Source organism: Melanerpes formicivorus, unplaced genomic scaffold (assembly GCF_026170545.1).
Source record: "Melanerpes formicivorus ecotype bairdi unplaced genomic scaffold, bMelFor1.0.p_v2 SCAF_15, whole genome shotgun sequence".
NCBI classification, from domain to species: domain Eukaryota; kingdom Metazoa; phylum Chordata; class Aves; order Piciformes; family Picidae; genus Melanerpes; species Melanerpes formicivorus.
The window spans coordinates 16,820,087-16,890,890 of record NW_027142367.1 but is presented as its reverse complement, the minus strand read 5'-3'; the positions used below and the strand labels follow the sequence as shown (position 1 = coordinate 16,890,890).

Below are 70,804 nucleotides of genomic sequence, written 5' to 3'. Positions count from 1 at the left end.
TCCAATCTAAACCATTCTATGAATTCTGTGACTCTGACAATATTTTGCTATGAGTAGTACAACTCATAGGAAGGATGGACACGAGGAGAGCTGATATTTGGCTTTTCCCTTCTTTATGCATGAGTGCATTATGTATAAATGCCCTTTTCTGCAGGGCTGCTCTCAGCCTGGTTTGGGTTGGAGGGGCAGGAGGGGGCAACATAACTGAGATCTTTATTTCATCTGATATTTATAGACTCATAGAATTGTTTGGGTTGGAAATGACCTCTAAGATCAAGTCTAACCCAACACCACCATGGCCATTAAACAACATCCAAAAGTGCCATATCCACACATTTCTTGAACCCCTCCAGGGATGGGGATGCCACCACCTCCCTGAGTCCCGTCATGGTGTCTGTCTCCCTTGACTGATGTGACTCTGACACTGCTTCTGTACTTTCCAGTATTGTATAGGTGAAACATTCCTTCTGAGCAGTGAAAAGCTGCAAGTTCCATTCTGTGGGGCCAAGTGCCCTGACTGTAGTTTGTGCTGTATCCCAATTGTAAAGCTCTGTATGGAAACTGTAAATAGTCTTGAGATTGCCTTTGGGCTGCTGGGTTGTGAAGGCTGCTCTTCTGTTGTAATGAATGTTCCATTCCCTTGTTCTGTTAGTTTCTATGTTCTCTTCAGTTTTAACATTTTCTTCTTATTGCTACTCCTCAGGCTTCATGCAAGAGCACTGATTAAAGCTGTCAATATGCTGTCTGCTGTAATGAATATCTTTTCCTAACTTGCAAGGGAATGTTGGTGCCATGCCTCTTTATCTGCTTGAAATAATGATGTGGTAGCACTGCTGGGAAGTTTTGGATCAGGCCTCCTTTATGGTGTGTAAATTATTCCTGTCCTCTGTGTTATTAGATTTTAATTCACTAAAGCTGAGTTAATAAACTGTGAAGGGCACAGGCTGGAAACCTTGCAACATCTTCAGCAAGAAGACTCAGGCAAGGAAAATGTTCGTTCAGGTGTGAGTGGGGATTGGCACAGAGGCACAGATGGCATTGGATTGGAAGTACCCTCAAAGGGCATGTTGTCCAAATCCCTTGCAGGGAGCAGGGACCCCTCCAGCTAGAGCAGGCTGCACAGGGACACAGCAAGGCTGAGCTTGAATGTCTTCAAGGATGGGGTTTCAACCATATCCTTCGTTAGCCTGTTCCAGTATTTTACCACCCTCATTGTAGAGAACTCCCTCAGTACAGGGGAAATGAACTAAATGCTACCTTTGGAGGCTCCTTCCAACCCAAACCACTCTATGATTCTATGATCCTCCACTAGATCAGGTGCTCAGAGCCCTGTCCAGCCTCACTTTGAATATCTCCAGGGATGGGGCCTCAACCACCTCTCTGGGAAACCTGTTGCAATGTTCCAGCTGCTTCCTGGTGCAGAACTTGGTCCTTACATCCATTCTCAATCTGCTCTGCTCTCATTTCAAACCATTTCCCCTCATCCTGTCCCTGCAGGCCTTTGGGAACAGTCTCTCTGCAGCCTTCTTGTAGCCCCCTTCAGGTACTGGAAGGCTGCTGTTAGGTTTGTGCAGAGCCTTCTCTTCTCCAGGCTGGGCAACCCCACCTCCCTCAGCCTGTCCTCATAGCAGAGGTGTTCCAGCCCCCTGAGCATCTTCATGGCCCACTCTAGTCCATGTCCTTCCTGTGTCGAGGGCTCCAGAGCTGGATGCAGTACTCCAGGTGAGGTCTTACCAAAGCATTTCTCCAGGTGCTCAGCTGTTTGTGTTCTTAAAGTTCCTGTTTAGTAGCTGATGGCACTCTCTGTTCCAGGCTTGTTGTTTATTTCTTTCTCAGGAGTGACCCAGAGGAGAACCAGCAAGCTGGGTCTGATTTTGCATGTGAGTTGTGGAAGCTCTAACACCCAAGCATAGGTGTTCCTGTTGCTGCAGAAGGTAAAATACATCCTTTTGGCCTCTGGAAATACAGAAAACACTGAATGCTTTCCTGATACCAGATGGTTTCTAATTCCTAAGACCTGCAGGACTGCCTTTAGTCACTGACAAACTCATATCCCATTTGCATTTAAATGGCTCTCAAATGTAGCTAAGGGCTTCAGGATAGCTGTCAGCAGAGACCCCATTGTAGATTCCAGCTCTCTACATTGCTTCACTGAAGTAGCTCCCAGCAAGCTTCCTGGTGAGAAAATGGATATTTTGGACTGAGGTCTGTGGTCCTGGTGAGACGAATTGTTACCTTTCACTTCATTCTTCAGAACAAGGCTCCACCTTGCCTGATGAGCAAACCTCTGCCTTCAAAATCACACCCCCTTACACCTCCTGTAACTTTCCCAGGGCTATTAGAGTGTTGCCTGATGAAGTGAATTGTCAGAGAAATCCAGTGTCATAGAATGGCTCACGTTGGACCTTAGAACTCATCCCCTCTAACCTCCCCCACCACGGGTAGGGACACCTCTCACCTAGACTTGGCTGCTCAAGGCCTCATCCAGCCTGGCCTTGAACACCTCCAGGAAGGGGGCATCCCCAGCCTCCCTGGGCAACCTGTTCCAGTGTCTCCCCACCTTCACTGTGAAAATGTTTTTCCTCATCTCTGGTCTCAATCTGCCCTCCTCAAGCTTCAGTCCATTCCCTGCCATCCTATGACTCCAACCCCTTGTCAAAGTCCCTTCCTGGCTTTCTTGTAGGCCCCCTTCCACGTGCTGATGGCAGACCATGCAGAGGTTACAGGGAGCTGTTCTGCATTGTTCTCCCTGCTTGTTCTGGGATTTGAGGTGTGAAGTTAGCCAGATATCAATGCAGACAGTGGGGCCAGCACTACATTTAAGAGTGACTAGGCACCAGATGTGTTCTGAATTTGGAAAACAGCAGCTAGACTCCTCCACCCACAGCCTGCAAAGAAAGCTATGCACTGCAGAGGCAAATGCCATGTGTGTGCCTGGTGGCAGTAATCCTCCAGCTGTGGAATTGTTTTCTCTGCCTTAAGAACTGCCCCTACCTATAGCTTATCTCTATCCTTTTGTTGCTCTTGCCCTTGCAGTCAGTGGGAAGGAACAGGCCTCTCTGGAGAGTAATTCAACCCATCCAAAGCAAAGTGGGAAGGAGTATGTGGAGGGTGATTCACCTGAATGATCTCCTTCCATCCATTTGGAAGGGGAATGAAGAAACCATGACTAACAGAGGCAAGTCCAATATCGAGATCCCAAATGAATCTTCCAAATACTACCCTAAAAGCCTTGACATGGCTAAATAGAACCAACCAAATTCAGTTTCAATTTGGTTTCAAGACCCACAGGCAAATTTGTGCTGAAGTTTTCTAGCTGAGGGAAGGATTCAAGTGGTTCTCCCTGTTAAGTTTTGTTTCCTAGGTAAGGTGCTTCCTACAGTGCAGGTTGGTTGCTCTTCCAGCAGCTTTTTTTTAAAGCCATCCATAACAAACCAGCAAATTGTCAAGGTCAAAATTCCCTTGGTGTTTTTCAGCCAAACTGGAACTGGATCCTGATTGGAATGAATAATATCAGATCTCGCAGGAACACATCCAGCTGGGTTTGGAAAGTTTCCAGAGAAGGAGACTCCACAACCTCTCTGAGCAGCCTGCTCCATGCCTCCAGCCCCCTCATACCAAAGAAGTTTCTCCTCATGGTGATGTGGAACCTCCTGGGTTCCAGTTTGTAGCTGTTGTTCCTTGTCCTATCACTGGGTACCACCACAGAGAGCCTGGCACCTTCATCCTGACACCCACCCCTCAGGTATTTAGAGACATTGATCAGATCCTCTCTCAGCTTTCTCCTCTCCAGACTTAACAGCCCCAGGGCTCTCAGTTCTGGTTCCATGACCTTCCTTGCCACCTCCTCTTCTGGCAAGAGGCAGTGGTGAAAGGTGAGGGGACCAGAGGAGCTTTTGGATTACTAGACTAATAAAAGCATTTACAACAATTTACTAACTGGCAGCTTTTCTGCTCTGGCTGTTCACTAGAAATTAGATTGGTTTAATGTATTTGCCTGGCATAGAATCCTTCCACACTTCTCTGCTAATGCACTGGCTGTCATTCCTCAGTGCTTTAATCTCAAGTGGTCTGGCCTGTAAAAAACAAAATAAATATCTATTTCTATTAGAAGTTTTTTTTATTTTGAATCAAGCCAGCAGAGCAGTGCTGTTAGCTGGGTCCATTACTTGTATGTTTATTATGCCAGCCTACCCCAAACTGCTTTTTTTTTCCTCATATTTTTTTCCTGTTCTTCAGTCAATCCTTCGTAAACTTTAGCAAGAGCAAGAAGGCTGCAGAGGGACTGTTCCCAAAGGCCTGCAGGGACAGGACCAGGGGCAATGGTTTGAAATGAGAGCAGAGCAGATTGAGATTGGATGTGAGGAACAAGTTCTGCACCAGGAGGCAGCTGCAACACTGCAGCAGGTTTCCCAGGGATGTGGTTGAGGCTCCATTCCCAGAGATATTCAAGGTGAGGCTGGATAAGGCTCTGAGCAACCTGATCTACTGGACTTCAGCAAGGCCTTCGACACCATCCCCCACAGCAAACTGCTGGCTAAGCTGTCAGCTCATGGCTTGGACCACTACACTCTGTGCTGGGTTAGGAACTGGCTGGAGGGCCGAGCCCAGAGAGTGGTGGTGAATGGTGCCACATCCAGCTGGCAGCCAGTCACCAGTGGCGTCCCCCAGGGATCAGTGCTGGGCCCCATCCTCTTTAACATCTTCATTGATGATCTGGATGAGGGGGTCGAGTCAGTCATCAGTAAGTTTGCAGATGACACCAAGTTAGGAGCAGATGTTAGTCAGTTAGAGGACAGAAAGGCTCTGCAGAGGGACCTCGACCGACTGGACAGATGGGCAGAGTCCAATGGGATGGCATTCAACAAGTCCAAGTGCCGAGTGCTGCACTTTGGCTACGGCAATCCCATGCAGAGCTACAGGCTGGGGTCGGAGTGGCTGGAGAGCTCCCAAACAGAGAGGGACCTGGGGGTGCTGATCAACAGCTGCCTGAATATGAGCCAGCAGTGTGCCCAGGTGGCCAAGAGGGCCAATGGCATCCTGGCCTGCATTAGGAATAGTGTGGCCAGCAGGAGCAGGGAAGTCATTGTGCCCCTGGACTCTGCATTGGTTAGGCCACACCTTGAGTCCTGTGTCCAGTTCTGGGCCCCTCAGTTTAAGAAGGACATTGAAACACTTGAACGTGTCCAGAGAAGGGCAACAAGGCTGGGGAGAGGCCTTGAACACAAGCCCTATGAGGAGAGGCTGAGGGAGCTGGGATTGTTTAGCCTGGAGAAGAGGAGGCTCAGGGGTGACCTCATTGCCCTCTACAACTACCTGAGGGGTGGTTGTAGCCGGGAAGGGGTTGGTCTCTTCTCCCAGGCAACCAGCACCAGAACAAGGGGACACAGTCTCAAGCTGCGCCAGGGGAGGTTTAGACTCGAGGTGAGGAGGAAGTTCTTCACCGAGCGAGTCATTCATCATTGGAACGGGCTGCCCAGGGAGGTGGTGGAGTCATCGTCCCTGGAGGCGTTCAAGAGGAGATTGGACGTGGCACTTGGTGCCATGGTCTAGTCATGGGGTCTGTGTTGATAGGTTGGACTCTATGATCCTCAAGGTCCTTTCCAACCTAAGTTATACTGTGATACTGTGATACTGTGACAGTGTCCCTGCTGATTGCAGGGGGTTGGACTGGATGACATTTGGAGGTTCTTTTCAACACAGACCATTCTAGGATTCTAATTCCTGATAACCAGTGGAACAACAGCACGTGTTTTCCTACAAGAAAGGAATCTGTTTCCATATGAAAACATGTGGCTGATGTGTAAATTAACCCACAAGCTCAAGTATCATTTAATGCTGGACTTGCTTTGTATCTGAAGCCATTGCTGCTGTCTTATAGAATTAGAAGACTGAATTGTTTTAGTTTATAACATTGTTCACTAAATCTAAAGCCTCCTTTTCAAAGCTGAAGGATAATTTCACTTGCTCCAAGGAGTCACTTCCCAGTAGAATTTAATCTCTGTGTGTGTGTGTGCACACATACTTAAAGTAGCCTAACTACAGAATTTCTCTGTTGCCTTTGTCATGGAATTGTTTTGCTTGGAGAAGACCCTTTAGGATCATAGAATCATGGAATCATTAAGGTTGGGAACGACCTTTAAGATCATTGAGTCCAACACTAACCCAACTACCATGGCCACTAACTATATATCCTGGAGCACCACATTTGCAGCTTTTTGATCCCCTCCTGGCATGGTGACTCCACCACCTCCCTGGGCAGCCTGTTCCAATCTCTCACCACTCTTGAAGCACAGTAATTTTTCTTGATCTCCAACCTAAGCCTTCCCTGGCACAAATTCATCCCATTATCTTGTCACTTGTTACTTAGGAGAAGAGACCAAGCTCAGCTTTACTCCAGCCTCCTTTCAGAGAGCTGTAGAGAGCAATGAGATCTCCCCTCAGCCTCCTCTTCTCCAGACTAAACGAGAAGTGTCCATGCCCAGGTTGGATGAGTCCTTGAGCAACCAAGCCTAGCTGAGAGGTGTCCCTGCTGATGGTGGGGAGGCTGGAGTAGATGATCTCTGAGATCACTTCCAACCTGAGCCATTCTGTGATTCTGTGACCTGTAATCTGGGCTGCCAGGGCTCTTCCTGCTGTGCCATGTCCAAGTACAGGAGTGTTTACAGGACTAATCTCACTGAGCATCATACTGCCAGGAAAAAAATGAAGCAGTGCTCTTTGGATTTTTCTTGGCACCTCAGTGGAAAAATCTTGAATTTGTCCCAGGAGTCCCTCCTGAAATCTAAATGTCTGTATTCATGGTGACATTTGCACAGCAGCTCTCAGCTTGTGAGAAGTGTGACATCATAGAGTCACAGAATTGTCAGGGTTGGAAGGGAGCTCAAGGATCACCCAGTTCCAACCTCCCTGTCATGGGCAGGGACATCTCACACTGGATCAGGTTGCTCACAGCTTCATCCAGCCTGGTCTTAAAAACTTCCAGGGATGAGGCTTCCACCACCTCCCTAGGCAAACTGTTCCAGTGTCTCACCACCCTCACAGGCAAGAATTGCTTCCTAACATCCAATCTGAATCTACCCACTTCTAGTTTTGCTCCATTCCCCTCAGTCCTATCACTGCCTGACACCCTAAGAAGTCCCTCCCCAGCTTTCTTGTAGCCCCATTCAGATATTGGGAGGCCACAAGAAGGTCTCCATGGAGCCTTCCCTTCTCCAGACTGACCAGCCCAAACTCTATCTGTCTTCATCATTTCCCTTAAGCTGAATCTATCACTGTGTGAAATTCCTTTGCCATCCTCTTGTGGGACACTGAAGTCAGCTGGCAGCGCCTGGCAGAGATTGGTTAAAACCCTTCTGTTGCCTGATCTTTGGAGCTGAGTTCCATGTTGGGCATTGCCTGAGCTCATTCATATTTCACAAGATGTTTCTGTCTGTCAGGGAGCAGTTTTATAACATCCTCTCTTATATTTTTCCATCAGCAGCATTAACTACAACTCATGGTGTTCATTTGCTATTAACAGTAACAGATGGTGCACTAAGCTCTTGGGTTTGATTATTCCTCCAGCATAAGGCACGAGCCCAGCTGACACTGAAATGTGTTTTCACTCTGAGAAGTGGTGCTGGTAAAATACACCCTGTGGATGCTTGCTGCATTTGTTGTTTCTCAAGGATTCCTAGAAGGAATAATCTCTCTCTCTCTTTTTTATTTCCTGTTTTGGGCTGGGCCATTCCCAGGCACCAATATAGGCTGGGCAGGGACTGGCTTGAGAGCAGCCCTGAAGAAAAGGATTTGGGGGTGCTGGTGGTGGGTGCTCGACATGAGCCACCAGTGTGCACTTGCAGCCCAGAAAGCCAACCAGATCCTGGGCTGCATCAGGAGAAGTGTGGCCAGCAGGTCGAGGGAGGTGATCCTCCCCCTCTACTCAGCTCTGGGGAGACCCCACCTGGAGTACTGTGTCCAGTTCTGGAGCCCCTAGTACAGGAAAGATCTGGAAGTGCTGGAATGTGTCCAGAGAAGGGCCACGATGATGGTCAGAGGGCTGGAGCACCTCTGCTATGAGGACAGACTGAAGGAGTTGGGGTTGTTCAGTTTGGAGAAGAGAAGGCTCCGAGGTGACCTAATTGTGGCCTTCCAGTATCTGAAGGGGGCCTACAGGAAGGCTGGGGAAGGACTTCTCAGGATCTCAGGTAGTGATAGGACTAGGGGGAATGGAATGAACCTGGAGGCAGGGAGATTCAGGCTGGAGGGGAGGAGGAGGTTCTTCACCATGAGAGTGGTGAAACCCTGGAATGGGTTGTCCAGGGAGGTGGTCGGGGCCCCAGCCCTGGAGGTGTTTAAGCCCAGGCTGGATGAGGCTCTGGCCAGGCTGATCTAGTGTGGGGTGTCCCTGCCCATGGCAGGGGGGTTGGAACTAGATGATCCTTGTGGTCCCTTCCAACCCTGACTGATACTATGATACTATGATACCTTATTATGGCCTTCCAGTATCTGAAGAGAGCTACAAGAAAGCTGGGGAGGGACTTTTTAGGGTCTCAGTTATGAATTGGTTTCCCAACTGCCTCTTGGTGAACATAAAAAGGAACCCAAAAAGGAAAATGTTTTTTTTTTTTGCAAGGAGGATTTTAGGTCCCAGTTTTGTTCATGTCATACAGTCAGGCACAGATTTTAGCTCATCTGTGCTGGTTTCACCATAAAAAAGGAAATAATGATATGCAAGGAAAGAAAAAAGGGACTATGACTAACCCTTCTCTTCCAGCAGGCAGCTAAACTCTTGATAGATTCCTGTCAGCTCGATAAAGCCCACACCAGCTTGCAGCTGGAACTGCTGTCATACTGTCTGTCACCCCTCAGAAAGCACTGTGGGCTGCTGGTGTAGGAAGCATCTAATGCTTAGCTCATGTGTCACTGGTTCATTCCCACAGCTTCACAGACTGCTCTGGGTTGGAAGGGACCCTCAAAGGTCATTCTGGCTGACGCCCCTGCAGTCAGAGCGAGGCTGATCCTCAACATCTCCAGAGATGGAGCCTCAACCACAGCCCTGGGCAGCCTGTTCCAGTCTCTCCCCACCCTCACAGTGCAGAACTTCCTCCTGATGTCCAACCTAAATCTGCCCTGCTCCAATTTCAAACCATTGCCCCTTGTCCTATCCCCTCAGGTGCTTCTGAACAGTCCCTCCCCAGCATGCCTGTAGGTCCCCTGCAGATACTGAAATGCAGCTCTTATGTCTCCCTGCAGGCTTCTTATCTCCAGGCTGAACAGCCCCAACTCTTTTAGCCTGTCCCCATATGGGAGGTTCTCCATCCCTCTGATCATCTCCATGGCCTCCTCTGGACCTGCTTCAGCAGCTCCATGTTTCTCTTATGCTGGAGGCACAAGAACTGGAGGCAGTACTCCAGGTGGAATCTGCTGAGAGCAGAGCAGAGGGGTAGAATCCCCTTCTGTGCTGCTGCTCTCCCTGCTTTGGATGCAGCCCAGCACACAGCTGCCTGCTGGGCTGTCAGCAACCATTACTGACTCCTGGGGAGTTTGTCACCAGCTGACACCCCCAAGGCCTTCTCTTCCAGACTGTTCTTGAGCCAGTCTTTTCCCAGTCCATATTTGTGCTTGGGATTGCCTGGACCCAGGTGCAGCACCTTGCTCTTGGCCTTGTTGAACTTCAGAAGGTTGGCTTGGGATCACCTCTGCAGCCTGCCCAAGTCCCTGCATTCTATCACCTCAAAAAAACCGAATAGATGTTCTTGTTACTGAATAAAGGCATGAGAGAGAGATGAGCCTCCTCTGAGTGCAGCTGAGGAAGCCCTGGCAGTTGTATAGCCTTTGGTGTTTTCCAAAGGAGAAGAGGGACACCTAATGGCAGAGAACTTGCTTGAGTTTAATCATGAACAGAACATTCCCTCAGGGAAATTGGAGGTGACACAAACAGGAGCCAAAGGACCACACTTCTCAACCCTCACTGACCTCACCACCACTCCTTCTGAACAAGCCAGTCTCTCTAGACACATCCCTCAGCTTAGTTTACTTTGCTAGCCTGAACGATGCTCCAAACGCTCATCTTGGCTTTAATTTACACCCAGCTGCAGAGCAACACAGAGCAAACACATCTCTGTGAGAGCTGACACCCAGAGCAGCCCTGCAGAAAAGGATCTGCTTCAACAGCCCCCATTTTCAGATCATGGACTCACAGAATGGTCTGGGGTGGAAGGGACCTCTAAAGGGCATCCAGTCCAATCTCCCTGCACTCAGCAGGGACATCCTCCACTAGATCAGGTTGCTCAGAGCCTTGTCCAGCCTCAGCTTGAATCTCTCCAGGGGAGCAGCCTAAACCACCTCCCTGGGCAACCTGTTGCAGTGTTTCACCATCCTCATGGTGCAGAACTTGTTCCTAAAGCAAGATATGAGTCTCAAAGATGCTTTCCAAAGGGAAAGGTTTGAATGATTCATAGATTCATAGAATGCTTTGGGTTGGAATGGACCTTGAAGATCATCTGGTTCCAATGCCCTGCCATGGGCAGGGACACCTCCCACCAGCCCAGGTTGCTCATGGCCCCATCCAACCTGGTGAATGCCTCCAGGGAGGGGACGTCCACAACCTCCCTGGACAACCTGTTCCAGCGTCTCCCCACCCTCACTGTCAAGTATTTCTCCCCAGTGTGGCTGTTGAACAAACTGCAGCTTCCACCTGCACTTTGCAGATGTGAATTGCTGCCTGCAGGCGCCATGGTGGTGCAGAATCCATCCCCTCCAGCCTCCTAGTGCCTGTGCTGTCACAGTCATGGCCATGACATTCTCAACATTGTTAGCACTAATGCTCCATTGGCAGCTGCAGAGGAAGGAGGGCACAGGCAGCCCCAGGTCTGACAATCTTTGCCTTGCTGCCCTTCACACTGTGATCTGTGATGTGCCTGCTCCTGTGTGCTGCCCTTTCTCTGAGCAAGTGCTTTGGGGGAGCTTGCATTACCTTCTGCCTGGTTGGGTAGGTGCCACTTAAAGCCTTGTTCTTAGGCTCTAGGCAAATGCCTCTGAAATCTGAATGAGATTGTCTCTGCCACTGAGATTGTGCTTGGCTGTTGGAAAACCTCAACAAACCAAACTCAACTTCACCAAATCAAAGCAAACCTCACCAAACCAAACCTCACCAAACCAAACCAAGCCTCATCAAACCAGACATCACCAAACCCAACCAGAGGGTAAAACCAGATCTTAATTCTGCCAGAACCTTTCCTGCATGAAGAAAGCAACTGCAAATTTCAGAGGTCTGTTATCTTTATGCCTGGCCTGTGGTGGCTTTGTACACTGTCATCATCTTTAACTCAAAGCAAAGGTAAACCTCTGGGCTGGGCTTGGCTTGGGTTTGTTTCTTACTTGGCTAAGAGCTGAAAAGAGAGCAGCTAGTCTTAATTCATTTTAGACTCTGGAGAGCATGGTGGGCTCGTCCCTGCTGGCTGCAGGGGGCTGGATGACCTCTGAGAGTCCTTTCCAGCCCAGTACATTCTATGACTCTATGAAACCTAAGCAGTTTGATGCAGCAGAGCCTGTTTGTGGCTTTGAGAAGCTCTGATGTTTTCCCCAGGGCTTGCAAGTGATTTTTGTCATGGTGTTAGCCAACAGGGCAAGAGAGGGCATCCTGCCCCTTTGCTCTGCTCTACTAGACTCCAGCTCCAATTCTACCTCTAGTTCTGGTGTCCACAGCAGAAGAAGGACACAGAGCTGCTGGAGAGAGTCCAGAGCAGGCCACAAAGATGATCCAAGGGCTGGAGCAGCTCTGCTGTGAGGACAGGCTGAGGGAGCTGGGGGTGTTCTAGGGAGCTCTAGGGAGACCTTAGAGCTGCCTTCCAATACCTGAAGGGATCCTCCAGGAAGGCTGCAGAAAGACCTTTCCTGAGGGTGTCAGGAGACAGGCCAAGGAGGAATGGTTTGGACCTGAGGCAGAGCAGGGTTAGACTGAGCTGAGGAAGAAGTTCTTCAGTTTGAGAGTGGTGAGACTCTGGAACAGGCTGCTCAGGGAGGCTGTGGATGCTTCCTGCCTGGGGGTGTTCAAGATGAGGCTGGATGAGGCCTTGAGCAGCTGAATCTAGTTGAGAGGTGTCCCTGGCCATTGTGGGGAGGTTGGAGTAGATGACCTCTGAGGTTCCTTCCAACCTGAGCCATTCTGTGATTCTCTGATCATGCTTTTGGCATAGCAAGTGACACCAGTGCAGACAGCTCCCCAGCAGCTGGAGCAGACACCAGCAGAGGGTGCCAGGCACTTGCACAAGCAGCATCTCTGAGATCATCTTGGCAAGAAAATGCTGCAGCATTTACAACCTGGACATGTTCAGAAGGCTGTGCTGGGCTTTATACTGAGCAGCAGAACCCTCTCATGAGGGAAAAGCCCCATGAGCCAAAGGAGGCCACACACAGACCTTCTGAGCAAGGGCAGTGTGGGACATGGCCATGGACCCAGGTGCAGAGGCAGCTGGGTGCACCAAGGATTGCCTACAAGAGCTATTTTAAAGCATGTCATGTTCTGCAGCCGAGAGGTTTGCAGGTGACTAACAAGGTCTGAGGACACAGGGATGTGTCATGAGTGAAAAGCAGGCAGCAAAAACACAGTGTGACATTTTAGTTGTGATATGTGCAGAGCTTGGTCTTCTTTGCATGTCCTGTCCTCTGCACCAGGAGAAATTTGGGTGTGCTGACATGGGAGGATTCCTTGTTGCACAGCAATGCACTTAATTAGAATCTTGATTAGCAGTCTTCCAGTACCTGAAAGGGGCCTACAGGAAAGCTGTGAGGGGATTTTTGCCAAGGGGTTGCAGTGATAGGATGTGGGAGGGAATGGATCGAAGCTTGAGGAGGGCAGATTTGGACTGGAGTTGAGGATGAAATTCTTGACAGTGAGGGTGGGGAGACACTGGAACAGGTTGCCCAGGGAGGCTGTGGATTTCCCTTCCCTGGAGGTGTTCAAGACCAGGTTGGATGAAGCCTTGAGCGATCTGGGCTGGTGGGAGGTGTCTCTGCCCATGGTGGAGGGTTGGAACTGGATGATCTTCAGGGTCCCTTCTAGCCCAAGCTCTTCTATAGATCTGGAACTTTGTTTATTTCATTTATCTAAGGTGCACTTTGGGCTGAAAGATTCTGCAACACTCAAGCAGAGTGAAAAATCCAGTGATGGGTTTTGCTGGTTTTGTGGGGCATGGCAGTAGGGATGTGGTGGCTTGACCTTGGTGAGGAGCTGCTAGATGCCCTCTGCCTCTCTCATATCACCTGCTCAAACAAGATGGGCAGAAAACAGGGTGGAAAAGCTCACAGGTTGACACAGAGACAGCAAAACTGCCTACCAGTTCCAGTCACAGGTGAAACAAACTCACATTCGGGAAGATTAATTCACTTTATTGCCAATTAAAATAGAGAAGGACAAAGAGAAGTGAAGGCAGAAAACCAAGCACCTTCTTCCCACTCCTCCTTTTCCCCAGCTTTAACTTCACTCTGTTCCTAACTCTTGACCCTCCTTCCCTATAGCAGTGCATGGCAGGGGGATGAGGGTCATGATCAGCCTGTAACAGACCTTCTTTGCTGCTCCTTCCTCCTCCTGCTGTTCCTGTGGGGCATCCCAACTGTCTGCAGCTTCCTTCAGAATTTGGGTTGCTCCTCAGTGTGGAGATCTGCTTCACCATGAACCTCTCTAGGCACTGCCAGGGAGTGTGTGCTCAGGCTCCTGGAGCACTCTCCCACCCTGGTGTTTGAAAGGCTGTTTCTCACTCGTGTTTCTTACTCCTCTCCACTGCTGTGCAGCAGCATTTCCCCTTTCTTTAAATACAAGTTCTCAGAGGCACCGCAGCCATGGCTGAGAGGTCCAACTGCACCCTGGGGTGGATCAACTGAAACCAGCTGTGTCTGGCATATAGCAGTCCTGGCCTCCTCCCACCAGTGCCTGGGCACCTGCACCAAGTACAAGTGATTAGGGGAATTCTCCGGCATTTAAACATCAAGAGGAAGGCAGAGGCAGACAAAGGGCTGGAGGGGAAGGTGGCCTCTGTTGAGTTAGCCAAAGAGCTGAGGTTTCCTGTTGGAAAAGAGAGCTGCAGGCTGTGCAGAATGGTCTGGGTTGGGAGGAACCTACAAAGGTCGTCCAATACAACCCCCTTTCCAGTTATCAGGGCACCTGGGTCCTGCAAGACACCAGAGATGTCAAGAAGCAGCTTAGAGTTCTGGAAGCATTTTCTGGCAGGGAGAGAGATGGCAAACAAAAGCCAATATATCATAGGCAGAGCAATGATTAATAATTTAGTTTTCTTTGGGGGTTTATTTACCCTCAGAACATCACAGAATTGCCTGAAGAGGAGGATGAAGCAAGATGAAAGTAGAGGTGAGTGAAATTCAAGTTTTCTCTGCACTTTGTGGCATCCTATCCTTACAAAACTGGACTTGTTAGCTTCCCAGTGTCACTGTGAGGTGCTCTTGTGTTTCACCTGAATGTGCTCTAATTAATTCATGTGTCCACTCACACCCTGAGCCAAACCACTGTCTGACTCCAGGGAACATTATTGACATCTCCTCCACTCTCTAGCCATTAAGCTTCTTCCCAGACAAGAGTGATAAATCAATTAATTGTCTGGTGATTTAGTTTTAGAAAGGTTTAAGAGCTGCAGGTAACCAAATGTGTCTGTGAGAAGTAGGAGACTTCATTCTTGGCTGCTGGTGGGGAGCAGTTTTGGTCAGAAGCAAAAGGCAGCCAGGAAGGCTGCAGAGGCTGCTGCTGGCTGCATAGGCTGCTGCAGTCTTGCATGGGAAATATCACTCTTTTTACCTGTGAAATGTGCCCTGTTTGAAGGTGATAGGACTTGGAGCCACAGCCCTCTGCTGAATCTAAGCCCAAATGATGACAGGAAGGAGCTTGCATCACTGAAAGGTTTGTGCCACCTTTCCCCTCTGCACCCAGTTTCAGAGCAGGTGTCAGGTGTTCCCATGCAGCTGCCTCTGCAGACAGAGGAAGTCCTCCAGGAAAGGATTGTCTGTGCAGGGGAAGAAGTGTGAACTTTTATGTCTCTTCAAAGCCTGGTAAGTGCCCATTAGTGAGGAAGCCAAGGAGTCAGTTGTTCTCAGGAGGGATAGATCAGCATGCATTGCACTGTGTGTGTTCAGCAGACCCTGACTTTGTAGTGTCACCTGTCCCTCAATTCCTTACCAACACTTAGCACATCTGAAGTCTTTTTCAACATCATCGGCAATATGGAGAGTGGCATTGAGGCACCCTGTGGTGCATTGAAATTCCCCCCCCAGCATTAACTGTGCCAGACCAACTCAGAAGCAAATGAAGCTGTATTTACAAGCAAGAGCTCCACTCTACAATGGAATGCAATGAGTATGTACAAAAAGTACCAGATTTACATTATACAGATATTTACAATGAATAAACAGCACAGGGTCCCCCTTGGCCCAGGACCACGGGAAGCTACCAGCTTCTCCCTCCCTGCCTTTCCCTCACCCTCCTGTACAAAAGGGACAAGAGAAAAGAGCAGAGGAGTTAGATTCAGCCCAGGCCAGACAGAGCATGCAGTTTATCTCTCCTGAGGAAGCAAAACCAGACAGAGATCAGAAGAGAGAAGGGAAGAATTGTTATGGTACAGCTCCTCTTATTCTGGATATTTACCCAATGAATTGGTGTAGAATCATCTTTTGTTTCCTTTTTTTCACACCCAGTAGTGATTTATTTATATTTTTCTACTTTTCTGCTCAAAATCTGTAGCTAAATTTTAAAGGCATAGCCTAAAACCACCACATACCCTCAGCAAGTTCACCAGCCACACCAAGCTGTGCGGTGCTGCTGACACGCTGGAGGGAAGGGATCTGTCCAGAGGGACATTGACAGGCTGGAGGGCTGGGCCCATGACAGACTCATGGGCTGCAGCAAGACCAAGTGCAAGGTCTTACACCTGGGTTGGGGCAATCCCAGGCACTGATATAGGCTGGGCAGGGACTGGCTTGAGAGCAGCCCTGAAGAAAAGGACTTGGGGGTGCTGGTGGATGAGAAGCTCAGCATGAGCCACCAGTGTGCACTTGCAGCCCAGAAAGCCAACCAGATCCTGGGCTGCATGAAGAGAAGTGTGGTTGACAGAGGTGATTGTCCCCTTCTACTCCACTGGTGAGACCCCACCTGGAGTACTGTGTCCAGTTCTGGAGCCCCTATTACAGGAATGATCTGGAGCTGCTGGAATGTGTCCAGAGATGGGCCATGAGGATGATCAGAGGGCTGGAGCACCTCTCCTACAAGGACAGGCTGAGTTGGGGTTGTTGAGATTGGGGAAGAAAAGGCTCTGAGGAGACCTTATTGTGGCCTTCCAGTATCTGAAGGATGCTCCAAGAAAGCTGGGGAGGAACTTTTTAGGGTGTCAGGTAGTGATAGGACTGGGGGGAATGGAGCAAAACTAGAAATGGGTAGATTCAACTTGGGTGTTAGGAAGAAGTTCTTCCCCATGAGGGTGGTGAGACACCAGAACAGGTTGCCCAGGGAGGTGGTAGAAGCCTCCTGCCTGGAGGCTTTCAGGGCCAGGCTGGACGTGGCTCTGAGCAGCCTGATCTAGTGTGAGGTGTCGCTGTCCATGGCAGGGAGGTTGGAGCTGGATGATCCTTGAGCTCCCTTCCAACCCTGACAATTCTGTGAACATCCTGTGAGCAGTAATGTCACCAAGAAACATGAAGCATACCAGATCTTCAAAGGCAATGAGACACCTGCCTGTCCTGGATTGTCCTGTGCAGTAGGTGCAGGATTCCTTCTAGAAAAACTGTGTTTTGGGCAAATAAAGTGACCATAAGTGTCATTAACAGACCAGATCCTCAAAGGCAGAGACACACCTGCTTGTCCTGCACCTTCCTGTGAAGCAGGTGTAGGATTCCCTCTAGAAAAGCTGCATTTTGGCAGCTGGAATGGTGCCTCTTTTTCATCAGTTCCAGGCTGCTTCTGTTGCACAGGAAACCAACTGATGTTTGGGTTTTTTTTTCCTTCTACTTTATTGCATTTGGTATGAACTAAATTTGTTTAGACTGCCAGGAATATGCCAGAATGCATCAGGCAGGCTTTGGCAGGAGGTTGGCTGCCTGGCTTTGTATGGCATTTCAGCAGGCTCATTCACAGCAAACAAAGTTGTCTCTTCTCAGAGCTTTGGAGATAAGGCCACCTGAGGGCAGCTCCACAAAGATCCTCGGTGTCATTGTGGCACTTATGAGCTCCTGAAGATGTTCTGAGAGATGGGGAAGTGATTTTTAAGTAGATCCCTCACAATTTCTGACCTGCTAAGAGTGTTTGAAATGTCATCTGGAGGAGTTGTAGGCAGATTTCTAGTGCCTGGCAGGTTGTTAGTGGGTGGGATTGCACATGGAAAACCACAGCAGCCTCCACTGTTAGTGACACTGGTTTATTCTTAATGGAAAATAAAGATATTGGTTTAAAGGTAGGGGCTGAAAATCGTTTATCTCATTTACTATATCTGATAGGGAACTGCTGGAGTGGGTCCAGAGGAGGCCACCAGGAGGATCAGAGGGGCTGGAGAACCTCCCCTGTGAGGAAAGGTTGAGAGAGCTGAGGCTGTTCAATCTGGAGAAGAGAAGACTCCAGGGAGATCTTAGAGCAGCCTTCCAGTACCTGAAGGGGCTGCAGGAGAAGCAGAAAGAGACTTCTGACGTGGGCTGGGAGTTACAGGATGAGAGGGAATGGACTGAAGCTTGAGGAGGGCAGATTGAGAATGGAGATGAGGAGGAAATTCTTGACAGTGAGGGTGGTGAGGCACTGGAACAGGTTGCCCAGGGAGGATGTGGATGCCTCCTCCCTAGAGGTGTTTAAGGGCAGGTTGGATGAGGCCTTGAGCAACCTGAGCTAGTGGAAGGTGTCCCTGCCCATGGCAGGGGGCTGGAACTGGATGATGTTCAAGGTCCATTCTATGAATCTATGAATCTGGTAACATTTTACTATAAATACTACAACTTAGTGGAAGGATAGACACAAGGGGAGCTGGCATTTGGCTTTTCCCTTCTTCATACACAATTGCATTACATATAAATGCCCTTTTCTGCAGGGTTGCTCTCAAATCTCATCACCTCCCAGCCTAGATTGCCCCGACCCAGGTGCAGGACCTTGCACTTTGCCTTACTGAGCCTCATGATGCTCTCTTCAGCCGTCTCTCCAGCCTGTCCAGGTCCCTCTGCCTTATCAACCACACCAGTCAGCTTGGTGTCATCTCCAAACCTGCTGAGCGTGCCTCAACCTCTCCATCTCTAGCACCAAGGAAGAGATGGAAGAGCACTGCTCCCAATAGAGCTCCTTGAGGGACACCACTTGTCACCCACCTCCATCTGGGCACTGGCCACCAATCCTCCAACCACTTCTTTACCCACTGGCCATCTAGAAGCTAGGTTGAAAGGTTGCAGAGCTCCTTTCCATGTGCTGTAAAAGGAACTGGGGATCCAAAGGCAAGCTCCACAGCGTGCATTTTTTAGGCCAACTGCACACACACACACACACAGAGAAATTAAAAATGTAGCACAAAATGTAAATATCTTTATGTAATGTGCTCATAAATGATTCAGTGTTTAGGCACCAATCTAATTTAGTTCCAAAGGCAGCACTTTAAGTGCAGGCTACAAGATTTACTTATTTTTTTTTAAGTTTGAATTAAATTAATGGGCAGGAGAGACTGAGGCTGGGGGTGGGTTTTGTTTTCTTGGGTTTACTCTCAGTTGTTTTTCATTGTTGGGGCGGGGGGAGAGCCAAACAACCAAACCCAAAATCCAGCTCTTGAGGGAGGAAAATAAAAGAGGGATAGGAAAAGATCCTGAGTAAAGGTTTTCAGGCAGGGGGAGGTAGCAACCTTTAACAAATTAAATCAAGCTTCTCAAAGTGCTTTCCAGCTGAAGTGATGATAATGAAAGCAATGTGCCCTTGTGGCCAAGAGGGGAAATGGTATCCTGGGGTGCAGCGAAAAAGGTTCTTCTCCCCCTCTGCTCTGCCCTGCTAAGACCACACCTGCAATATTGTGCCCAAGGAGGGGACATCCATCCCCATGCCATGGGCAGGGACACCTCTCAACTAGAGTCAGCTGCTCAAGGCCTCATCCAACCTGGGTTTGAACACCTCCAGGGAAGGGACGTCCACAACCTTCCTGGGCAGCCTGTTCCAGTGTCTCACCACCCTCACTGCCAAGAAATTCTTCCTAATCTCCAGTCTCAGTCTGCCCTCCTCCAGCTTCATTCTGTGCCTTCTCATCTGGTTTTGAGCACCTCAACGCAAGAGAGATGTGGAGGTGCCAGAGCCAGTACAGAGGAGGGCAGGGAAGCTGGTGAAGGGCCTGGAGAATGAATCTTATGAAGAGTGACTGGGGAAGGAGCTGGGCATGGTTAGTTTGAAGAAGAGAAGGCTAAGGGGCGACCTCATTGCTGTCTATAACTACCTGAAACAAGATTGTGGAGAGGTTGGTGCTGGTCTCTTCTCCCAGGTAATCAGTGGTAGAACAAGAGGGAATGATCACAGTATCACAGTATAACTAAGGTTGGAAAGGACCTCAAGGATCATCGAGTCCAACCTATCAACACAGACCCCATGACTAGACCATGGCACCAAGTGCCATGTCCAATCCCCTCTTGAACACCTCCAGGGACGGTGACTCCACCACCTCCCTGGGCAGCCCGTTCCAATGACGAATGACTCGCTCGGTGAAGAACTTCCTCCTCACCTCGAGTCTAAACCTCCCCTGGCGCAGCTTGAGACTGTGTCCCCTTGTTCTGGTGCTGGTTGCCTGGGAGAAGAGACCGAACCCTTCCTGGCTACAACCACCTTTCAGGTAATTGTAGAGGGCAATGAGGTCTCCCCTGAGCCTTCTCTTCTCCAGGCTAAACAATCCCAGCTCCCTCAGCCTCTCCTCATAGGGCTTGTGTTCAAGGCCTCTCCCCAGCCTTGTTGCCCTTCTCTGGACACGTTCAAGTGTTTCGATGTCCTTCTTAAACTGAGGAGCCCAGAACTGGACACAGGACTCAAGGTGTGGCCTAACCAAAGCAGAGTCCAGGGGCACAATGACTTCCCTGCTCCTGCTGGCCACACTATTCCTAATGCAGGCCAGGATGCCATTGGCCCTCCTGGCCACCTGGGCACACTGCTGGCTCATATTCAGGCAGCTGTCGATCAGCACCCCCAGGTCCCTCTCTGTTTGGGAGCTCTCCAGCCACTCCGACCCCAGCCTGTAGCTCTGTATGGGATTGCTGTAAAGGGCAATGGCCTCAAGCTGCAACTGGGTAGGTTTAGGCTGGACACTAGGAAAATCTTTTCACAGCAAGAATGGTCAGGCATTGGAATGTGCTGCCCAGGGAGGTGGTGCAGTCAGCAACTCTGTCTTTAAAGGTCATTTGGATGTCTTGCTTGGGGATATGTTTTAGGGCTGAACCTTGTAGAGTAGAGTTCTGGATTGGACTTGGTGATCCTGAGGGTCTCTTCCAACCTGAATGTTTCTGTGATCCTATGATCCTATCACTCCAAGCCCTTGCAGAAAGTCCTTGGGTTGACAGTTGGTCTTCTCCAGTAAAAACAAATTCAATCTCTCTGCTCTGAATATTGTGTTTGTTTCCATTCCTCTGTCTCTCCCTCTGAAGTGACCAAAGGCAATGTTCCTCCTGATAATCAGTCATTCAGAACCCAATGACAAGAGCTTTGTGGGTCTCTTTTGTAGATCTGTTTTCCTGGATTCAGGCTTGAAGCCTTTGAAGACCACCTCTGGCGGTAGGAAACTTTTTCACAAAGGGAAATGAGATTTTTTTTTTTCTGTCCTTTTATTTTGCATGCTCCCAGCATTTTAATCACAGCCTGATCATCACTGCTTTTCTTGTTGTTTCCCTCATCCCCCTAATGAAATCTGTAGGAGCCAAAAATAATTGGAGGCATGATAAAGCTCAAAGCAAGCTGGAGCTGAGGCTGTGTTCTTTGGGGTTGTTTTTCCTTTTTTTTCCCCTTTGTGTGGACTCCTCAATCTGATAGGCAGCACCTTCAAACATTGCCATCTGATTAGTCTAAATGCTCTTGACATTTGAAGACATCATAAATAACCATTCAGCATAATAGGCTTTAACAGCTCCTAGATAAAGCTCTGTGTGTGTCAGCACTGATGGTGGTGGTTTCGTTGCTTTGCTCAGGCTTGTTCTAAACTTCCAATTTCAACATTGAGCACACCTGGAGTACTGTGTCCAGCTCTGGGCCCTTCAGTTTAGGGAGGAGGTTGACTTGCTGGAACGAGTCCAGAGAAGGGCAACAAAGTTGGTGAGGGGTTTGGAACACAAGCCCTATGAGGAGAGGCTGAGGGAGCTGGGGTTGCTCAGCCTGGAGAAGAGGAGACTCAGGGGTGACCTTATCACTCTCTACAACTACCTGAAGGGAGGTTGTAGACAGGCAGAGGTTGGTCTCTTCTCCCAGGCAGCCAGCACCAGAACAAGAGGACACAGTCTCAGGCTGCGCCAGGGGAGGTTCAGGTTGGATGTTAGGAAGAAATTCTATACAGAGAGAGTGATTGCCCATTGGAATGGGCTGCCCAAGGAGGTGGTGGAGTCACCATCATTGGAGGTGTTCAGGAGGAGACTTGACAGGGTGCTTGGTGCCATGGGTTAGCTGTTTGGGTGGGTTGGATTGGTTGATGGGTTGGACACGATGGTCTTGAAGGTCTCTTCCAATCTGGTTTGGTTTATTCTATTCTCTGGGCAGAGACCTAAGAGCAGCTTTCCAGTAGCTGAAGGGGCTACAAGAAGGCTGCAGAGGGACCCTGAAGGGGGTCAGGATCTAGTTCCAACCTCCTGCCCTGATGCATCCCACCACCCCAGCTTGCTCAAGGCTTCACCCAACCTGGCATTGAATACCTGCAGGGAAGGGACATCCACAGCTTCCCTGGGCAACCTGTTCCAGTGTCTCCCCACCCTCACTGTCAAGAATTTCTTCCTCATCTTTAGTCTCAGTCTGCCCTCCTCAAACTTCAGTCCCTTCCCTCTCATCCTACCACTACAAGCCCTTGTCAAAAGTCCCTTCCCAGCTTTCTTGTAGGCTCCCTTTCAGGGAGCTCCCTTGAAACAAGGGCTGGCTGTGCTGTCCATTCTCTTTGTGCTGCTCCTCTGAGCTCCACGCTGGTGATTTATAATTCATAAGTTAAGGAATTATGAACTCTCTGTCAAGGGTTATTTATAGAACCAACTCTCCCTTTTTTTTTTTATAAGTATTTTAAATTAATAATGTAAAAATCTATTGATTTTATTTATGTGTTTCATTTAATATACAAGAAGCCTTGGTGGGGAGTTTATGGGATAGTAAAAATAACTCAAGGTGGGGGGGTAGGTGACGGCTTTCATTTCAAGTCTGCACTAGCGGAGGGTTTGGGTTAATACAACTTTAGGTCCTCAAGGCAGGGCTACACACACAGAAGGGAGTGTGGGAGCAATTTAACTCACTCCTGGTTTTGTTGCTGAGTTATTCCCCAGAAGAATGAGGCCTTACACTGCGATACAACAGCAGAACACGATGAAGGTGGTTGTCAGTTCTTACAGACTTACAAGTTCCATGGCCAAGTTTTGCTCGGGTAAGGCTGTAACTGCAGTGCTCTGTCCAGCTCTGGAGTCCTCAACACAGGAAGGACATGGACCTGATGGAGTGGGTCCAGAAGAGGGCACAAAGATGAGCCAAGGGCTTGAGCAGCTCTGCTGTGAGGAGAGGCTGAGGGTGTTCAGCTGGAGAGGAAGGAAACTATGGACATAATGGAGTGGATCCAGCAGAGAGAGACTGAGTAATGCATTGGGTTGGAAGGGACTTTTAGAGGTCATCTAGTCCAACCTCCCTGTCCTAAGAGGGGACACCCCCAGCTTTATCAGGTTGCTCAGGCACCAAGATGGCCAAGGTGCTGCAGCACATGAAGTGTACAACAAGGACAAGACAACTGCCTCTGTTCAATCCTGTTGCTGTTTTCAAACGTATCTGGGTAAAAGAGAGAGTTGAAGATGGATCCAGACTCCTCCTGGAAAGGCTCAGTGATAAGATGAGAGACAGCAGCCACGATTCTGATGGCACAGCAGGACAAGGTTTTACTGTGAAACAGAACAATAAAGGTGAGGAACAGCCTGATAGAAACTGTCCCTGCTGGGAGAGGAAATCTGAACCAGATAACCTCCAGAGGTCACTGCAACCTAAATGATTCAGTGATTCTATGCTGAAATATGTTTTCCCTTTTCTCCTATGTCCAGTTCTGGTGTCCTCAGCAGAAGGATGACACAGAGCTGCTGGACAGAATCCAGAGCAGGCCAAAAAGATGATGCAAGGGCTGGAGCAGCCCTACTGTGAGGACAGGCTGAAGTAGCTGGAGTTGTTCAGCCTGGAGAGGGGAAGGTTCCAGGGGGGCCTTAGAGCTGCCTTCCAATACCTGAAGAGATCCTCCAGGAAGGCTGCAGAAGGACTTTTCCTGAGGGTGTCTAGATACAAGACAAGGGGGACTGGTTTGAAGCTGAGGGAGTGCAGGGTCAGACTAGAGCTGAGGAACAAGTTCTTCGGTAGGAGGGTGGTGAGACTCTGGAACAGGTTGCCCAGGGAAGCTGTGGATGCCTCCTGCCTGGGGGTGTGCAAGGCCAGTCTGGATGAGGCCTTGAGCAGCTGAGTGTAGTTGAGAGGTGTCCCTGGGCATGGCAGGCAGAATCAAATCCACACTTTGCCAATTTGGTGACTGAGTCATGCAGGACAGTGTGAAATGCTTTACACAAGCTCAGGTAGATGACACCAGTTGCTCTTCCCTTATCCACTGGTGCTGTAACTCCATCTCAGAAAGCCACCAAGTTCCTCAGGCAGGCTTTGCCCATATTGAAGCCTTTTGGTCACCACCAATCCCCTCTGCTTCATTTTTCCCATGCCTCAGCAAGGCCTTCAGGAGCATCTGCTCCATGATCTGAAGATGACACTGACTGGCCTAGAGTTTCCTCCATTTAGTAGTGACCTCTCTTGGACCATGTAATGCCCAGTGATGTTTTGGGGTTGTCTGGGGCTTTTCTTGTGTGGTTGGGGTTTGTTTCAGTTTATTTCTTGGGGTTTTGTGAGAGGCTATTTGTTTTTCCTTTTGGAGCAAAAAGGAATTCAGGTGACATTCTGAAGTGAACAGTCTGGGTAGAAAAGAGAAGTTTTGAGATAGGGTAGAAGGGAAATTATGCTAATTTAGGTGAAACTGAAAGCCTTGACGTTTTGTAACTGCAAGATTTCCTTCTGGAAGAGCTGACACTCTCAGTGGAGATGTGAGAATAACAAGAAGCCCCTCAGACAGGCAGTTAACTTGCCATTGATTCAGGGTGATATCACAAGATGTAAATTCGAATGTGGAAGTGTTTTCTTGTTGTGGCAAGCTGGTTTTAAAGCATCAGCTCCTATTCATTCCAGACATAACACCAAGAAGTTCTTTCAGAGATCTCTAAGAGCTCAGAAATGTAAGATTTGATTTTGACAGATGCTTCTGAAAGTCAAATCAATCAGAAGTCAATCTCTCTTTATTTTTGTTTTCAACTCCAATAGGAAGCCTGTTAGGGTTTGGGGGGATTCACAGATTTGTAGAATGGTTGAGATTAGAAGGGACCTTTAAAGATCATCCAAGGGCTGGGACACCTCCCACTAGCCCAGATTGCTCAAGGAGACCTCAAAGATGATCAGAGGGCTAGAGCACCCCTGATATGGGGACAGGCTGGGAGAGTTGGGGCTGGAGAATAGAAGGCCCTGGGAAGACCTTATAGCAGTCTTCCAATACATGAAGGAGGCTTTCAAGTAATCTGGGAAGGGACTTTTTACAAGGATGAGAGGGAATGGATTGAAGCTGGAGGAGGGCAGATTAAGACTGGAGATGAGAAAGAAATTCATGGCAGTGAGGGTGGTGAGACACTGGAACAGGTTGCCCAGGGAGGCTGTGGATGTCCCTTCCCTGGAGGTGTTCAAGGCCAGGTTGGGTGAAGCCTTGAGCAACCTGGGCTGGTGGAAGGTGTCCCTGGCAGGGAGATTGGAAGTAGATGACCTTCAAGGTCTCTTCCAACCCAACCCATTCTGTCAGTCTTCTAGCTAAATGCTTAGTCTCTATATAAAACATGCCTACTTCCCTTCAGATCTAAACTTTTGACTTCATCTTCAACCTTGGTAATGTGATTTGACTTCAGTGGAGTCAGAATCTAATCTCCATAGGTTAAAAAAAACAATAGAATAGAATAATCCAGGTTGGAAGAGACCTTCAAGATCATCCTGTCCAGCCTATCATCCAACACCACCTAATCAACTAACCCATGCAACCAAGCACCCTGTCAAGTGTCCTCCTGAACACCTCCAGTGATGGTGATAAAAATAATGGAAGAACTTTCTCAGAGTTGCCACAAGATGATAATTTGAATTTTATTTTCTTTTAGAAGAGTATTTAAGCAGAAACATTTGAGTTATGCAAATGCTGCTTCATTGCCAAACATGAAAGAGAAAAGCCTGAGCTCAACTCCTTGCACTTTCAGAGTGGAGGGGGGGAGGGGGGGACTGGGGATCACCCCAGCCACTGCTTTCAGGCATGTTAGCTGTGTTCTGTTTGGTGTAGACTAACAAGAGCAGAAGCTATGCACAGGAAAATAGGGCACAGGTGGCCATAGGATAATTCTCATCTGCTTCTTGAAGCATGAATATATTTTCTGGCTTCACATCACAACTTTCCTTTGATATCATAGTATCATTCAGGGTTGGAAGGGACCACAAGGAACATCTAGTTCCAACCCCCCTGCCATGGGCAGGGACACCCCACACTAGATCAGCCTGGCCAGAGCCTCATCCAGCTTGGGCTTAAACACCCCCAGGGACAGGGCCTCAACCACCTCCCTGGACAACCCATTCCAGGGCTTCACCACTCTCATGGGGAAGAACCTCCTCCTCACATCCAGCCTGAATCTCCCCACCTCCAGCTTCATTCCATTCCCCCTAGTCCTATCACTACCTGAGATCCTGAGAAGTCCTTCCCCAGCCTTCCTGTAGCCCCCTTCAGATACTGGAAGGCCACAATGAGGTCACCTCGGAGCCTTCTCTTCTGCAGACTGAACAGCCCCAACTCCTTCAGTCTGTCCTCATAGGAGAGGAGCTCCAGCCCTCTGATCATCCTTGTGGCCCTTCTCTGGACACGTTCCAGCACCTCCATATCCCTCTTGTAATAGGGACACTTGTTGATAATTATATGAAAAGCACAAGGAGGGGGGGAAGGAAATGTATGCAAACATCCAGAAACAAACACAGGATGCTCCTTTTTGGTACCAGCTTCATGATTCCTGAACTAAAAAATATAGGCAGCAACATGTGGAAAGATCTTGGGGAATATTAAGCTTAAAAATAATATAAAACCAAACCAACCACATAACCAAAATAAACCACACAAAACCCAAAAAAAACCCAAAGATTATTCAGTTTGCAATAAATTTTGGGTTTAAAACTATAGAGAGTTGTTGAACAGCTCCCCAGTGTAGGAGGACATCTCCCCAGTTTGAGACAGGAAACTACTTCTCCTGCCCCTCTGCTCTGCCCTGCTCAGACCACACCTGCAATGCTATGCTCAGTTTGGGGCACCTCAGTGCAATATAGAGAGAGCTGCTGGAGAGAGCTCAACAGAGAGCTATGAGGATGATGAAGGGACTGAAACATCTCTGCTGTGAAGAAAGGCTGAGAACCCTGGGGCTGTTTAGTCTGAAAAAGAGAAGGCTGACAGGGGACCTGATCAATATCTAAATATCAGAGGGGTGGGTGTCAGGATGAAGGTGCCAGGCTCTTTGTGGTGGTGCCCAGTGATAGGACAAGGAGCAACAGGTACAAGCTGGAACCCAGGAGGTTCCACCTTAATAGGAGGAGAAACTTGTTTGGTCTGAGGGTGCTGGAGGCCTGGAGCAGGCTGCCCAGAGAGGTTGTGGAGTCTCCTCCTCTGGAGGCTTTCCAACCCCACCTGGATGTGTTCCTGTGTCACCTGCCCTAGGTGAGCCTGCTCTGGCAAGGAGGTTGGACTGGATGATGTCTGGAGGTTCCTTCCAACCCCTAACACTTTGTGATTCTATGATCTGGAAATTTTTAAACACAGATATGCTTCTATCCCTGCTTTGGTGAAGCCCCAAAATCAAGAAATAAGAAAATCTTTCTGCAATTGTTTCTCTGCTTTCATATGGGTTTATAAAGGTCTTACACTTACATGTGCAGGCTCTCATGCATCACAGAATGGCTCAGGTTGGAAGGGACCTCAGAGCTCATCTGCTCCAACCTCCTTACCACACCCAGGGGCACCTCTCAACCAGACTCAGCTGCTCAAGGTCTCATCCAACCTGGCCTTGAACACCCACAGGCAGGAGGCATCCACAGCCTTCCTGGGCAGCCTGTTCCAGAGTCTCACCACCCTCAAACTGAAGAACAAACTGAAGAATCCAAGGGCATGAGATTTAACGCATCCAAGTGCCGGGTTCTACACATTGGCCACAACAACCCCATGCAGTGCTACAGGCCGGGGTCAGAGTGGCTGGAGAGCAGCCAGGCAGAGAGGGACCTGGGGGTACTGGTTGATGGTAGGCTGAACGTGAGCCTGCAGTGTGCCCAGGGAGCCAAGAGGGCCAATGGCATCCTGGCCTGCATCAAGAACAGTGTGGCCAGCAGGAGCAGGGAGGTCATTCTGCCCCTGTACACTGCACTGGTTAGGCCACACCTCGAGTCCTGTGTCCAGTTCTGGGCCCCTCAGTTTAGGAAGGAGGTTGACTTGCTGGAGTGTGTTCAGAGAAGGGCAACAAAGTTGGTGAGGGGCTTGGAACACAGCCCTGTGAGGAGAGGCTGAGGCTGGGGCTGCTTAGCCTGGAGAAGAGGAGACTCAGGGGTGACCTTATTGCTCTCTACAACTACCTGAAGGGGGGTTGTAGACAGGCAGAGGTTGGTCTCTTCTCCCAGGCAGCCAGCACCAGAACAAGAGGACACAGTCTCAGGCTGCGCCAGGGGAGGTTCAGGCTGGAGGTCAGGAGGAAGTTTTACACAGAGAGAGTGATTGCCCACTGGAATGGGCTGCCTGGGGAGGTGGTGGAATCGCCATCACTGGAGGTGTTCAGGAGGAGACTTGACAGGGTGCTTGGTTGCATGGGTTAGTTGATTAGGTGGTGTTGGATGATAGGTTGGACACAATGATCTTGAAGGTCTCTTCCAACCTGGTCTATTCTATTCTATTCTATTCTATTCTATTCTATTCTATTCTATTCTATTCTATTCTATTCTATTCTATTCTATTCTATTCTATTCTATTCTAACTTCTTCCTCATCTCCAGTCTGACCCTGCTCTGCCTCAGCTTCAAACCATTCCCCCTGGTCCTGTCTCCACCCTCCAAGTCCCTCAGTGTGTGAATGTGGGAGTCTGTGTGTGTCTGTTCCTGTATACCAAGGACCCGTGGTGTTGCAGTGTCAGACAGGGGAGCTGGGAGTGAGACAATCACAGCTGAAGTGGATCAAAATGTGTGTGCTGAGGATGTGCCTTCTGCTGACTGCAAAAAGCATTAGTTGTCATGAAAATGCAACCAGCCACAAGTGAATTTCTGTTTCTCTCTTCTCTATAGTTTCATTTCCATTGAGAGAAGCAAATGTCAGCCTCCTGACAGCGGAAATCATCTTGGATATCAGGAATAGTGGTTGTCAAATCAACACATCCCTCCATCTGGCTTAAGCTGAATGCCCTCCTTGGAGACCAGGAATGAAGATGATGGGGGGGTGGGGGGTGTATGTGTGTGTGGAAAATGTTCTTGAATATCATTACCCTTTCTGGGTCTTCCAGAGGAAGCAGAGCTCTCTCCATTCTCAGCTGTAGCAAGGCAATAAGAGTGTAAACATCTTCCTGTGTGTTTCCTCCAAGTGCTCCTGCAGGCACAGTTTGAGTCTCTCACTTCTGCTGGGTGCAGCTACATTAACATTTGAGCTGGATTTGCCAACTGTGCTTTTCAGAGAGGTTTGGCTCTCAGTGTAGAGCAGCTTCAGGAGGGCCTGAGCTGGATTGCTTTCAGATGAAGCTCTTCTGGAAGATGCTGTCTAGGAGCACATTGAATGCTATTCTACAGCCGTTGGGAATTCAGGCCACCAGACCAAACCAAGACAAGTGTAAGATATGAAAAGCAGGCAGTGTGCACACTGGATCTGCACTACCAACTGGCAGATAAGTAGGCTGCATTCAAAGCAGTATGGCCAGCAGATGGAGAGAGGGGATTCTGTCCCTCTGCTCTGGGGAGACTTCACCTGCAGTGCTGGGTCCAGCTGTGGGACCCTCAACACTAGAGAGATGTGGACCTGATGGAGGGGGTCCAGAGGAGGCCACAAAGATAATCAGAGAGCTGGAGAACCTCTCCCCCAAAGACAGGCTGAAAGAATTGTTGTTGCTTGATGTGGAGAAGAGATGGTGCCAGAGAGACCTTAGAGCTGCATTTCAACATCTGCAGGTGACCTACAAACAGGCTGGGGAGGGACTGTTCAGAAGGGCCTGTGGGCATAGGATGAGGGGCAATGGTTTGAAACTGGAGCAGGAGAGATTTAGGTTGCACATCAGGAGGAAGTTCTGTACAATGAGGGTGGGGAGGCACTGGAACAGGCTGCTCAGGGAGGTGGTTCAGGCTCTATCTTTGCAGATATTCAAGCTCAGCCTTGCTGTGTCCTTGTGCAGCCTGGAGGTGTCCCTACTGAGTGCAGGGGACTTGGCCAAGATGACCTCTGAGGTCCCTTCCAACCCAATGCAATCTGTGAATCTATGAATTACTGAGCTGCTTGAACTCAGAGTCATTGGTAAGAACCAATCAACCTGAGCTCACTGACTCCCAAAGTACAGCTGCTTGTTTATGGTAGTATGCTGCAGAAATAACATGGAACTAACTGAATGGAAGGCAGAAAAGTAATTTGTGTGTAGAAACCTGCTTAGAGTCCTCTCTTCCCCTTTATGAAACACCTTTAAATATATAAAATATACTTCTGGTCATGGACAATTCAGTCTTTGTTGTATTCCATCTCTTTTCCCCCTTCTTTCATGATATATTGGCTGCCTAGTTTGGATAACTCACTCTCTGTTGTATTCCATCTCTTTCCCCCTCCTTCTTTCATGGTATATTGGCTGCCTAGTTTTAAGACATGTAATATTGTCTGTATAGCCTCTATAACAGCAACACCACCCCTCCAGGGGATGAAATGGTTCAAAAATGTTGGAAAAGAGATTCCTGCCTTATTGGTTTTTAGAGCATATTACTGCCCCACAAGCCAACAAGGCCACCCTCTTCTTCTGCCCCTGGAGTGAGTCACTGCTAGAGGCTGGACACCAGCTGCAACTTGAGTTAGGCAAATCTGTGTTTCCAGCCCCACTTGCATGAAAAAAAACCCATCTTGGCTTTAAGGTTTTGGGTATTTTAGGTTTTTTGTCGTTGTGGTGGTGGTGGGTTTTGTTTCATCTCTAAGCATGTCCAGCCTAAGCCTCCCCAGAACAATTTCAGGCCATTTCCTCCCCTCCCATCAGCTGATACGGGAGAGAAGAGACCAGCCACCACCTCACTCCAACCTCCTTTCAGGGAGCTGTAGAGAGCAATGAGGTCTTCCCTCAGCTTCCTTCTCTAAACAAAGTCTCACAGTATAACTAAGGTTGGAAAGGACCTCGAGGATCATCGAGTCCAACCTATCAACACAGACCCCATGACTAGACCATGGCACCAAGTGCCACGTCCAATCCCCTCTTGAACGCCTCCAGGGACGGTGACTCCACCACCTCCCTGGGCAGCCCGTTTCCAATGACCAACACCCCCAGTTCCTTCAGCTGCTCCTCCCTAGCTCTATTCTCTAGACCCTTCCTCATCTGTGTTGGCCTTCTCTGGATGTGCCCCACCCCCTCAATGTCCCTCTTGAAGTGAGGGACCCCAGACTGAACCCAGCCTTTGATATAAGGCCTCACCTCAGCCGTTCCTCATAAGAGTTGTTCTCTAGACCCTTCCCCAGCAGAAAGGCATTTTAAGTGTCTTGTTTTATTTTACTAAGGACATAAAAAAATAAGAGCATCTATTAAAAAAGCTCTGCCCTGAAATAGCTTGCTGTGAAAAGGTCCTGGACACACAGCAGTGGTGTTGTGTTAATCTGTGGCTGGCTGCTGCCTGCCTACTGCCAAATCTCTCCCGATGTACCGTAAGTTAATAAATAATTTACTTGCTGCTAATAGATCCAAAAAACAAAATAATCTGAAGTTCCTGTTGTAGGCTGTGTGGTGCCAAGTCATCCAGACTTAGTGATGAAAAAAGGCAACCAGTGATGGTGAGTTGAAGTGCTTTATGATGTTTACTCCAGAGTGTCCTTGGGCTATCCATCACAAGCACTCAGTTCCCAGTCAAAACTGGAAATCCAGCTTTGGCAGCTGCTTGACGTACAAACTTCTTCTGGTAGCAAAAATGTTTCCCATGTAGTTCCTCAGGACTGCAGAAGAGATTTGAAATTCCATTCCAGAAGATTCTCAGGTGGCCAAGAAGGCCAACAGCAGTTGTGGCCTGGATCTGCAATGGTGTGGCCAGAAGGATGATGGCAGTGATCGTCCCCCTGTACTCAGCACTGGTGAAGCCTCACCTCAAATCCTGGGTTCAGTTTGGGGACCCTCACTCCAAGAAGGACATTGAGGGGGTTGGAGCATGGCCAGAGAAGGGTAACAAAGCTGGGAAAGGGTCTGGAGAACAGGGCTGGTGAGGAGCAGCTGAGGGACCTGGGCATATGTAGTCTGGAGAAGAGGAGGTTGAAGGGAGACCTCATTGCTCTCTACAGCACCCTGAGAGGAGACTGGAGTGAGGATTGGGTCAGTCTCTTCTTCCTAGTATCTGGATGAGAAGAAATGGTCTGAAATTGTGCCAGGAGAGGGTTAGGTTGGACATGAGGAACAATTTCTGTGCTGCAGAAGTGGTCAGGGATTGGAACAGGCTGCCCAGGGAGGTGATGGAGTCCACATCCCTGGAGGTGTTCAAGAAACCTGTGTCCATGTCACATGGGGACATGGTTTAGTGGCCATGGTAGTGTTAGGTCAGGGATTGGACCTGATGATCTTCAGGCACATGGTTTAATGCCCGTGGTGGTATTAAGTTGATGGTTGGACTTGATGATCTTAAGGGATGTGGTTTAATGGCCATGGTGGTGTTAAATTCATGGTTGGACTTGATCTTAGAGGTCTTTTCCAACCCAAACAATTCTGTGATTCTATGACTCAATGATCTTTACAGGTCCCTTCCGACCTGAAATACTCCATGTATGAGAAAGAAAGTGGCTGGCTTGACTCTTTGGCTCTATTTGCCTTTGTAATGGTCACTATTTACATGGCTGACCCTGCATTATTCTCACAGCTGTAACCTCCTTTGCATTCTTCTGCTCTCTGTGGAAGGCCTTCACACTCAACACTTTAACCAGTGCCTAGCAGCAGGCACAAAAGTACCAACTTTTATCAGTCAATTATCAATGCTATTTTCCCTCCCCCAGAGAAGCAGATAAAGAGGAGCAGCAAAAAGGTGCAATATTATGATTTCCCCACCCCCATTGCTATTCTAGAAGTGCATTCAAAGAAGCATTTATAAAAGAGATCAAACAAATTGACAACATGTAATCAGCTTACACTGAATTAGATTACCTAGGTTCACCAGGCTCTAGAATGAGGTCATTAGCAGATAATTAGATACTGTTTGCAGGGGTTAAAAACAAATTAATATGATTTAATGACTCTATGGGGGTGGGGAGGAAGGAAGATTTAGAAGGTGTACAAAGCACATTAACAAATATGATCTAATGGACTGCACAAATGATTGCCTTTTAGCCCAGGTTTATCACATGAATCATAGATCTTTGCTTCTTTTCCTTCTGATTCACTTTGTTTCTCCTCCTAGAACCCCAAGAGACTTTATTTTCATCTTTCATGCCACCTAAAATGGGTTTGAGAAACCTAAACAATGTCCTAAACAATATTACCCTTAGCAAAGTCAAATGTGTTTCTTAAACCAGAGCTGCTGCCCTGCTGCAGGGACTCTGAATTAGATCAGGTTGCCCAGAGCCCTGTCAAATATCCTCTGGGATGGGACCTCAACTACCTCCCTGGGCAACCTGTTCTAGTGTTCCACTACCTTCATGGTAAAGAACTTAAAACTTCAGGAAGGAATTCTTGACATTGAGGGTGGGGAGACACTGGAACACATTGTCCAGGGAGGCTGTGGATGCCCCCTCCCTGGAGGTGTTCAAAGCTAGGTTGGATGAGACCTTGAGCAACCTGGGCTAGTGGAAGGTGTCCCTGCCCATGGCAGGGAGTTGGAACTAGATGATCTTTAAGGTCTCTTGCAACCCAAACCATTCTGTGAATCTATGAATCCACTCACCTCAGTACACAGGATTTGGGTCTCTGTCTTGTCTTTGATATCTGATAAGCTCAGGCATGGCTGCGTTCCTGTTCTCAGTCATATGTCCTTTTTCTCTGTCAAGCAGAAGCAGCCATTTTTGTTTTGCTTTGCTTTGGAGGAAAGTTCTACATGGCTAAAAGTGTGGGAGCAGCTTAACCACATCTGTCACTGGCACAGGCTGTAAACAATAGCAAAGAGTTTCATTTGGTCTTGGGTAGTGACAGTTGCAGAGATGCCAGCTGCTTTGCAGTCACTGCAAACCCCATCTCCAGAATCACTGGCTGCCTTTTTCTACACAACAGAGATGACATCTGAAAGGTATCTTGGTGGCACAACAGTCTCTGCAGAGCTGCAATGAGATCCTTTTTGTCACCACCATGACAAAGCATTTCAAAACAGCAGTGATACTGATTCACAGCCACACAGTCATGAAAAAGAAATGCTACCAAATGATGTTGGCAGTTGTTTCCACCCCCCTGTGCTGTGGTTCCAGGCATACATAGTTTTAAGGACATAAAAAGCAAAGCACAGTGGGGACTGTTCATGTGCCTCAAGTAAATCACAGATTAATGTCTGTGGGCCTGGGACTTCCAGGTCAGGCTATTCATGGAATGCTTTGGGCTGGAAGGGAACTTTAAAGATCATCCAGTTCATGGGCAGGGACACTTTCCACTGGACCAGGTTGTGGGCAAAGAACAACAGGTGGAACACAGGAAGTTCCACCTCAACATGAGGAGAAACTTCTTTGGCATGAGGGTACTGGAGGCCTGGAGCAGGCTGCCCAGAGAGGTTGTGGAGTATCCTTCTCTGGAGAGCTTCCAACCCCACCTGGATGTGTTCCTGTGTGATCTGCCCTGGGTCATCCTGCTCTGGCAGGGGGGTTGGACTGGATAATCTCTGGAGTTCCCTTCCAGCCCCTCACATTCTGTGGTTCTTTCTGAAGGTGGTGAATTAAGCATAGTGTATGGTTAAATCATTGGGGAGGTACAGAAAACTGAACTTCCTCTACACCAGATTATATTTGAAAGGTATGCTTGTAAAGACAGAGGGCTCAGAAGTATTAAATCCCATTTGTCTCAAATTAACAGTAATTATTCTTCTTTTTTTTTCCCTCAAAAGGCACCTAATCCATGAAGGCTGTGTTTAGCAATTTAAATAGCTGCTTATTTAATATGCAAGAACTCAGTCTCCTGAACCTTGGCTGATAGAGACAGGCTGAGAGAGTTGGGGTTGTTCAGTTTGGAGAAGAGAAGGCTCCGAGGAAACCTTATTGTGGCCTTCCAGTATCTGAAGGGGGCTACAAGAAAGCTGGGGAGGAACGACTTAGGATGTCAGGTAGTGATAGGACTTGGGGGAATGTAGCAAAACTAGAAGTGGGTAGATTCAGATTGGATGTTAGAAAGAAGTTCTTGCCTGTGAGGGTGGTGAGACACTGAACAGGTTGCCCAGGGAGGTGGTGGAAGCCTCACCCCTGGAGGTTTTTAAGGCCAGGCTGGATGAGGCCTTGAGCAGCTTGGACTGGTGTGAGGTGTCCCTGCCCATGTCAGGAAGGTTGGAACTGGATGATCCTTGAGCTCCTTCCAACCCTGACAATTGTATGATTCTATTATTGTGGAAATGTGTTTTTTGTGTCCCTGTCACAAACTTGTCCTAACATTAGGGGGTAAACAAAAGCATATTTCACATCAAGTGAACATTTCTTCTTTCCTCTGTACTCAGATAGGTACCATTGACACAAAACATGCAAATACTTGTGAAACCGTTTCAGGAACAGCTCTGTAAGGATTTTCTGTTGGAATTGTGTCCCCTTTTGTTAGGCATTGATGTAAATAATGCATGGGGAAACACTTGGGAGCTGCTGATCCAAACACCTTTGCGTTGATAAGTTGATGTAGTAGATGCGACAAAAAAGCCTTTCCCCTTGAAGCTCTTGGCTTCGATGAGTTCAAGGTGACTTCTAGCTTAGGGAAGGCTCCAAAGAAAGGAGGTGGTTTCATTTGTAGCACTCCCACCCCATTGAGTTCAAGGTGTGCCTGGGAGGAATGTTTGTATTCCTAACAGTCTGAGCAAAGTGAAAGACAAATGGCATGAGCATGGCTGCACTCAAGAAAGAGAAACCAGCTGCAACCAAGAAAGAGGGCTGAAAATACTGGACCTGATTAGTTGCTTTGGAAGCCACTCCCGAACTGTGAACTGCATTCCCCTGGGTTAATAATTCCCAAAATCTGTATCTTTCAGCCTTGCCTCTTACAAAAGGAAGGAAAGGTGCAGAAATAATTCCACCAGCTACAGAACTCCATCAAGGCTGCAAGTTCATGCCCATTAAGGACAGAATTTAACTAGAAGCAATGCATGGAGCTAAATTCTCATAACCACTGCAAAGAAACAAATATTGTTTTGCCATTCATAGAATGTTAGGGGCTGGAAGGGACCTCAGAAGACCATCCAGTATGATGAAGAGGTTATCCATTTATGAATATGAAATATTAATATAGTATTTGTATTAATTATAAGAATTATTAATAACCGACAAATCACTAATTTATATACATGTTCTAGTGCACGATCGTGAAATACACTCCATAAGTGGTTTAGTATTACAATTAGAACTCAATTGGAATATTTACACACTCACTTTCTATTTATATAACACAGGGTGCAATTCTGCCGCTTGGCCACTAGAGTGCGACATAACGTAGCGCGGGCGCTTGCTGGCTCTATCCAGCGAATGTTTCTACGCGTCAGAGGTTACTGCTAGACGCGGATGCTTTGAACTGAATGTTAGCGAGTGGAAAGCACGTGGGAGATACTTTGTATCTGTTGTTTGTGGCAAGGCTGCGTTCCGGCAGACTACTGTCGCTGGCCTGGTTCCTAGGCTGGCCTGGACGGTGGCGATGGGTGGCTCTCTCCGCGGTAGCAGAGAGGAGATGGAACCTGGGCTTAGCTGGTAAGCAGGTTCCCTTGCAGGACTCGGCAGGTTCCCTCCAGACGATAGGGAGTGGTCCTGTGGAGTCGGCCCGACAGGGCCGATAGGCTGGTGGGGCTGGTGGAGCTGGGATTGTTTAGCCTGGAGAAGAGGAGGCTCAGGGGTGACCTCATTGCCCTCTACAACTACCTGAAAGGTGGTTGTAGCTGGGAAGGGTTCGGTCTCTTCTCCCAGGTGACCAGCACCAGAACAAGGGGACACAGTCTCAAGCTGCGCCAGGGGAGGTTTAGACTCGAGGTGAGGAGGAAGCTCTTCACCGAGCGAGTCATTCGTCATTGGAACGGGTTGCCTGGGGAGGTGGTTGAGTCGCCATCCCTGGAGGCGTTCAAGAGGAGATTGGACGTGGCACTTGGTGCCATGGTCTAGTCATGGGGTCTGTGTTGATAGGTTGGACTTGATGATCCTCGAGGCTCTTTCCAACCTACGTTATACTGTGATACTGTGATACTGGTCCTGGCGACAGCTCCCGATAGGCGGGCTCAGAGGCTTCCAATCTGGCACAGTAGCAGATGGGGTTGGACCCAGCAGGGTTGGCCCTGCTGCAATGGGTCTCAGGGCTGATGTGAAGAGCCCAGGGGAAGAAGTGTGGCTGTATGGAGCGGCGGCTTCCCATTTACTTGGCTTAAAGGAGCAGCGCGACCCTCTGAAAGCGGTCCCAGCTTCGGAGCAATGCTCCGGGTTTCCCTGAGGTTCACAGGGCAGGGAGTGTCAGCAGTAACGACTCCTCTCCTGCGACGGCGGGGTTATGCAGGCATGCGATCCTGCTTTCCGATCTGACGCACAGGGTCAGTCTGGTGCTTAAGGCTAAATCCTTTTGCCTGACAGATGGGCAGATCTTACCCTCAGGGGTCCAGTCCTCCGGAGGCAGGGTGGGCTCTCCCGGTCGATGAGACCGGCTGTAATGACGCTGGAGCTTCTCAGGCTCAGCAAAGGCCCCTCCTCTGGAGATGATTCTCAGGGCTAAGGCTCAACAGGCCTGCATGGATGCTGGCTTCTCATCGTCATGCAGAGGCTACTAGTTTGCTTGCATATATGAGAGAGAAGACTTATAGCAATGAGCTCAATGGCAGAGGCTATGGCACAAGCTTTGTCTCTCTCAAGCAAGGAGAGACAGCAAAGGAAAGAGGGGGCAACTTGTTTACCAACTGTGGCACTACTTATAGGTTCCTTGAGGCTGGATTTGACCAATGGGCACTCTTGCAAACAACTGGCTTTAGTCTATGGGAAATGTGAAGCTAGAATTATGCCCATGCTTAGTATTCGCACGAGCATCCCATGCGCTGGATGTGTGCAGTGGGCCGTGCTGGCCTGGCCAATGCCTTGGTCTTTGTTTCCCTCATGAAGAGGGGCAACTTGTCCACATGCTGGGACAAGATTCAATATCTGGGCATAACGTGCCTTCACCACATCCAGTCCAACTTCCCTGCCAGAGCAGGATCACCTAGAACAGATCACACAGGAGCACATTCAGGTGGGTTTTGAATATCTCCAGAGTTGGAGATTCCACAGTGCCTCTGGGCAGCCTGTTCCAGTGTTCTGTCACCCTCACAGTGAAAAAATTCTTCCTTGTGTTTCCATGCAACTTCCTATGCCTCAACTTCCACCATTGCTCCTTGTGCAGTCATTGGGCATCACCGAGCAGAGCCTGGCTCCATCCTCTTGGCACTTACCCTTTACATCTTTATAAATATGAATGAGCTCACCCCTTAGTTTCCTTTTCTCCAAGCTGAAGACCCCCAGCTCTCTCAGTCTCTCATCATAACAAAGATGTTCCACTCCCTTCATTGTTTTTGTGGCTCTGCGATGGACTCTTTCAAGCACTTCCCTGAGGTCTTTCTTGAACTGAGAGGTCCAGGACTGGACACAATATTCCAGATGTGGCCTCACCAGGGCAGAGCAGAGGGGAAGGAGAACCTCTCTCACCCTACTGACCACAGCCCTTTTAATTCACCCCAGAGTGACCACCAGAGCACATTGCTGATTCATGGTCAACCTTCCATGCACTAGGATGCTGAGGTACTTTTCCCCTTCACTGCTCTCCAGCAGGTCAGTCCCCAACCTATAATGCTCCATGGGGTTGTTCTTTCCCAGGTTCATTCCCATTCATGCTGGACTGATTTATACCGACAGTTCTTCTGCCAGTCAGCTGCCTAAGGGGAAAAAGGGGGTTGGACTCATTTGGGATTCATTTCTTGTATTAAAAAGGAGGCAATGTTTCCTCTGTTTCCCTGTGGCTGCATGTTGGTTTTAAGGGCTTTTCAGTCCCCTTAAGCTCTCGTGCTTTTCCTTCTTGAAAGGAGCAGGCAGAGGTGGTGACATTGCCACCATTCCTTCACCACTGGGCCTAACGCTGTGTGTCACAGAAAACAAAGAGCAAATATTTGGCCCTGCTTTCCTGCCTTGTTTATACGCCAGCCATAATCATTGAGTGGTGTGCTCTAAAGAGAAATAACAGCAGCTCCCCAGTGTGCCAGACCCATCCAGACTGACTGTTGATGTCTTCTGGAGGAATTTCTGTGCTCCTTTCCACTGTCTTGCAGTATAGGTGCGTCCTTAACAGCCACCAATTGTTTCTTGCTCTGATTTCTGATACATTTAATGCTCTTCACTTTTCATCTTTCTGCTCTCATCCCTTCATGCTTGAATTCAGTAGAAAAGACCATTAAGCAGGAGGTGTTTCAGGCTTAGTATGAAATTCTTATTTGAAATAAGGAGCTATAGGTTAGGAATTCCCTGCACACTGCTTAGCTGCGATTTCAGGGCATGATTAATTTCAAATCATGAGGCAGACACCCGCAGGGGTTCCTTCCTTGTGCTTAGAGCAGAAGATTGAAACAAAGGAGTGCTCATTCATAAATGAGATGGTGGTAATTCTGCTGTGGAGATGTACCTGCAAATTGTTCTCCATATCAAGAGCCACCATCTAGATTGATGTGTAGCATTCATGTACCTTCCAGATGCCAAAGTCTGAGTATCAGGATCTGGTGAGCCCTCTCCTGGAGTACTGTGCCCACCTATGGAACCTGCAACACAAGCGAGATATGGACCTGATGGAATGGGTCCAGAGGAGGGCCATAAAGCTGATCAGAAAGCTGGAGAGCCTCTGCTATGTGGGCAGGCTGAGAGAGTTGGGACTGTTCAGCCTGAAGAAGAGAAGACTCCAGGGAGACCTCAAAGATGCATTTCAGTATCTACAGGTGACCTACAGACAGGCTGGGGAGGAACTGCTCAGAAGGGCCTGTGGGGATAGGGTGAGGGACAATGGTTTAAAACTGGAGCAGGGGAGATTTAGGTTGGGCATCAGGAGGAAGTTTTGCACAGTGAGGGTGGGGGGACCCTGAAACAGGCTGCCCAGGGATGTGGAGACAGAGACATTCAAGCTCAGCCTTGCTGTGTCCCTGTGCAGCCTGCTCTGGTTGGAGGTGTCCCTGCTGCCTGCAGGGGGGTTGGCCAAGATGCCCTTTGAGGGTCCCTTCCAACCCAATGCAATCTGTGAATCTTTAGGAAAATGTCAAGTGCAACAGCAAACCGATTTAAGAGGGAGAGAAGCACATTGAACCCCACTGCTTTTTCACAGTGTTTCCCTGCCAGAGCTTCTCGTTCCCCTCCCTTGCACTCCCTAACCTCTCAGCAGCAGCCACAGGAGTCGAGATACGTGAAACACTCCTACCCGGTAATAGCTGATGATAACCTTTACTGTGACAGACATCATCACCATCATCACCACTGCTCTGTAAGCCAGGAAGGACCCGCCGGTGCAGCGTGCCCGGACTCTGCAGGTAGCGAGAAGGGGCTGCCACTCAAATCCTCAGCCTGACGCTCTGCCCTTTGGGATTTTTTCCCTCCTGCCCCTGCGGGAGTGCGGGTCTACCTCCCTCCCTGTCTCTATCCCTTCCCCTCCTCCCGCTCGGCCCCCGCCGCCCCGCCTGCCTGGCCCGCAGCACTGAGGCCGCGCTGCCCCGCACCGCCGCCAGGTGGCAGCCGCAGCCCGCTCTTTGCGCCCCATGGCGTGCAGAGCCGGGCGCGGTTCGCGGAGCTGCTGTGGTGCGGGGAGCGGATCCCGGGTCCCGGGCTGGGAGAGGCCCAGGGAACGGGTGTGGGTTGGGAAGGAGTCCTGGGGTGGGAGCGGGTCTCGGGCTTGGGACTGTGTGCGGGTCGGGAGCGGATCGTAGCCAGGAGCTGTCTGGGAGCAGATGCGGGTGTGGGAGTGGAGCAGGTCTGGGAGCGGTGTAGGTCTGGGAGTGGGTGCGGGTCTGGGAGCGGTACAGGTCTGGGAGTGGAGACACCCTGGTAAAGAAAACGTTTAATAAAGGGGAGAGCCGGCGTCGAGTGCTGGGCGCCGAGGTGTGGGAGTGCGGGCATGGGATCGCTGTGTGGTGCACAGTCTGGCGGGCTGAAGTGCCCCCAAAATAGAGAGTCCTTTTTGGTGATTGTTACCATTATTATTATTATTATTATTATTATTGATATGATCAGTATTGAAGCTGGTCAATCACAAATCGCTTCCAGTGAGTGATGGTCGGCTGCAGCAGTGGGCCCGTAAGCGCTCATGTGTCAGTAGCATGTTTGCACCGGGGCGACTCTGCCCGACGGGTTTAAGTAAAAGTAACGGGGAGGTGGAGGGGACACGGCTTTTCCCTGCCGCTTCGGTGGGAGCCCCGCTCCTCGCCGCGACTGCCCGCAGTGTGCCGGGGGGTGCAGGGTGCCTGGCTGGGCCAGGGAGGGGCTGAAGCGCAGGGCTGTGGGGGGTGCCGGGGCTCCGCTCTGCTGCCGGCGGCTGAATCCCCGAGGGGTGAGTGTGTGTGCGTGTGTGAGCAAGGGAGGAGGGAGGAAGCGGGGTGGTGGTAGCGGCTGAGGGGGGTGGGGGTGGAGGGGGGGTGGGGGGGGAGAGACGGGGACGATTATTGGCAATGGGCGGGAGAGAAAGAGGCGACTCCTGTTTCCTTTTCTTTCTGCCAGCGCAATCTCGGATCATTTTCTCTAAGCAATACAAGTTCACGGACGAGCTACCTCGCCATCCCTCCTCACCCGTCATGGACTTCCCAGGTAAAAAAGGCTGTTCCGGCTGTTCCTTTTGCGAAATACCATTTTAAAGGATAGCAATAACAAGACGCAGGGGTAGGGCAGCGGTAGAGATGTCTCGGGGGGGAGGTGTAGGGGGGAAATCTCCCGAGAAGCGAGATCTCAGGGTGTTCTGGTAAGCAGGAGAAAACTGAGAGGCAACTTCCCAGGGACATGCCGGGTGAGGTTTTGCCTCCTGCGATGTGTGTTCATGCCTGGGTGGGGAGCCGGGCGATGCCTGAGCCCGCCGCTTCCTTCCATGCAGTTTAGGGACTCGCCGGAACGGACGGCGGAGGAGATAACCGGTCCTGAGGGACCGAGGGTTGGGAAATGTAAGCCTGTGCCCGAGCTCAGCAGCCCACGGGTAGGGAGGAGGACGGCGGCGGCGGCTTCCGACGCCCGGCCGGGCAAGTGCCGCTATCTCCGGGGTGCACCGACTCCCCGCGAACCCTCGGGACAGTGGGGCAGCTCCAGCGAAATGGAGAGTTACCTATAATAAAATAAAATCTCCTTCCGTGGTGGCCGGGGCGTTAGGAGACCGACATAAACCTGGCTCGTAGACGCCGTATAAAGCAGAGCCGTGGGAGCCAACCGGGATTTGGAATCCCCGTCGGTTCTGGGGAGGGAAAGGGACTGTCCGAGGCGCCCACGGGGTGCTCCACCCTGGGTTCAGGGGTGAAATCTGTCGTGTTACCTCCTCCCTCCGTCTCAAAGTACGGCTCGGGCTGCCCCGCAGTCCGAGGAAGGGAGAACGAGAAGAGAGGAGACGCTAGACAGAGAGGTCTCTCCCGAACGCGTTGTGCCGGCTGGGGCGGGGGACCTCTCGCCGGGGTTCGCCCGGCTCCCGCCTGCCCGCTTCTCTGCCTCACCGCCGCCTTTGCTTTTGCCAGGCTGCTGCGCGCCGCCTGCCCTCTGAGGAGGCTCCTTCGCCCCGCGCGGAGGAGGAGGCGGCGGCGGCGAAGGAGGAGAAGGGGAGGAAAGCGCGGCCCCAGCCGCCGCTGCCCAGCCGCCGTCCCGCAGAGCGCTGGCCGCAGGGAGCGGCGGCGGCAGCAGGCGCTCAGCCCCCTCCGCCTCCCCGCGGCCGCCCGTCCGCCCGGCGCGGCGGCGGCGAGCCGGCTCGGCGGCGGTCCGGCGGTGGGCATGGGGCGGCGGCGGCGGGGGGCGCTGCCGGAGCCGGCGGGCGGCTGCTGCTGCTGCCTGGCGGCGGCGCTGCCACTACTGCTGCTGCTTCTGCCCGCCGGGTGCTCGGTGCTGGCACAGAACGACACGGAGCCCATCGTCCTGGAAGGGAAGTGCCTGGTGGTGTGCGACTCCAGCCCCTCGGCCGACGGCGCCATCACCTCCTCCCTGGGGATTTCGGTGCGCTCGGGCAGCGCCAAGGTGGCCTTCTCGGCCACTCGTAGCACCAACCACGAGCCCTCTGAGATGAGCAACCGCACCATGACCATCTACTTCGACCAGGTCAGCCGCAGCCTGTCTTGCCTTCGTTGCCCCCTACCCCCTCGCCGGCCGGCCCCTCATCCACCTGCTCGGGCAGGCATCCTCGACTCGTAGGCCCCCGTGACCCTACGCTTATTCTCCCTTTCCATTTTGTAATCCTGACCCTCTCGCTCAACAGCAAGTTTGCAACTCAACTCCCAAGAAACACTTTGGGAAGTTCTTTTTAGGTGGTTGCGGGGCTTTCCTGGGATGGTAAACTAGGTTGGTAAAGGAGGGGCGCTGACTACTTTTCCGGTCCCATCATCTCTAAGCAAAGGGCTTTAAGTTGCGAGGTTGTGCCTGGGACGCTTGCGGTGTCGCCTTGCAGCCGAGGATTGCCCCGGGCAGTCAGGGACGACCCGGAGGGGAAAGATGCGTGTCCTCCCTCCGGTGCTCCGTCGGAAACGTTTAAATTCAGGACAAGGAGAGAACAGAGATTTACCTTTGGGGAATCGCCGGATCTGCCTGTTCCGAGCGTATTTGGCAATGTTACAATATCTCTCGGGGCGCGGGGGGGATGCTGAGGGGATTCCCTGCGTTATCAAATGAAGCGGACGATGTGCCCAGTGGGTTATAATGGAATGGTGCTGTCCCGCACCGGGCAGAGCGGCCGGGCCAGCCTGGGTGTCCTGCTTCTTCCCCACCGCATCGTTTGCCTCCCGGAGCCCAAGCCCTGTCTTTCCACTTGGTTTTTTTTGGGGGAGGGATGAAATTTAATTTTGCTCTGCTGCCTGAAATTCATGAAGTAGTATTGCAGAGTCAGCCAAAATTAGCACATGCAAACGGGTTTTGATGGGGTTTTTAGTTTGTTTGGGTTTGGTTTTTGTTTGATGTTGGTTGATTATTGTGTTATTTTTTTTCCCACTGTATGTATGTCTAGCTGTCATTCATCTCTGTACCTCTCCCTTCTATCGAGTTTGCTCAGCTATTCCTAACCTACAAGATCTCCTAAAGTCAGATCAGTAGAGGGGGAAAAAACCCCAACACCCAGAGCTTGCTGAATTCATGTACAGCACATTTATCTCTCTATATATTTAATATACACACGCTTTACTCCACAATGCTTAGTGGTCAGAATTTGAAGGCATTCTTCCCTCTGTGCTCCCACAATAGCAGACAACCCCCCCCCCCTCCCCTTCTCCGCCTTTCTTGCAAACAAAAGGATTTGGCTCTTTGGTAGGAAAGACTCTGGACTTATCTTTTGATGTGGGTTGTTTGTTTGTTTTAATTTCCTCCTGCTTTGTGTTTTCCATCATTAAAGCAGAGACTATAGCCTGCAAAACAGTGTGGCTTGGCTGGGCGCAGCAGGGCAGTCAGCTCACTGCATGAGCTTACCACCGCCCCTGGTTTTTTTCTTTTTCCTCCCTTATCTTTTGAGGCCAAATCAGGCTGCTGGTTGCTGGAGCCTGGAAAGGGAGTGAGCAAAAGAGTCTGGGTCTGATCCTTGTCAAATCAGCAGGCTCTGCACTATCCCCTTTCCTCTGTCGGGGAAGGATGTGGCCACCGCTTCCGAGTGAGGCTTTTCACATCTGCTGCAGGGCTCAACTCTCTCTTTTTTCTTGGTGTCAAAAGGCGTTGAGGTCTATTAGGAATTCAGTCTGTGTGGGTGAGGGGGAGCAGGCCCTCTTCAGCCACCTGGGGAGGATGCAGGGCGGGTGACACAGCCCTCCAGAGGGACAGCCAGGCATGAGCTGGCAGGGGTTGCTGTTGCTGAGCATCCTCTCTCCTCCTCCCCTCTCTGCAGTACAATTTGAGTTCTATAGCCTATGAAACTTGAGGGCAGGTCTCATTTCAGTAGTGCTGGCTCAACCCCAGACATTCACATCATGAATTGATGAGTTTTGGGGTTTGTTTTTTTATCCACTCACTTCTTTCCCCTCCCTCCTTTCCTTCCCTCCACCTCCCCCCACCCTCCCTGCTTCTGACACCTGCACGGACACTTGCACTTCATCTGGTAGGCTTTGGAGATGATTTTTGCTTAACTAAATAATTTTATGAACTGCAATGCTTTATAAATGCCTCTGTAACTCCCCTCCTTTCCCCTGCAGTGCACTTCTAATTGTGCTGCAAATGCCATTTCCAGCAGGCTTTATACTGGGCAATGGAGCTCAGGTCAGATTTTCACTGGTACTTTTCTAAGGTGGGGTCTGATTTCTCTCTCTCTCTTCTTTTCTTTGTTTTGTTTATTTGTTTACTTTCCAGGTATTAGTTAACATTGGCAACCATTTTGACCTTACTTCCAGTATATTTGTAGCACCAAGAAAAGGGATCTATAGTTTCAGTTTCCACGTGGTCAAGGTCTATAACAGACAAACCATCCAGGTGGGTTGTGATGTAAAGGCTCTGTCTTTCCTTATTTATGTTTTTCTCCCCAAATGCCCGTTCCTAGACATTAAAGTGCATTTACAAAGTGAAAGATGAGGCTGTAGGGTTATTTTAGTTCAAAGAGCCTGTTAAGCATGACAGAAATAATTTGTTGCTTTAGCTTAATGCATTCCTGTGTGGGCTACCCGGGGAAATCCTGCTTTGGCAGGGGAGATAGACTGGATGATCTCTGGGAGTCTCTCCCAACTTCTAACGTTCTGTGATTCTATGATTCTATTCTATGACAATTCAACCCTCTTTCTAACCTGCACACAACTCTAGTGATGTGCACAGGATAAAGAAAAGTACAAAATGTCATTGAGAGTGTGAAGGAAGCTCAGATTCTCTCTCTTTGCCCCCTTTCTTTCAGGTGAGTTTAATGCAAAACGGCTACCCAGTGATTTCAGCTTTTGCAGGGGATCAGGATGTCACCAGAGAAGCAGCCAGCAACGGGGTCTTGCTCCACATGGAAAGAGAAGACAAAGTGCATCTCAAACTGGAAAGGGGCAACCTCATGGGAGGGTGGAAATACTCAACCTTTTCCGGCTTCTTAGTCTTTCCACTATAAAAGAAAGCCGAATGGGTGACAGAGCCGTGAGCCGGAGCGAGGATTCAACCATTCCTGACACCCTGAACTTGGCAGCAGATGACAATATTTCCAGTCACCCCCCCTCAAGACTGTCACGGTAGAAGGAAGATCATCTTCTCCACTCCCAACATTTGCTTTGAGTATTGACAATTCCTCGGGAGCCTGCGCCTCTAATTAGTTTTAGATGACCGTGATCTTTAGAAGACATGAAACTATCGACCTGAGCAATTTGTACCTGTGATTGTAAAGTCAATTTTTGGATTTTATTGTTGGCATCGTTGACTTTCTTCTATTTTTCATTTTTATATATCCCCCCCACCCCCTCCCTCAATAATCCCCCCTCCCAGCCTTTCTTGACCCAATGAGACAACCAACTTGGACCAGGCAATCTCTTTGGCAAAGGCTCACTGCAGAGCCAGAAGAACGAAGTCTTCTTTCCAAGCTTTGATTTCTTTTTTCCCTTTATTTTTTTTTTTGGGTGTTGTGTAGCCTTAAAGGAAAACAAAAAAAGAAAAACAAATGAAAACAAAGAAAAAAACCCCACCAAAACACCAAGAAAAAGAAGAAAAAAAACACCCCAATGGCTTCAGACTCAGTCCTGTATTTTCCTGGGGGAGGGGGATTCTGAACATTGCTGTGTCAAGAAGTGCTTTATCCAGTGAAGCAAAATTTGCACGATTGGAACCTTCTTTGTTTTGTGTTTGTTGGTGTTTTTCATCGACTTTTTGCCTTTTTTTCCTGATTTTTTTTGTTTGTTTGTTTGTGGTTTTTATTATTTTCTCTTTTTTTCCCTTTGGTTTGTGTGTGCTAAAAAAAATAAAAATAAATAAATATGTAAAGCTAGATTGATCAATAAGACAAAAAAAAAAACCAACCCCAAACCAAACAGAACCAAGCACATGTTTACCCTGTAGCTCTAAGTCAAGCTAACCAAGTGAACAATTCTGTCTGCACTTTCCATCTTGTCTTTATAGACCCTATTTAAAGAGAGAAAGAAAGACCCAAGAGAGCTACAGGATCCTTCAATTACAATCTGGAAACTGGTAAAGGACCTGACATTTCTGAATTGTCCTGACCTTTCCTAGAAGCAACAATGGGAGGCTTTGAATATCTTCTCTGACCATACCCTAAAATATATCCTTTTCTTTGCATTACTTGAGTGTATTTTGGGTGCTTTTATCTGGTATTTATTTGATGTATTTGTCCACTGACGCTTGGGAATGCGCTGTGGGAGCACAAAGAGATGGCAGAGCAAACTCTTCCAAATTCAGTAAGACCATCTCCACTTTACCTGTCTGTGGCAAGCACTGGAGGAGCTGCCTGTAGCATCTTTGACGGCCTTTGGGAGAGGGGCCTTAGAGGATCCACCAACGCACCACAAGGTGCGCGGGCGCCGCGCGCTTGTCTGCCGCGCCCTCCCCGGAGCTGATGGCTTCAGAGCTCTGTGGCTGGACTGACATTGACATTGGAGCTTAAGAAAAGTCATTGCCCCAGTTGACAAGAGGTGAAACATCAGGCCCATGTCACATTTTTTGCCTCATTCTCAATAAAATGATCTTGTTTCCTCCCTTTCTGTTTTAAACAAAGCGCATTAGGCGGCGTGCTGAGGAAAAGTGGCGCTGGAGGAGATCCAGGAGGAAAGTTTCTGGGTTTTGATGTGATTTCTGACTTTGATTTCCTTTGAAAGGGTTCATCTTGCTCTCCATCCCACCAGGGTGGGTGTGTATAAGAATTTATTTTTGTCAGATTTACTCTTCTGTCACAAACAAATGATAGTGCAAAAGGGATTTGCAGCTGAAGGGGTGGGAGCTACATCGTGTTTCTGAATTCCGGTGGATGTGTCATTGTCACTGTAAATTTCTCATTAAAGGGACAAAGTCAATTAAAATCATATATTCTTTAAAAAAATATATATATATATCCCTTTATCTGTGTTGCTTGTGATACCTCAGGTGGCTAAACCAGAAGCCAGTTTAATATTGAATGTTCCGTTTTCTTTGCTGTCTTTACCGTCGGTTTGTTTTGGCAGCTCCTGAAATAAGGGGTTCAGCTTCAGGTGTTGTTTACTTTTTAATGGGTTGCATTTTCTACTTTCCCCTTGTGCGTTGTGTCTGCAATATTGCCAGCTGCAAAAATATCACAGGGCTGCGTTTAAAGTGCGTGAAAGAAAACCTGAGTCAGCAGCAGCCTTTATTAAAACATACCCAACAAAAAAATTAGTTACGAGAGCAGTTCTCTGAAGGGTGGATATTGTCAAACTGCTTTTAAATCTCACCTTTTTTGTCTTGAGAACTTGATCAGCTCTCTGGAGAGACAAGACACCAAGGTAGATTCAAGCCCCCAGGATTTCACTTTTCATTACATTTCCTCAGCCTTACTTGAAATTTTGCCTGTAGTGATAATCACTTTTCAGCTGTCCCATTTATTTGAGTTCCTCTGGCTTGGGTAAGGCAGTGACACCTTGGTTCTGGTTCTCTCCTAAGCCAAATGAGGCCAATGAGAAGTTTTGGGTTTGTTTTTTTTTCCCCTGGACATATTCTTGGGATTTTCTTCAGCCACTGAAGCTGCAGAATCAAACTTCCCCACTTTCAAGTTCAGTAATTTTGGCCATGATTATTATATAAATAGGTTAGAATGTAAAGGTTTCTGATGTGCTGCCTCTCTCCCCCTTTTCCTGCTAAGCTGTGGAGTTTAGGACTAAGCAGTTAAGTTAATGGGAAGTGGGCAGTAAATTCTTATTGTGCACTAATTTCAACTATGGTGCTTTAATTTTTGTTAAGGTTCTTTGCAATATTTATTCCCTTTCCCCTGTTACTGAGCTGTGTATCTGAGTTTGAGAAAGTGCAATCTACTCCTCACTGGAATCAGTGGGCTTTTGGATGTAAGGTGTGGGTAATGATGATGTATCTTGTGTTTGAAGGGGGAAAATGTGCAATATAAGCACCATCAAATGCAACAAGAAATGTGATGTGAGGCCACTTAAAGGATCCTCCCAGCAGACTAAGAGTATGTTTATCTAAAGGAATTTCTATGAATAAATGGATTGGGTATCATTGAGAGTTGGTGTAAATTTGATGCTGAGGGCACTATCAGAGTTAGTAAGTGTGGTGGTGAAGCAGGCCAGAGTCATGATAATGGCCCTGGTACCTGTGGGAGTGATAACTTGCAGTGACAGGAAGAGAAGGAGTGGACTGAAGCTTAAGGAGGGAAGATTGAGACTGGACTTTAGGAAGAAATTCTTGATAGTGAGGGTGGTGAGACACTGGAACAGGTTGCTCAGGGAGGCTGTGGATGCTCCCTCCCTGGAGGTGTTCAAAGACAGGTTGGATGAGGCCTTGAGCAACCTGGGTTGGTGGGAGGTGTCCCTGCTCATGACAGGGGCTTGGAACTGGATGATCTTCGAGGTCCTTCCAACCTCAAACCATTCTATGAACCTATGAACTCAATATTCATTCCAAGAGTTTTCAGCCCTGCTCATGAGCTGCTGTGTAGCACCGTGATGAGATATTGCTATGAAAATGCTGAGTGACTCTCTCCTTTGCTGGGAGCAATCTTCAACTGGCTATTTTTTTTTTACCAACTGGTTTAGTGCTTCTTCACCTTGCCTTTGGCAGGGCAGGAGCCAAGCCCTGCATTAGGAATGATAAATGGCTCCTCATATGCTTTGTTGCCTTCCTCTGGGCTTTTGAGTTCTATATCCATGGTTCGAGCACGGTCTTGCAACATCCCCTGTGCTCTTAGCTTCCCCTTGAGGAAGTGGCTGTGATGGATGTGCAGTGCCCTTCATTACTGGTCAGCATCTTGCAAGCTGGATCTGTTTATTTGGGATAGGAAGAGGAGGGAGGTGGAGACATCCACCTAGGGAGTTGTTTAGAAGTTACCATTGTGCTTGTTGGCTGTGACTCTTTTGACTTTCAAAAAGGACATTTGGGGCTTTTATTGATCAAGCTTGTGTCTTGCATAACCTTTGTCAAAGCAAAAGATGGGCTGAAAGGGCTTGGTTCCTGGTGGAGTTAATTCAGAAACAGCTGAAAGTGGTTTCATGTCCTTGTTGTGTGACATCCGTTTCTGGACTAGGCAGGGTCCAAGACAACATAATAATGAATAGTCTGCTTTAATGCAGCATTAACCTGCACCCAAAATCAGTGTCCTCAATACAATGCATAGTCTTCATAGGTAATGACTTTATCAGCTAAAGTCCATTAAACACTTAGCTATAACTAAAGAAAAGGCAATTTGATTCACTTGTTTCCATTCACTGTTGAAAGGCCAAGGAGTGTCTTTGAGGGAATTCGTAGTTTCAGGGTTCAGAGTTCATGGATTCATAGAATGGTTTGGGTTGGAGGGATCTTCAAGATCATTCAGTTCCAACCTCACTGTCATGGGCAGGGACACCTTCCTCTAGACCAGGTTGCTCAAGGTCTCATCCAATCTGGCCTTGAACACCTTGTGGTAATTGCATTACCCCCAGCTCAGGACAGACCAGAGGTGAGGCTTGTGAGGAGGTGATCTTTATCAGCTTTTTGTCTCTGGTGCCCCTCAGTCTAATGTCCTTTTGCCTGCTTGAAGAACCAACTCATTGAGCAATTGACCACAGCCAAACCAAGAGGAATATAAATGGAGTTCTGCTGTGGAGCAGCCTTTGCAGCTGGGAAATTCTCCCCTTTAGAATGGACCCTAAGGACCATCACACCCCCTCCCCCTTGGTGAGTACATCCTGGGTGCCTGTGAGAGACCTTCCTTTCGTGAGTGAGCTTAGTGTACATTTTGGGTCATCTCTCCAAACAGTTTAATAGCTTAATTAGTTGTGCCACAGGATTTTCCCACCTGACATCCAAATCTGAGAGAGAGAGTAGATTTAATTTTAACCAGTCAGTGGCTGTCAGCCCTCTGTTTTGTTTGTCTCCTTCACAGCACACCTTCAGGGAGGGGGCATCCACAACCTCCCTGGGCAACCTGTGAGGGTGGGCAACCACCCTCACTGTCGAGAATTTCTTCCTAATCTCCATCCTCAATCTGCCATCCTTTCCTTTTCGTCCTGATGACACGTTGTCTTCAACACTTGCTCCAGGGTCATGTTTGATGAGGTGAGTTATGCCCAGAAGTTCTTACGAGGGTGGTGAGACTCTAGAACAGACTGCCCAGGGAGGCTGTGGATGCCTTCTCCCTGGAGGTGTTCAAGGCCAGGCCGGATGAGGGTTGGAGCAGCTGAGTCTAGTTGAGAGGTGTCCCTGGGCATGGTGGGATGCCCTGTCCCTGGGCAGGTAAGCTCTGAGGTCCCTTCCAACCTGAGCCAATCTAGGATTTTATGAACTGTATCCTGCATACCCAATTTCTTACTAGGTAATACACCTCAAAGCATTTTATTAGTGCCCTCTATTCTTCATCAGCAAAAGAAAAGTGCCTGACTGATAGGCTCTCTGAAGACCATGGACCACAAGGAACATGAATGGTGGCCAGGCAAGATATGCAGAATCAAATAGGGACAGAGATGAGTTCTGCATTGAAAGAGAAAAAAAATAAATCTATATCAACCACAAATGAAGGTTGTACTGAAAAATGTTCTAAACAATAAGTAGTAAATAAACTAATAACAATTAACCTATCTATGGCTTTTAAGCTATGACTGAATCTATGAATTAATAAGTCTGTAAATCAATCAATAAATATAAATCTAAAAATCAAGTTTTGAAGCTAATACTGCTGGTTGCTCTCTATCCCATTGCTATAATGAAGTATTGTTTTAGCTATGGGAATGTACAAAGGAATTGGACCTATTTAGTGAGATCAGTTAAAAGACTCTTGTTCAGAGCATCCATATAATGACTCAATAGACACAAAGTTGCCTAGGGAGGTTGTGGATGTCTGCTCCCTGGGAGTGTTCAAGGCCAGGCTGGATGAGACCTTGAGCAGCTGAGTCTAATCAACTAACCCATGCAACCAAGCACCCTGTCAAGTCTCCTCCTGAACACCTCCAGGGATGGCGATTCCACCACCTCCCCGGGCAGCCCATTCCAGTGGGCAATCACTCTCTCTGTGTAAAACTTCCTCCTGACCTCCAGCCTGAACCTCCCCTGGCGCAGCCTGAGACTGTGTCCTCTTGTTCTGGTGCTGGTTGCCTGGGAGAAGAGACCAACCTCTGCCTGTCTACAACCCCGATTAGGTGGTGTTGCATGATAGGTTGGACGCGATGATCTTGAAGGTCTTTTCCAGCCTGGTCTGGTTCGGTTCTATCCTATCCTATCCTATCCTATCCTATCCTATCCTATCCTATCCTATCCTATCCTATCCTATCCTATCCTATCCTATCCTATCCTATCCTATCCTATCCTATCCTATCCTATCCTATCCTATTCTATTCTATTCTATTCTATTCTATTCTATTCTATCCTATCCTATCCTATCCTATCCTGTCCTATCCTATCCTATCCTATCCTATTCTATTCTATTCATCAAGAGGTGTCCCTTGCCTACGGTGCAGGCATTGGAACCGGATGATCTCTAAGGTCCTTGCCAACCCAAACCATTCTATGACTTTATGATAGGTTCACTAATTAATAATCAGTATGTAAGATTCTCTTTGCAATTAATTAATTGTAATGAATGGGAAGTACATCTTTGAACTGCTTGATTTCTCTGTGTGAACACACACCGACGTGTATCTCCGTACATGTGCCTGTAAAGCACCCTTAGCTAGGAACCGATGGACAGAGAGATGACTTCTTCATGAATCATGGAATAGTTTAGGCTGGGAGAAACACTAGAGATATCTAATCCAATCTCCCTGCAGTGGGCATGTACACCTCTTGACTAGACTCAGCTGCTCAAAGCCTTATCCAGCCTGGCCTTGAACATCTCCAGGGAGAGGGCAACCACAACCTCTCTGGACCATCCATTCCAGAGTCTTGCCACCCTGGTAGTGAAGAATTTCTTCCTAAGATCCAATCTAAACCTATTCTCCTTCAATTTAAATCAATTTCCCCTTGTTCTGTTGCTGGACAGTCTTGTAAAAAGTCCCTCTGCAGCCTTCCTGGAGGATCTTTCCTGTATTGGAGGGCAGCGCTAAGGTCCCTCTGGAGTCTTCTCCATGCTGAACAACCCCAACTCCCTCAGCCTATCCTCGCAGCAGAACTGTTTCAACCCCGTGATCCTCTGGACTTGTTCCAATAGATCTGTGTCCCTCTTACAGTGGGGACACCAGAACTGGATGTAGTATTCGAGGTGGGGGTCACGAGAGCGGAGCAAAGGACTCCTCTCTTGCCCTGTTGGCCACACTCCTCTGGCTGCAGCCCATATAATTTGGCCTTCCTTTCTCCAAAGCATTAGCCCAAGAAATTAATTGCTATTTTTATTACCATTCTAAACCTTACACCCCGAAGTACACAAAATGATAATCAACAGCAGTATATATATATATACTCTAGGACTTCAAGCTCTTTCTCCATGGAGCTGCTTTCCAGCAGGATGAGCTGGCAGGAAAGAGAACAGAACCCAGTGAAAGCAGGGTTTGGAAGGGGCTGTTAAGAGGGCTAAAAATTATTTGACATAATGATAGGGTATGAGGAAAGAAAATCAGTGGTAAAATATGGGCCAGTACTGAAATACTGCAGCAAGAGCCAGGGATTGGATGATTTTATTGTTTTCCAAACATTGGAAAAGATTTACAGAATGAGAGGCTTGGGGCAAAAGTTGTCATAAAATGCAGAGAAAGAGAATAAAAGAAACCAAACGAGAGTGAGCAAAGTTGCAAGGAAATGCAGAGAAGAAAGAGAATAAAAGAGACCCAAAGAGAGTGAACCAAGTTGTAACAAAATGCAGAGAAGAAAGAGAATAAAAGAAGCCAAAAGAGAGTGAACAAGGGAGCAAATGAATGGGGTTTCAGAGCCTACTGTAATGCATCAGAAGTTGGTATAGGGAAAGAATCTCTAAATTCATGCAATTAAATTCGAAATCTGGTGAGATAAGAGCATCCCAGAGATGTTAGATGCAGCCTGAGGTGACAGTGGAAGAGCATGGCAAAAAGAATAGCTTTTACAGGTGGCTTTGAAGCTGGAAGGGAAAATAAAATCAGTTCACACAAAAGGTTAAAGATGGAAAGTGTGTGTGCTTGTCTCAAAATGATGGGACAGGATTCCAAGCAATTCCTCAGTTTTCTTTCCTTGCTTCTCTTTATTTCAGGGGGTTTTGTACCCTCTTGTTTTTGATAACAACCTTTCCAGCTGTGCTAGTTCTTGTGACTCACCAGTCCTGCCAGCAGGAGTAATGCCCTCCCAGCAATGTCCCTGGGAAGTTAGGGGTGCAATCTTTCCTGAGAATGGGGTTGTTTTCCTAACCCATCCCAAAATCTCACCAGACTTATGCTGGGGCAGCCAGCCTGCTCCTTTCCCCTTGTTTCCCTGGGCTAGGCACAGAGTCCACCTATGGGATCCTCAACACAAGAGAGACATGGAGCTGCTGGAAAGGGGGCAGAGGAGGGCCACAAAGAGGATCAGAAGGCAGGAGAACCTCTTCTCTGGGGAAAGGCTGAAAGATTTGTGGCTGTCCAGCCTGAAGAAGAGGTGAGCTTACAACCACATTTCAATATCTGTAGGGGACCTACAGGCAGGCCAGGGAAGGACTGTTCAGAAGGGCCTGTGGGGATAGGACAAGGGGCAATGGTTTGAAACTGGAATAAAACAGATTGAGGTTGAACGTCAGGAGGAAGTTCTGCACAGTGAGGGTGGGGAGACACTGGACCAGGCTGCCCAGGGATGTGGTTGAGGCACCAACCCTGGAGACATTCAAGCTCAGCCTTGCTGTGTCCCTGTGCAGCCTGCTCTGGCTGGAGGTGTCCCTGCTGCCTGCAGGGGGGTTGGCCAAGATGCACTTTGAGGATCCCTTCCAACCCAAAGCAATCAGTGAAGCTGAATCTCTCTTCCAGGGAGATTGCCTTTTTGTGCTGCAGTTTGTCCCGATCTGGATGTGTGCAATTTCCATCGATCCCTCCAGAGCTTAGACCACCAATGTATTCATTTTTGTGTGCCTTTTTAAGCACTTAATTGATTCATATTTGTCCTTAACTAACTTGAAACTAATCAATTCTATGCTCCTTTAGTCCAGCTGAGATTTATTTGCCTTCCTTCAGAGCAAGGCAGGTCTGGGCACAGCAAATTGCTGTTTCTCTGTTCACTAGAGTCCACTAGTAGTGGTCAGTACTCCTATAAATGGATTTTTACAGATGTTTGGGGTCGTTTGATCATCTTGCCAGGCTGTATAGCATAGCTTATGGGTTTATTGGGTTAAGAGCTTCCAGTAAACCAGGTCCTGAGGTAATAATTTGTGCATTAAAGCCAAACATATTATAATCATCTCTTCAGTAGATGGCAGTGCTGGGATTAAAACTCTTGCCTGACTAATATGCAAATCTCTGCCTGTTGGGATTTAGGTGTGGAAAAGCTTTTCAGGACATTCTCTTCTTTAAAGTGGGGCTATGGCTCGCTTGGAATGTTGAAACTGTAGGGAGATTTATTCCTGCTGGCTCCAATAGGGTAGAAAAGCAGATTAAACCCCATGACTACAGCCAGTTTGCTCTGGAGATATTCATGAACAAGCTGTGGACAACATGGCACCATAAAGCTCCTGTATGTGACATCATCTGCTTCAATAGCTCTCTGTAAAGTGCTGCTGCTAGCTAAGGTGCTGCAGAGTCTGGGCATTCAGCTGCTGTGTGGAGGGGTTTCAGTTTTACATTCATGACACTTGATCAGAATCTCTGTGGTGTATTATGGGACAGAACTTCTCTGGAGGTGGCATCATGAAGGACTCTAGGGCTGGGTTCTTCTCACTTCATAATCCATTCCTTAAATGATTATGAAGAACATCTTTCTACCAGGATGCAATATACAGGTTAGGAAGTTCTGATTCCTGATGAGATCTAAAATAGAGGTTTGTGTCCCAGCATGAAGTTTCCTATGAAGAGGATCATTTCTCAGATGGCAGTTTGACAGGAATCTCTTTACAGAGGATTCAGTTTAATGGAACATGTTAGGAAGTTCACATGGAAAACTTCTCAGGAGTTTAAGAGCAAAACAGCAATTCCCAGAGATCCATGGAGTGCATTGGGTTGGAAGGGACCGTGAAGATCATGTAGTTCCAGCCCCAACCTGCCATGGGCAAGGACACCTCCCACTAGCCCAGGTTGCTCAAGGCCTCATCCAACCTGGCCTTGAAGACTTCCAGAGAGTGGACATCCAAAATCTTCTTGGGCAGCCTGTTCCAGTGTCTCACCACCCTCCCTGGAATTTACTTCCTAATCTCCTAAATCTGCCTTCCTCAAGCTTCAATCCATTCCCTCTCATCCTATCACTACAAGCCCTTGTCAAAAGTTCCTTCCCAGATCTCCTGTAGCCCCCTTCAGGCACTGGAAGCCTGCTCTAAGGTCTCCCTGGAGCCTTCTATTCTCCAGCTGTACAGCCCTAGTTCTCCCAGCCTATCCCCACAGGGAAGCAAGAAGTCCCTTCCTGGCTTTCTTGCTGGGCTTTGAGAGAGAAGGAAGGCTTATCTTAGGTTCAGATTATCCTGTACCCATGTGGAGAACTAGAGTGGTTTATTGTGGCACTTCAACAATTCTATGCTGTCACCACAGAACTTATCTGTTGGAAAGCAGGCTAGAGAGAAAGGTCACACCTAGGTGGAAAGCAAAGCTGAGTGATGTATTTCAGCTCACACACTGAAGGTAACAACACTAAATCTCTCAGCAGTTGGGAATTCTTAGTTATCTTGGTGCTGGTGGCACACAGAGGCTGTGGAGATGGCACCTTCTCTTTAAACACAACCACAGAGGAGGAGGATGTGACATTTTTCATTCATAGTAATGTGTCTATGGGAGATCTTCCCAGGTGAGGCCACATCTGGAGTATTGTGGCCAGTTCCGGGCTTCCCAGCTCAAGAGGCACAGGGATTTGCTAGAGAGCATCCAACAGAGGTGAGGAGGGTGATGAAAGGAGTGGAACATTTGTCTCATGAGGAAAGGCTGAGAGACCTGTGGCTGTTCAGCCTGGAGAGGAGAAGACTGAGAGGAGATCTCATTAATCTTTCCAAATATCTGAAGGATGGCTGTCAAGAAGATGGGGCCAAGCCTCTTTTCAGTTGTGTCCTGTGATAGGACATCCCTGGAGAGAGTCAAGGTGAGGCAACCTGATCTAGTGCAGGATGTTCCTACTGACTGCAGGGGGGGTTTGACTAAACGACCTTTGGAGGTCCCTGCCAACCCAAACCATTCTGTGATTCTATGATTCGAAATCCTATTTGTGATATGAAAAGAAAAGTAGCTAAAATAGCTTCTGTTGGCTGGAATCAATTCTTCTTGTCTTCAGTATAAGCAGTGACATCAGGTCTGCTGGTAGGTCCATGCTGCAGCTGCCTACTGCTCCAACAAACTAATACCCAGTGAGAGGCAAAACCTGATGCTTCTTAAGCTCTTGGATTTTTACTGTGTTGTGCAGTGAGTGAGGGGATAAGATTTGCCTTCTGGCAAGAGTGTGTCCCTCAGCTCATGGATGGCCTGAGGTCTTCTTGAGACATAGATATCATTGTAAAGTTACAGCTTCTCTGCAGCATCCCTTAAGCAGTTTATCCTAATGGCAAATCCACTTCCTCAGAAGCCATTGGCTGGAGTGATCCTACCTAGCTCCATTCTCAAGGGCCTCCTGAAACCAGAGAGCAGAAACCTGCACACTTTAACACTGATTTTTGTCAGCATCAGTTTAACAGCAGAATAATCCCTTGGAGTATGAAGGGAGATGGTGATTGTTCACTGTAAGTCAATAGATGGGCTGAGGCCAACAGGATGAGGTTTAACCAGACCAACTGATGGGTCCTGCGCTTTGGTCACAACAACCCCAAGCAACCTTGCAGGCTTGGGGCAGAGTGACTGGAAAACAGCCTGGTAGAAAAGGAGCTGGGGGTGCTGGTGTATGAGCAGCTGCACATGAGCCAGCTGTGTGCACAGGTGGCCAAGAAGGTCACCAGCATCCTGGCCTGGATCACACCGAGTGTGTCCAGCAGGAGTAGGGCAGTGATGGTGACCCTGTACTTGGCCCCGGTGAGGCCACAGCTTGAGCATTGGGTTCAGACCTGGGTGTCACAGGATAGGAAAGACATAGAGGTGCTGGAAGGTGTCCAGAGAAGGACAATGAGGCTAGAGAAGGGTTTGGAGGGCATCATATGAGTAGAAGCTGAGGCAGCTGGGGCTGCTTAGTCTGGAGAAGAGCAGGCTTTGGGGAGATCTCATTGTTCTCTACAGCTACCTGAAAGGAGGCTGGAGCAAGGCTGGAGTTGGTCTCTTCTCCCAAGTAACCAGAGATAGAATGAGAGGAAATGGACTTAGGTTGTGCCAGGGGAGGGTTAGGTTGGAGATGAGGAAGAATTTCTTTGCTGCAAGAGTGGTTAGGTGTTGGAGCAGGCTGCCTAGGGAGGTGGTGGAGTCACCATCCCTGGCAGTGTTCAAGGAGCTGTAGCTGTGGTGCTTCAGGGTAGAGTTTAGTGGTCATGGTAGTTGGATTAGGGTTGGACTCTTGAAGGTCTTTTCCAACCTTAATGGTTCTATAACTCTGTTACTGATGTAAGTTCTGTGTGTGTAGCTGCCTTGTAGACATGGAGAAAGACAAGGTTCTGACCCAAAGAACTTATTAAAAGAAAGAGGAAAAGCAAACAAAATTCCACAAGACAAAGGATGCTTAGTCAGAGCATAATTTTGTCATTGTTTTTCATTCTTGTTCCTTGAAACCTTTTAATTTTACCAACCTTATCCATCCTTTGGCCACAGAATTCCATGGAAGAGTTTCTGAGCTGGGAATGGAGCTCTTTTGGGAAAACATCAGAATACAAATGTAAGAGAGAGAAGTACTTCCCTAAAACACAGCATCTTTTCCTGCTTCCATTTCTAAGCTCTTCAGGTACCCATTCTTGAGGGAAATAAAATGTTAAGAAGGAAATAAATGTAGAAATGTGCTGTTGACCTGTACTGAGGACATGATCCTATAATCTATGATCCTATATGAATAAATAAACTGCTGAAAAAAAAAGGTCTCTGTTCTCCTGACAAGGCACAGAACTGTGTAAAAAGCCTTCAAACAGAGTTTTATTTCCTTCCTTTAGTCTAAACTGACCAGAACATTGGCAAAGTGGGGACCCAAAGGCAAACCTCTGAACTGAGCAGAAGCTTGAAGGAAATGAGAATGATTTCCAGATGTTTTTCTTTTCCACAGATCCATAGAATGGACTGGGTTGGAAGGGACCTTGAAGACCATCTGGTTCCAACCACCCTGTAGGTAGGGACACCTCGCACCGGACCAAACTGCTCAAGGCCTCATCCAGTCTGGCCTTGAACACCTTCGACACTGTCCCGCACCACATCCTCATCTCCAAACTGGTGACACATGGGTTTGATGGGTGGACCACTAGATGGATAAGGAACTGGCTCGATGGCCGCACCCAAAGAGTGGCTGTCAATGGCTCCATGTCCCAGTGGAGGCCAGGGACAAGTGGAGTCCCTCAGGGATCAGTCCTGGGACCTGTCTTGTTCAACATCTTTGTGGGGGACATGGACAGTGGCATTGAGTGCACCCTCAGCAAGTTTGCTGATGACACCAAGCTGTGTGGTGCAGCAGACACGCTGGAGGGGAGGGAGGCCATCCAGAGGGACCTTGACAGGCTGGAGAGGTGGGCACAAGCCAACCTCATGAGGTTCAACAAGAGCAAGTGCAGGGTCCTGCATCTGGGTCGAGGCAATCCCAGGCACAAATCCAGGCTGGGCAGTAACTGGCTGGAAAGCAGCCCTGAGGAGAGAGACTTGGGGGTGCTGGTGGACAAGAAGCTCAACATGAGCTCTCAGTGTGCACTTGCAGCCTGCAAAGCCAATCAGATCCTGGGCTGCATCAGGAGAAGTGTGGCCAGCAGGTCGAGGGAGGTGATTCTCCCCCTCTACTCAGCTCTGGTGAGACCCCACCTGGAGTACTGCCTCCAGTTCTGGAGCCCCTATTACAAGAGGGATGTGGAGGTGCTGGAAGGTGTCCAGAGAAGGGCCACAAGGATGATCAGAGGGCTGGAGCACCTCTCCTATGAGGACAGACTGAAGGAGTTGGGGCTGTTCAGTCTGCAGAAGAGAAGGCTCCGAGGTGACCTAATTGTGGCCTTCCAGTATCTGAAGGGGGCCTCCAGGAAGGCTGGGGAGGGACTTCTCAGGATGTCAGGTAGTGATAGGACTAGGGGGAATGGAATGAAGCTGGAGGTGGGGAGATTCAGGCTGGAGGTGAGGAGGAGGTTCTTCCCCATGAGAGTGGTGAAGCCCTGGAATGGGTTGTCCAGGGAGGTGGTTGAGGCCCCGTCCCTGGAGGTGTTTAAGCCCAGGCTGGATGAGGCTCTGTCCAGCCTGATCTAGTGTGGGGTGTCCCTGGCCATGGCAGGGGGGTTGGAACTAGATGATCCTTGTGGTCCCTTCCAACCCTGACTGATACTATGATACTATGATACCTCCAGGGAGGACACATCAATGACCTCTCTTAAGCCTTGCTTCTTTGCTATCTTCTTATTAGCACAAAGTGCCAAAAGAATGATGGAGTTCCCTGAATTCACAATGCTCCAGGTACTTGTGTTGTATTTTGATCTCAGTTACATTCCTAAATACCAATAATGAGAGGTCTAAGGTCTTTCCTTCCTGCTGTTTGGTTTCCTATATTCCAAAGGGCATCATTTTATTCTCTTAGGATGCTTTTACTCTCTACTACTTTCAAGCTACTGAGTGTAGCTTTACAAATCAGATGCCAAACCCACTTTAACCAACTAATGTGTGATGCATGCCTTGCCTAAAGGAGTTGCACATTAACTGTATCACAGAACAACGTTGCTTGCTAAACTGATTCGAGGCTGGCTGAGGGGTAGACTGGGAGATGAAATATCAGCTGAAACTGTTTTACCCTGTGCCATTCTCTGGAGCAAACCCACACAGCTAATGTGGAGCTCTGCAGGTTGCTGAAGCCTGTTGTCTATCTAGTAAAGAACAGCTCAAGATGGGGAAATGAGACACAGTCTCCATATTTTCATTGCTAAAACATTTTAAGCGAGGGATTCATATTAGTGCAGCATCACAGAATCATGGAATGTGTAGGGGTTGGAAGGGACCTCTAGGAGTCACCCAGTCCAACCTCCCCCCTGCAGGACCACCCAGGGCAGGTCACAAAGGAACACATCCAGCTGGGGTTGGAAAGTCTCCAGAGAAGGAGACTCCACAACCTCTCTGGGCAGCCTGCTCCAGGCCTCCAGCACCCTCACACCAAACAAGTTTCTCCTTATGTTGAGGTGGAACCTCCTGGGTTCCAGCTTGTACCTGTTGCTCCTTGTCCTATCACTGGGCACTGCCACAAAGAGCCTGGCACCTTCATCCTGACACCCACCCCTCAGATATTTGTAGACATTGATCAGATCCCCTCTCAGCCTTCTCTCCAGACTAAACAGCCCCAGAGCTCTCGGTCTTTCTCCATGGCAGAGATGTTTCAGTCCCTTTGTCTTCCTCACAGCTCTCTGTTGGGCTCTGTCCAGCAGATCTCTGTCTCCCTTGGACTTGGACACAGTGCCACAGGTGTGGTCTAAGCAGGGCAGAGCAGAGGGGCAGGAGAACTTCCCTAGACCTGTTGGCCACACTTTTCTTGATGGATCCCATTTTGCCTCTTGGCCACAAGGACACATTGCTGTCCCATGGAGAACTCATTGTCCGTTGTTATCTAGGAATATGCCCCAATTTTTAGCTGTGTTAATCTGAGTACATCCTTCAGCTTGTTTGTAGTGGCATTTTCCTCCTGGCTGGCTGCAGTTCAGCAGAGCATCAAAACAGATTCCTGCTAGTTCAGAGCAGGTTGTGGAGCCAAAAGATCTGCATTTTCTTTTCACTTGATCCATAAACCCCAAGCAGCAGAGTTTTTGTGTCAGGAAGGCACACATTGTGCAGCCATAGGAACACAAAACATCTTGGTTACTGAAGTACCAGCATTAAACACATCACCACACCAGCAAAGAGGGAGACATGGACTTTTGAGGCCTTGAGCAACCTGAGTTGGTGGGAGGTGTCCCTGCCCATGGCAGGGGCTTGGAAGTAGATGATCTTCAAGGTCCCTTCCAATCCAACCCATTCTATGAATCTATGCTAGATGCATGGAATGTCCTGATGCAGCACCACTGCATGAACCACTTGGTCGGTGTTTGGGTGAAACATGAAGCTGATGGTAACTGATGGTGCACATGGTTAGAGCAAACTGCTGTAAGTAGCTCCGAGTGGCACTTCAGAGACAAGGGTTGGTAGTATCCTACAATGCTGTAGCAATATTAACAGCTCCAATTTTGGAGGGAACAATATTATTCCACAGTCAAAAAAAAAAAGAAAGCCATTAAATCATTTTCTTCCCTGTTTATCTTTAAACTGAGTGAGCAGAAAATGCTGTTTCCATGACTACTATTTCTGTACCTATTTGATTACACTGTATTGGAATTTATGGCAGGGAAAAATGCAAACTCTTAATACACCTCCCCACCACCCCAGCATTTGAATTAGAATGGAGCAGGTTTATAGCTTTGTTCAGCCCCAGGCAGAAGCAATAAACCCCTGGCTTTAAGTACCAGTGGGGTTTATGGAATGAAGACATCTGCATTATTGTAATAAAATGTTCCTTAGTGTAATAAATATAACTGACAGCAGTGCAGGACTTCCTTTATGAAAGAGATGTTGATAACAATATAGTCTTTAAATACTGGAGGAAACTGACTATTAACATTTGATGTTGCCAGTCAGAGACATCTGTTGAGCATTTAGCTGCTGTTCTCAGTTTACTGCTGGGTGTATCTAAGCAGACTTTTAGTTTACAGTTAAATTGAGACAGGCCAATGTGAAGAAGGTGTTAACCTTCTGCTGATTAATGCTTTTTAACAGCTAACATTTTAATTTTGCAATAGAATTGTCAGGGTTGGAAGCTCAAAATCCTCCTGCCATGGGCACGAACACCTCACACTGGATCAGGCTGCTCAGAGCCACATCCAGCCTGGCCTTAAAAACCTCCAGGGATGAGGCTTCCACCACCTCCCTGGGCAACCTGTTCTGGTGTCTCACCACCCTCGTGGGGAAGAACTTCTTCCTAACATCCAATTTGAATCTCCCCACTTCTAGTTTTGCTCCATTTCCCCCAGTCCTATCACTACCTGACACTCAAAACACGTCTCTCCCCAGCTTTCTTGTAGCCCTCATCAAATACTAGAAGGTCACAATAAGGTCTCCTCAGAGCCTTCTCTTCTGCAGACTGAACAACCTGATCTCTCTCAGCCTGTATTCATATGAGGAGCTCCAGCCCTCTGATCATCCTCATGTCCCTTCTCTGGACATTGTCCATCACAGCATAACAAACTGGATCACAAAGAGGTTCCTTTGCCCTCTCCAGGAGCCTCTAGGGGAATTTCCATTTACAGTGTGCTCAATAGCAATTTTTCAAAAGAAGTGTGGACAGCAGATGGAGAGAGGTGGTTCTGACACTACTTTGCTCTGCGACCTTTAACGCAAGAGAGACATGGGCCTGATAGAGCAGATCCAGAGGAGGCCACAAAGATGATCAGAGGGCTGGAGAAGCTCTGCTATGGAGTCAGGCTGGGAGAGTGGGGTCAGGCTGGGAGAGTTGGGTCTGTTTAGCCTGAAGAAGAGAAGGTTTTAGGGAGATCATAGAGCAGCTTTCCAGTATCACAGTGTAACTTAGGTTGGAAAGGACCTCGAGGATCATCGAGTCCAACCTATCAACACAGACCCCATGACTAGACCATGGCACCAAGTGCCACGTCCAATCCCCTCTTGAATGCCTCCAGGGACGGTGACTCCACCACCTCCCTGGGCAGCACATTCCAATGACGAATGACTCGCTCGGTGAAGAACTTCCTCCTCACCTCGAGTCTAAACCTCCCCTGGCACAGCTTGAGACTGTGTCCCCTTGTTCTGGTGCTGGTTGCCTGGGAGAAGAGACCAACCCCTTCCTGGCTACAACCACCTTTCAGGTAGTTGTAGAGGGCAATGAGGTCTCCCCTGAGCCTCCTCTTCTCCAGGCTAAACAATCCCAGCTCCCTCAGCCTCTCCTCATAGGGCTTGTGTTCAAGGCCTCTCCCCAGCCTTGTTGCCCTTCTCTGGACACGTTCAAGTGTTTCGATGTCCTTCTTAAACTGAGGGGCCCAGAACTGGACACAGGACTCAAGTACCTGAAAGGGCTGCAAGAAACCTGGGGTGGGGCTTTTGACAAGGGCTGGGAGTGACAGGGTAAGAGGGAATGAATTTGAGCTTGAGATGAGGAAGAAATTCTTGACAGTGAGGGTGGTGAGACACTGGAACAGGTGTGGCGGTTTTTTATGATTAATTTTTCATTTATTATTGCTCTTAATTATATATGTTTATTTTTCTTCTGTTTCTCCTTTTTTATTTTTTTTTCTCCTGTTTATCCTTTTTTCTCTTTCTCCTGCTTTTCCTTTTAAAAGTGTTTTATTTTCCTCCAATTTACCTGTTTTATTACTTTCCCTTTTTCTCTTGTTTCTCCTTTTCTCCTCTTTTTCTCCTGTTTCTTTTTTTTTTTCATCCTTTTTTTTTCCCTGTTTCTCCTTTAAATTTTTTTTTTCTCCTATTTATCTTTTTTTTTTTTTTTTATTCTGCTTCTTCACCTTTCTCCTTTTTTGTTTCCTTTCTTTTTCCCCTATTTCTCCTTTCTGACCACCCCCCCCGGCTTTTGAGCCAGAACTCAGAAACATCTTAGCTGCTAAACAGGGCAATATTATTGTGTGGCCAAGATTGAATCTTGGTGTCCTCAAGATGATTATCTGGTGAACACTAACAGCTCTTTATGAAAATTACTGTTTAGTGATGATTGAAGTGAATGCCTGGATAAGACTTGAATTTCCCTAATGATGCTCATCAAAGGGTGTTTCTGTGTTGTGTGGGAACTGTATCATCTTAGAATGTCTATAAGAGGTTGGCATTAGGGTTAGCATTTTGCAGTGAATTGAGGCTAAACTGAGCCCAAATGACGTTCTCAGATTTTTCCTGGAGTTCAGGACAAAGCTGAGAACAGGATGCTAGTGAGATTAAAATGATAGTCTGACCCAGGGGGTGTCCTCAGATATGAGAAGATGCTATTGAACTAAGTAATGTTGTTATCATGGTGGAAAACAGGGAAGAACAAGTCTAAGTAAGCTCCCTAATCAGTTTTGAAGTCAGGTTCTTAGCATGTCTCACTACATGGCCAGGGAGAGTAAGGCAACCATCTGAATCTTTCTCTTGGCTGTCTTTATTTAGAATAGAATAGAATAGAATAGAATAGAATAGAATAGAATAGAATAGAATAGAATAGAATAGAATAGAATAGAATAGAATAGAATAGAATAGACCAGGTTGGAAGAGACCTTCATGATCATCGTGTCCAACCTATCATCCAACACCACCTAATCAACTAACCCATGGCACCAAGCACGCTGTCAAGTCTCCTCCTGAACACCTCCAGTGATGGTGATTCTACCACCTCCCCAGGCAGCCCATTCCAGTGGGCAATCACTCTCTCTGTGTAAAACTTCCTCCTGACCTCCAGCCTGAACCTCCCCTGGTGCAGCCTGAGACTGTGTCCTCTTGTTCTGGTGCTGGCTGCCTGGGAGAAGAGACCAACATCTGCCTGTCTACAACCGCCCTTAAGATAGTTGTAGAGAGCAATAAGGTCACCCCTGAGTCTCCTCTTCTCCAGGCTAAGCAGCCCCAGCTCCCTCAGCCTCTCCTCATAGGGCTTGTGTTCCAAACCCCTCACCAACTTTGTTGCCCTTCTCTGGACTTGTTGCAGCAAGTCAACCTCCTTCCTAAACTGAGGGGCCCAGAACTGGACACAGGACTTGCGGTGTGGCCTGACCAGTGCAGTGTACAGGGGCACAATGACCTCCCTGCTCCTGCTGGCCACACTGTTCTTAATGCAGGCCAGGATGCCATTGGCCCTCCTGGCCACCTGGGCACACTGCAGGCTCATGTTCAGCCTACCATCAACCAGCACCCCCAGGTCCCTCTCTGCCTGGCCGCTCTCCAGCCACTCTGACCCTAAATCCCCCCTGAGATTCCTCTCCAAGGTAACCAAACCCAGCTCCCTCAGCCTCTCCCCTTCAGACTTTCCCTCCAGATCTGCAGAAAGAATAAATATGGTTGGGGTGGGTGTGTGTATCTGTTTTGGCAAACACACAAATACCTCCATTCCCATAGGACAATTGATATTTGTTTCAAGTCCCTTATGAACTCCTTCGTCTTTCAGATATTATCTAGCAGCTGTTAGTTGCTGAACTTTGCAGTCATTGCCTACAACAAGCAATGAATTTTGAAGTGTTGGTCACTCTGTGCTTCGTTTTCAACAAGGCTGTGAACCACACCATGAAGGAAAGCACACAGCTAAAATCAGGCAGAAAAATCAGATGCTTGCATCTTTAAGGGGGCAGATTGGAAGCAGAATTAAATTTCCCATGCAAGGCATTTATTGGATTTAAGGAACATATTTGGGGATAGGAGAAGTATTATCATTAAAGCTCCCCACTGGAATTAGGTAAACTCTTCTGATTCCAGGCTTTTAACTAAAGTTTTGTTAAGGGAAGGGGATTATCTGTGTCTAAACTCATGGCAGGAGAAGGGGAGTGTGAAGACATTAAGGCCTAATTCTACCCTTCTCAAGGGTTTTCTGTTTTAAGGGGAGAATCTTTGGGGGCTTATTTTGTTCTGCTGTTGCTGTTCATGTCGTTTCTTGTTGTTGTTTGGGGGTTTTGCTAATGTTTAAGTGATGGTATTTTGATTGTTTGGAGGGATTGTTGTTGTTTTCATGATTTATTTGTTTTTCAAGGGGAGGGAGCTGTGGATTGGTGTTTTGGTGGTGGTGATATTTTGTCTGTTGGGAGCTCTATGTTGTTGTTTTGGTGGGTTGGTTATTTAGTTACTTGTTTTTGAGGGGAGGGAGCTGCGGATTGGTGTTTTGGTTGTTGTAGGGTCTTGTTGGTTTGGCGGTGGTGATGTTATAGTATAGTATCATAGTATCAGTCAGGGTTGGAAGGGACCACAAGGATCATCCAGTTCCAACCCCTGACAGGGAGGATCACCTCCCTTGACCTGCTGGCCACACTTCTGATGCAGCCCAGGATCTGATTGGCTTTGCGGGCTGCAAGTGCACACTGAGAGCTCCTGTTGAGCTTTTTGTCCACCAGCACCCCCAAGTCTCTCTCCTCAGGGCTGCTTTCCAGCCACTCACTGCCCAGCCTGGATTTGTGCCTGGGATTGCCTCGACCCAGATGCAAGACCCTGCACTTGCTCTTGTTGAACTTCATGAGGTTGGCCTGTGCCCACCTCTCCAGCCTGTCTAGGTCCCTCTGGATGGCCTCCCTTCCCTCCAGCATGTCTGCTGCACCACAAAGCTTGGTGTCATCAGCAAACTTGCTGAGGGTGCACTCAATGCCACTGTCCATGGCACCCACAAAGATGTTGAACAAGACAGGTCCCAGGACTGATCCCTGAGGGACTCTGCTTGTCCCTGGTCTCCACTGGGACATGGAGCCATTGACAGCCACTCTTTGGGTGAGGCCATCAAGCCACTTCCTTATCCATCTAGTGGTCCACCCATCAAACCCATGTGTCACCAGTTTGGAGACCAGGATGTGGTGCGGGACAGTGTCGAAGGCTTTGCTCAGGTCCAGGTAAACGACATCAGTTGCTCGCCCCTCATCTATTAATTTTGTCACCTGCTCATAGAAGGCCACCAGGTTGGTCAGGCAGGATTTGCCCTTGGCAAAGCCATGCTGACTCTTCCCAATCACCTCTTCACTATTCTTTTGAGCGAGTAGTGACTCCAGGAGGATCTGCTCCATGATCTTTCCAGGCACAGAGGTGAGACTGACTGGCCTGTAGTTCCCTGGTTCCTCCTTCTTGCCCTTTTTGAAGATGGGGGCAATGTTTCCCCTTTTCCAGTCTGTGGGGACTTCACCAGACTGCCAGGACTTTTGAAATACAATAGAGAGTGGTTTAGCAACCTCATCTGCCAGTTCTCTCAGTATCCGTGGGTGTATCCCGTCGGGTCCCATGGACTTGAACACTTTCAGGTTCTTCAGGTGATCACGAACCTGATCTGCACTTACAATGGGCAGTTCTTCCTCCCCGTCCCTGGCATTGTCTTCCATACCATCAGTTATGTTTTGTCTGTTGGGAGGTTTGTTGTGGTTTTGGTTGGTTATTTAATTATTTTCTTGTGAAGGGGAGTGACCTACAGATTGGTGGTTTGCTTTGTTTCTTCCTTTCTTTTAAAAAGAAAACTTGTCCTCTGAAGCTCCAGGCCCAAACAAAAAAGCCTATGAAGGCTACTGACCTTTTGCATCTGTTTCCCAAACAGCAGTGCTGAGACACCAGCAGGCTGTGAGCTTTATCAGGCCAAGAATTAGCAGCAACCTCAGGCTCTGACTTTGCAGTTTTCTTATGTAAAAGGCTTTTGCCTCCACCTTGTCCAAGCTGTAGCCTCTCAGTAGCATTTCACACAACAGAATGTGCTTATTTATTTTCACATTGATTCCTTTGATGCTTATCTATTCTCTCTGCAAATGAACTTAATTGCTCTCAATTGATTTTTACAGCACAGGAATACTCCAAACTCAGTTTTCCCCCCATCACCTACAGTCTGATCCCCTTCCTTCAAAAACATAAAGAAGCCTTTAAAAAACAAAACAAAACAAAACACAAACCCAACCCTCCAGAAAAATCTCAATAAAAATACATGTCCTAAATTTTGCTCTTAATGTTTTCATTAAAAGAAAGTATCTTATTTTCTTTTATTAAAAGAAAGAAAAGGAGTCTCCCACATAGGATCCAGGTGGACAGTAATCCAGGTAATGATAAGAGGAGAGGGAATGGACTCAAGCTTGAGGAGGGCAGATTGAGACTGGAGATGAGGAAGAAATTTTTGACAGTGAGGGTGGTGAGACACTGGAACAGGTTGCCCAGGGAAGCTGTGGATGTCCCTTCCCTAGAGGTGTTCAAGCCCAGGTTGGATGAAACCTTGAGCAACCTGGACTGGTGGGGGTTGTTCCTGCCCATGGAAATCTGTGAGTTTTCATCTAGATAATCCAGCTCTGACATGGCTGGATCAGAGCAGTTTTGAATGCTGGAGGTGGCTGAGTGACAGCAGGCATTGACTGGCTGAGTCTATTTTCTTCCTTCATCTTCGCATCCTCCATGATCTCTGTGGCCAGTCTGACTACGCCATTGCCATCCTTTTGGTCTTCTCCTTGCTTATATTGAGCTACACTCTGAGTAACTGAATGTGTGTAGATAAATTGATAGAAAAAGTATTTCTGGGGAGAGTTCTCTTTTACAGATAAGGACTTTGTGACCTTTATGCTTAATCTGCTGTATTCTTGCACATAGTAGTAGCAAATGTGAGGGCAAACCTGGAGTATTGTGTCCGGTTTTGGGCTCCCCAATTCAAGAGAGACAGGGACCTGCTGGAGAGAGTCCAATGGAGAGCCACAAGAATGATTAGGGGGTCTTGAACATGTCCCCCATGAAAAGAGACTGAAAGCCCTGGGGCTGTTTAGTCTGGAGAAGAGAAGGCTAAGAGGGGATCTGATCAATGTCTCTAAATATCTGAGGGGTGGATGTCAAGTGGACGGGGCCAATCTCTTTTTGGTGGTGCACAATGATAACACAAGGAACAATGGATACAAACTTGAACATAGGAGGTTTCACCTCAACATGAGAAGAAACTTCTTAACAGGGAGGGAGATGAGGCACTGGAGCAGGCTGCCCAGAGCATTGTGGAGTCTCCTTCTCTAGAGACTTTCAAAACCTACCTGGATGCATCCCTGTGCAGACTGAGTGACCCTGCTTTGGCAGGGGGGGTTGGACTCAATGGTCTCTGGAGGTCCCTTCCAACCTCTGATATTCTCTGATTCTCTGTTTACAGAAGCACAGAAAGCAACCAGTTGAAAGAGACCTCCAAGCTCATCCAGTCCAACCCTTGACCCAGCACTGAAGGGTCACTACTAAACCATGTCCCTAAGTACCAGGTCCACAGCTTCTTGAACACCTCCAGCGATGGTGACTCCAGCACTGCCCTGGGTAGATCATTCCAACGTTTGAGAACCTTTCCAGTGCTGAAATATTTCCTGAGATCCAGCCTGAACCTCCCCTGGTGCAGCTTAAAACCATTCCCTCTGGTCATGTCTCCTGACAAGCTGGCACTGCACAGCTTTGTTATGGGTTAAATCTGTCTCCCTGAGCATCCTGGGTGTGCATTCCTGTCTGAAATTCCTTATCTGCCCCACACCCAGGTCTGGAGCAGTTCTGAGGAGGAACTGTGAGGCCAAGGATCCTCTCCTGTTACTAAATCTTGTGATCCCAGCCTCCCAAAGAGGTGATGGCTCTGCTGGCTGAGACATGAGTGATGGCCACTGATGATCAGACCCCAGAAGCAAATAACAGAAGGAAGTTTACAGTCTCAGTGCTGTGTCCTGTGGTGCTTTTCTCACAGCAGAGATCTGTTGCTGTTGAGCTAAGCCTGGGGCTGCTTTTAATAACAGTTTTCATACTACTGCCCATAAAATGGACTTTAAAACTATTGTCCTGATGAGCTTAACATAATTATGTAATGTGTGTATGAGATTATTGCAAGTCTATTAACAATGATTAGCTAATCAAATTACCCAACAAATTAATAATACATTCCTTAAAAGACCAGCCATGTGTAATTAGATATAGCTGAGACAATGTTCAGAAGCTGCTGCTCTGGGTTTTGCCAGTGTCCTGTCTGTGTTGTTGGAACTGATTTAAATTAGGACACAGAGCTCTTAGAGCAAGTCCAGAGGAG

At 48.3% G+C, this 70,804-nt stretch overlaps 1 protein-coding gene across 2 annotated transcripts; it reads left to right on the top strand.

Annotated features, from left to right (window-relative positions):
* The first annotated feature begins 42,263 nt into the window (after window positions 1–42,263).
* On the top strand, window positions 42,264–49,071 carry CBLN2 (cerebellin 2 precursor). Of its 2 annotated transcripts, none has more exons than XM_068147691.1 (3): window positions 42,264–42,925; window positions 45,146–45,265; window positions 45,678–49,063. In XM_068147691.1, exons 1-3 carry the CDS (start codon window positions 42,605–42,607, stop codon window positions 45,873–45,875), a joined length of 639 nt encoding a protein of 212 aa, XP_068003792.1. In that variant the 5' UTR covers window positions 42,264–42,604; the 3' UTR covers window positions 45,876–49,063. The 2 variants fall into 2 exon arrangements, with proteins under 2 accessions (XP_068003792.1, XP_068003791.1); XM_068147690.1 differs by having other exon boundaries at window positions 42,544–42,925; window positions 46,871–49,071.
* The last annotated feature ends 21,733 nt before the right edge of the window (window positions 49,072–70,804 follow it).

Coding starts and splice junctions, on each gene's coding strand:
- CBLN2 (XM_068147691.1), top strand. CDS start 42,605: ATGGGGCGGCGGCGGCGGGGGGCGCTGCCGGAGCCGGCGGGCGGCTGC. Junction 42,926..45,145: donor TGACCATCTACTTCGACCAG/GTCAGCCGCAGC, acceptor TTTACTTTCCAG/GTATTAGTTAACATTGGCAA. Junction 45,266..45,677: donor ATAACAGACAAACCATCCAG/GTGGGTTGTGAT, acceptor CCTTTCTTTCAG/GTGAGTTTAATGCAAAACGG.